The 72,089-nt window shown below is 37.0% G+C and overlaps 1 protein-coding gene across 1 annotated transcript; it reads right to left on the bottom strand.

Moving 5' to 3' along the window:
* Nucleotides 1–15,794: 15,794 nt before the first annotated feature.
* Nucleotides 15,795–70,773, bottom strand: ACTR3 (actin related protein 3). The gene is made up of 12 exons (XM_068967108.1): nucleotides 70,530–70,773; nucleotides 43,830–43,885; nucleotides 40,331–40,455; nucleotides 35,246–35,356; nucleotides 32,439–32,534; nucleotides 30,908–31,015; nucleotides 27,922–28,065; nucleotides 26,118–26,291; nucleotides 25,585–25,677; nucleotides 25,310–25,435; nucleotides 20,327–20,410; nucleotides 15,795–18,931 (listed from the first exon to the last, which is right to left on the bottom strand). The coding sequence occupies exons 1-12, from the start codon at nucleotides 70,571–70,573 to the stop codon at nucleotides 18,836–18,838; spliced, it is 1,257 nt and encodes a 418-aa protein (XP_068823209.1). The 5' UTR covers nucleotides 70,574–70,773; the 3' UTR covers nucleotides 15,795–18,835.
* Between the last annotated feature and the right edge of the window lie 1,316 nt (nucleotides 70,774–72,089).

Genomic DNA, 72,089 nt, shown 5'->3' with positions numbered 1-72,089 from the left:
TTAAATTGAGATTGCCAAGTGTCATCTCCAACCCTGGAATTTGGAATTTTGTTTCTCCCTTCCTCTTTGTGTATCCATCAAGAGCTATCCATCAATACACATTACCACTTTATTGTAGGGTGGCCACAGTTTTCCGTTCACCCTTAGAGAAGCCTTCATTCCTAGAGTTGTCCCTGCACCCCTCCAGGTGCTGTCAGTCTTACTAGATAAAGGACAGAATTCGGTCTTGGTGATTTCTATGTTTTCCTCTAGTGCTTGGAGCAGCTCCTCCTACATAAGCATTCAGGAAGTGCTTACTGGCCAAATAGATGCCGCCGAGCACCAAATGTTTTTTGGCCACTTTTAGGTATTTGTCCTCCCTGCCTCTCCCCCTCTGGAATCACTTCCCCAGCAGAGGGCCTGGAAACGATCTTTTTTTCAATTGACAGTTTAATTTGCTACCATCTGTCAGAGGACAAGTTCTCAGAGGCCTGGAGCACATTTCCAGGTGCTCAGCAGGGGGCCCATCTGCCTCCAGGCCGAGGGAGTTTACATATGGGGAAAAAACAACAACAACAACAACCAGAAGGGCAGTAGGAGGGAGGAGGGAGGCAGACGCTGCTGTAGACACTCTTACAGCCTCCAGTTTTTAGTTCTCCCCATTCTCTGGGCACTGATAGAATTTTAGGAGTTGAATTCTAAACATTTAGAGAAACTCGTGTCATTGAGTACAGACATCTCCCAGAAAGATAGCCTCCTAGACATACCTTTATTCTTTTTTAGGTTGGTGGCTACAGCACCCACAGAAGTAGAGGCTCCGGTAACAGACAGTGAAAGTGTTAGTCACGCAGTCATGTCTGATCCTTTGCGACCCCGTTAACTGTATGTAGCCCACCAGGCTCCTCCGTCCATGGATTCTCCAGGCAAGAATACTAGAGTGGGGCCATTCCTTTCAGAAGGAAACGACAAAAATCCTAAGATCCATGGGTTATGGGTAAGGGAGGTGGGAAATGAGTTTTTCCTACAAGTATCAATGATAAAATCCATAATATCAGATAAGGAAGTCTCTACAATGGGAATGAGCAGAGCAGTCTTAGACCAGTATCCTCTGCCTAGAAAGTCAAAAATATACTTATGAAAATTTTAATGTGTATATTTGAGCTTGTTAACTGCCCATACTGAGGATACTTGCTAGGGTTTTAAAAAATATACATCCCTTTTCAGACATAGCCAGATTTCTGGCAACTTCAAGCCTCCAGAACACAACCTGGGGTCAAGTGAAAACATCACAGCATCACTGCCTCCCTGTATCACCAACTGGCATGCATTCAAGAAGTACAGAAGCACTCTGGCTGGAGCAAACTGTACACTTGCAGCATCACATTCATTGTGAAGCCCATTTGGTCTGCTAGGAGCCCCTTTTGTGCTGCAGATGCAATTCTGATAATGATTACAAACCAGAAGGGCTCCTGAATTCAAAGTCTGGCATGTCCCAGGTTCATCTTGCCAATCTTTGCAGCCAATGTTAATCACAATTGGTAGAGCCAGGTAATTCCATCCCTGGTTGATCTGGTCAAAGTATGTGTGCCTAGTGTCTCTTGATAACACATCATGGTGTGGTTCTTAACTTAGGGCTTGCTGCCATCTGCCACCACATGACAGACAGGCTACAGACTGACTCTGGGGAAAGTGATCTCTACTACCTAGCCCTGGGCAGTTGGGAGAGGCCTCCCGTACACGTGCTGCACTTAAATCCAACCTCCTTGAACACGAAGTGGGACCTTTTATCAACTTTACCTGTTCAGAGTAAATAGAACAAAAAAATCTCTTAAGGAGCCATGTCATGCTGAGGACAGGCATTGGAGCTGAGGCTGCACCATCCGCACTCGGGAATATGTCACTCATCCTCTCCTGCTTTGTTGCTTTTCAAGAAGAGGACCCAGCCATCATTCTTCTCCAGGCTTAACCTGCCCCCTCTTTCTTTCCATCCTATTAGCTCTTACCTCTTCTGGGAACTTTTTTTTTTTTAATTCCTTTTATTTAATTTTGGCTGTGCTGGGTCTTCGTTGCTGCACATAGGCTTTCTCTAGTTGCGGTGTGCAGGCTTCTCATTGTGGTTGCTTCTCTTGCTGCGGAGCATGGGCTCTAGGCCCACGGCACATGGGCTTCCATAGTTGCAGTCCACTGGCTCTAGAACTCAGGTTCAGTGGTTGTGGCGCACAGGCTCAGCTGCTCCATGGCATGTGGGATCTCCCTGAATTCATGTCCCCTGCATTAGCAGGTGAATTCTTATTCATTGTACCACTGTGCCAGGGAAGTCCTCTCCTAGGAACTTGAGTTCAAATCCACCCTCTCACCCTGCCTCCTCACCCCCAACCCAGTCATCTCCACCACCACCCAGGCTACACTATTCAGCATGGTCCTTCCTCCACTTTCTGCCTGGTCTAATGATGCACTAAGCTCCACTGACACCCGTTCAGCACCAGCTTTCATTACTACTCCCCTGAGCTTGTTCCCAGGCTCCACTCCAACTTAAGGCTGAACTGGCTCCTTTCTGGAGAATTCAGTGGTAGCCTAATTTATTGAGATTAATTTGTATGTTTTTATGTTGCCATTTCCCTCTTCTATTCCATGAAAACAGCCAAACACTTTACACATCCTTGTCTCTAATAAAAATCTTTCTGGCTTTTATTGGAGAAAGCACACTTAATGCTTTTGAAGGGAACAAAGGGAAGGAGCTGCTTCCAAGGAAAGAGGAGGAGAGGCAGGGAACAACTTACAAAATAAAGAGGTGGAATGCTATTCAACAACACAAAAGTAACACTAAGTACCAAAAATGAATGCTGATATACACAACATTGTGGAGGGGTCTCACATATAGAGTGCTGAGTGAAAGCTGAAGGATTCTATTTATATGAAATTCTAGAACAAGCATGGTCTTCCCAGGTGGGTCAATGGTAAAAAATCTGCCTGCCAATGCAGGAGACACAGGTTTGATCCCTGAGTTGAGAAGAACCCCTGGAGGAGGAAATGGCAGCCCACTTCAGTATTCTTGCACAGAGAATCCCATGGACAGAGGAGGCCGGCAGTCTATAGTCCATAGGGTCACATGGAGTCAGACACGACTGAAGCGACTCAGCACATGTGCATGTCTTTTTCTGGCTAAAGTCTTCAGTGACTCCAGGTTCCTTACAGAAAAGCATTCCTTGGCCTGAATGAAATTCAAGGGCCTCCTCAATCTGTCTGCCTTCTCAAACTCATGAGCCCACAGCTACTCCTCATTAAGGAGACAGTGAGAGGGATGTTCTGTAAGAAGAGACTGTTAAAACCGGTCAGAGGAGTTACGTTGTCTTGTTTCCAGGAAGTTGCACTCTTCAATACCACAGTTGTTCCACACACCATTTGGCCAATGTTCAGAGAAAGTGAACAAATGTTAATACTTATCTAACCCAAATGTAATTACAAGTGTAAATCTCTTAAACACTGGGATCTGCTCCAGTCACATTTTTCATAAGAGCCATACACAGGAAGTATTTATGTACATGTGAGTTTCGGGAATACGGGAGGCAAGCACAGGCTTTGGGATAGGTCCCTGCTCTGGTCCGAGGGAACAGACATTGTTGAATGTGTATCCAGCGATCTGAGGTGTGCACACACACCCCTTCCATGCAGCCTCATTTGTCTCAGGGAGACACACTCTTACACTTGCTCTCATTAAGTCAAACACTGAAATCCACTCAGCATGGACACATGCTGTAATTCTGACCATGGAACACGTAAGGAGAACTCTTCTGGGAGGTATGTAGGAAATTGCCCTTTTTTCTTAAAAAATGACTATCCAGGATGAGCTGTCTCTTCTGCTGCTGGATACGATGGTGTCTGGATAAGAGGCCTGAAACAGCAACTATTCACTGTCAACCACAGGAAGAGAGCCCAAACACAGAATTTCCTGCTGAGAATGGCACAACATAAAGATGGGGAAAATGGGGTTCTGGACAATGCCAGTGGACTATCAAGTTAATCACTCCTGGAGCTACTTCCCTATAGATTGCTTCCACACAAGGTGATATTCTTATTTAATCTATTTGAATTTGATTTTTCTGTTACTTGTATCCCAGTGGAGCCTGCTTTGGTCAAGTCTTTCCTAGTGACACCCAAATCATGGAGTGACTGTGAGGATTAAGTGTCAAGTATCCAAAACACTGGAGAAGACTCTTTGAGTCCCTTGGATTGCAGGGAGATCAAATCAGTCAATCCTAAAGGAAATCAACCCTGAATACTCACTGGAAGGGCTGATGCTGAAGCTGAAGCTCCAGCCACTGGAAGACCCTGATGTTGGGAAAGACTGAGGGCAGGAGAAGGGGATGACAGAAGTGAAATGTTTCAATCGCATCATCATCATCATCAGACATGAGTTTGAGCAAACGCCAGGAGATAGTGAAGGACAGGGAGGCCTATCGTGCTGCAGTCCGTGGGGTCACAAAGAGCTGGACGTGACTGAGCAACTGAACAATCCAAAACACTGCCTACCACAGAGTTGGTGTTCAACAGATAGCAGTTTTTGTCTTTAAATTTTTTTTTGCAATTTTTTATTTTTGGCTGTGCTGGGTCTTCATTGCTGAGGGAGCTTCTCTCTAGTTGTGGGAAGCAGGGGTTATTCCTCATTGCACTGTGCAGGCTTCTCATTGCAGTGGCTTCTCTTGTTGCTGAGCATGGGCTCTAGGGCACTTGGGCTTCAGTAATCGCAGTTCCCGGGCTCTAGAGCACAGGCTCGATAGTCGTAGCACATGGGCTTTGGTGCTCCACAGCACGTGGGATCTTTCCAGACCAGGGATCAAACCCATGTTTTCTGCATTGGCAGACAGATTCCTTACCGTTGAGCCACCAGGGAAGCCCCATCTTTTTTTTTTTTTAATTTGGCCATGTCTCACAGCCTGTGGGATCTTAGTTCCCCAACTAGGGATTGAACCTATCCCCTGGGCAGTGAAAGCACAAAGTCCTAATCATTGAACTGCCAAGGAATTCTCAGTAGTTATATTTTCAACTACTTGTCAGCCTCATTTTTCAGGTAGCAAAAAATCCTTTAAACATTATCTTTTACACTTTCCCTTTTCAACTATTTTTTAATACTTATTGAACAGAATTGAATCTTACTGTGGAAAAATTATCAAAACCAAAGGAGCTTAGGATCACGATTGGGGATCTTCATTGTTTTTCACATACACAGTGCATTACACCAATGAGTGGCAACAGCAAACACTGGGACAGACTCCCTCCTGGTTCCTTCACCTGCCTTCAGTGGGAAAACATAAAACTGTTCCAGGTGTACATCACTGAAGTGATCAGGCTTCATCAAACCACCTAGTAAGTCCAGACGAAGCTGGGGACAGGAACACTAGCTCAAAAATCTAATATATTAACACTCAGTAGGGACGAAACACTAGAACAGAGAGCTTTCAGAACCACGTGTCAGGTAAGCATGAATTTTAGGGCACAACCATGAGGAAAGAGCAAGGGGTCAGAATGTGGGCTTTTACCCAATCCTTTCTGGTTACTCAAAAGGTTTATTACTTCCTACTTCTGCTGGTTTTATGAATCCTTGAATACCCAAGTTTCAAGGGAAAGTGTTACTTTAGGTATAGGTAGATCAAGGACATAGATCCCCCAGCAGCCACTAAGAGCCAGGGACTTCAGCTTCTCCACCAGCCGTTACAGAAAGGGCAAGGCCTGCCTGGAAGGCAAGTCAGTGAATTCAGACTGTTGTTGCGCTGCTGCTGCGTTGAGATCTATAGATGCCATCAGTGGTTTTCCTTAGCTGCTTTTAATTAAAGGTTTATTTCAACCAAAGTGATGAATGAACAAAAGTAAATACACAGAGGTTTGAAAAACAAATCAGGTTGGAGTGAGAAATTGTGCATTTACTTCTGCACATTTTCAGCTACAAGTGACATTCTGTATTTCCTTACAGAGCAGTCTGACAGCTTATCACCTCTTCAAGTTCCTGTGTATCGATTTTATCTCCAGTGATACTACTAACGGGGCTTATTTGCACTTACCGCACATTATGACAAATACATCTATCCACTGACATTTAGACAGGCTTCAACTGCGCAGCGCCTCACTATCTGGGTAACTTGTACTTTATACAGAGATAGAAATGTGAGGAAGAGGATGCCACAATACTTTAGGTTTCAAACTTGGGGGAAAGTCTCAAGGAAATAGCTAAGATGTGAAACTTCTTTGATTCCATGTGTAAAGTGTTTATCTTTTAAATGTTTTATTACTTATTTTTAATTTTTACCTTATACTGGAGTTCAGTTGGTTAACAATGTTGTGTTAGTTTTAGGTGTACCACAAAGTGATTTAGCTATGCATATACATACATCTATTCTTTTTCTAATTTGTTTCACATTTAACTTGCTTTAGAATACTGAGCAGAGTTCCATGTGCTATTCAGTAGGTCCTTGCTGACTACCTGTGTTAAATATAGTAGTGTATATATGTCAGTTTCAAACTCCCAATTCATTCCTCCCCTGTGACCGTTGCCCTTTGGTAACCATTAGTTTCTTTTCTAAGTCTGTGAGTCTGTTTCTGTTTTTTAAGTTCAACTGTATCATTTTTTACAAGATTCTGCATAAAAGCCATATCATATGATATTTGTCTTGCAAAGTATTTACTGAACACCTACTATATGCACAACGCTGGTCAAGACACTGAAAAAAACTTACATGGAATTTTAAGCACAAGCTCCACTCTCCATGAAGAGGTATTACTTTGTGGAAGAGAAGTTATCTATCTATATATAAAACCACTAGAAGTGAAAACACGGGATACAGGTATGTATTACTGTATATAGTATGTAAATGCATTACATATACATATATTTAATGCTAAATTGAGAACTGTCAAAGTGGAAAAATCACTTCAGTTTACTTAGTCTCGTATCTGTAATACTGAACTGTTTAAAAGGTGAGAACATCTAATAAATTATTAATTCAACTGCCTTCTTGAAGCAATCCTGAATCCTCAGTTAAATCAGATTCTCTGTCCTTTTGTGTTTTATACTTAGAATAGATTTCTGTCCTAGCCCCAAAACTGTTAAGACTTCCAGGAGCAAACCAATAAACTGACAAAGTCACCAGTCTGACAATACCCATTACTGTAAAAATACCTGCACATGGAGGAAATGTGGAAATTACAAATTCTGGGGAAAGGGTGAAATTTCATTAAATCAACCCTGTGATAGGCTTGGAGCAAGGCAGGGCTCCATAAAGGCCTGAACATAAGGTCTGGACTACCAACTGGACCTAGGGTTCTGTATCCTTGGGAACTAGAGTTGACAAGTGCCATGACATGTTCCTAAACCCTTATTTGAAGCTCTGCCCCTCATCTGGAAGCCATGGCAACTTGTATTAAAGTAAATGACACAAAAGTGGAATATTTCATCTTACTGACAAATTTTAAGTAACAAAATTTCTGATGGTCTGTAAGACTTATAAAACAAAGTTTCTCAATGAGCAAAAAAGCAGTAGCCATTTTAAGGAGATTGTTATATTACAGCTGCAGCATATCCAAGAGAGAAACACTGTTCCTGTTAACTCTGCAGCTGGCTTTATCTGTGTCTCAGGAAGGGCAATGCAGTGTCCTGCCTCTGCTTAGTAACGTTAGTTCAGGGCTGTCTCCAAGTAAAGCTACACATACAAAGTGCCCCGTGTCCCCACTGTCTAGCACAGTGCCTATGTGATGAATGCTCAAACATATTTTTTGGATTGAATTTGGTTACCAAAGAATAGCAAATTTTCAAGTTCAGCAAAAACTGCACATCATGCCCAACCAAAACTAAGATGAGGCTGAGTCAAGCAGTAGGTTACAAAGCTACAACAAAAGACCTCCCCACTTTCAAAAGTGAAGGCAGGCCAGTCTTCCTCAGGTGGAAGGAACAGTGATTTAACAGGATTTCAACAGGAATCCACTCGGCAAAGTTGCACCTACAAAAAGAACTCTCAAAGGAAATGGGCAGCTAGGAATCAGGTTAGCCTTCTGTGTAAATCCTGCTCACACAAATAAGGTGATACTTTCAACCTGCAACTTTTAGATTTTGCTCTTTTTATGAATGGGGGACAGTTATCAGCCTTTTCTTCCTGTCTTATCCTACCTTAGACACACATTAATTGCTTGAAAAGGAATAGCCTATTAAGTTTTTATTGCTCAAATGATGTATATAACATCATCTCAGCTCCAATGTGTCATCATTAGATAGTCACACCCATTATAGAGAATATAATGAGACCACATGGAGTGGAAACCTGTTCTTACCCCAATGTGACAGGGACAGAGTAAAGGGACAAAGTAGGTGAATAAATGGTTAAACCCACTAGGGGATTGTTAACTAAAAAAATACAGGACTTCCCTGGTGGTACAGTGGTAAGAATTCTGCCACTGCAGGGGACATGGGTTTGACCCCCAGTCCAGGAAGAGTCTACATGCTTCAGAAAAACTAAGCCTGCACTCTGCAACTACTGAGTCCATGTGCTGCAACCCTGAAGCCCTCACAGATAAAGCCTGGCTCCAGAAGAGAAGCCACCTCAATGAGAAGCTTGCGTACCGCAACAGAGTAGCCCTCACTGGCCATTACTAGAGAAAGCCCACATGCAGCAATGAAGACCCAATAGTCTGCTATATATATATAGGACTATATATATTATACAGGGGAAACTCCTATACATTACCGATTACTCAACAAAGTAGGTTTGCTTAACCACAAAACCAAGCAGGCTTGCTTAGCAGCAAAACCATGAAGCACAAAACATGCCCCAAACAATAACACAATGGTGGCATGAGCCCCGCATCCTGCCCAGTGGGCTTATAAGTTAATGATGCCTAGGAAATGCTCTCTGCACACATAAAAAACAATAATTTGTGGTCTTAGCTTGACCATGTATGGACAAGAAAACTTCCTGGCTAAACCTGCAGGAGGAACTGACGATGGAACCATGACATCTACACCAAAAAATGTTTTTCTCCCCCTCCCCACTTTTCCTTTGGTTATAAAACTGTAGCCCAGTAAGTTCTCGGAGCACAGCATCCTCTCACCCACCCACTTGTAAGCCTCAGAAGTGCCCTATTCTAATAAATCATTTCTTACCTATCACTTTGCCTCTTGCTGAATTCTTTCTGTGCTGATATAAAGGACTATGGTGCTGGAGCTCTTCAGAGCCCCTGAAACCACCACCAAACTGTTTCAAAAGTCACTCTTAAGGGTTTTTGTGTCTGAAGAACACTTTCCACTCACTGCATCATGAAATGTTAACACACTGGTAGGGCATGTCTATAAATTGATCTGGTGGGTGTAAACCAGCAGACAGTACAAAAAGCTGTAGTTCACAAGACATGCTGTCTGCATACATAAAAAGACATGGCACTAGAATTTCTCTCTGAGTTTAATAATTCTAGGGTAAATGTACTACAATGTGGTGAACACAAGACTTCTTTACTGATGTTCTGGGCTTTCCTGGTGGTTCAGATGGTAAAGAATCTACCTGCAATGTGGGAGACCTGGATTCAACCCCTGGATGGGGAAGACCCCCTGGAGGAGGGCATGGCAACCCCCTCCAGCATTCTTGCCTGGAGAATTCCCATGGACAAAGTTGTCTGGTGGGCTACAGTCCATGCGGTTGCAAAGCTGGACATGACTGAGCGACTAAGCACAGTACTGATGTTCTACCATGCCCTGTTGACCAGCCACATCTAGGGCAACTGGCCCCGATCTCAAAACAGACAAATGTTCAGAGGCAGAAGTGATGACAGACGTCAGCAAGGCCTCTTCCCATAAAAGATTGTTTTCAGTCAATTTGTAGAGCCCCTTCTTGAAATTGGGAGACAAGAGACATGCATTACTGCAGCTGTGTCACAGAGCCAGAGGTCTCCTGCCTGGCGCAATGTGCAAGTTCTTTCTCCAGAGTATCTCAAGGTCACTTAAAATCCTAGTATCTATGTATTGTCAAGACAATACACAGGCATTTATTCCACTTCGTAAAACATTTGCATTAAACTTCAGGTAGCTCTATCTCAATCTGAAGTGCCAGCCCTCAAACTCACAATAAAGCATTCTTTTAAGAGTTAGCTTTAGGCTTGTTCTACTGGAGTTCACCTTGCACATTTTAAGAGGAAGCACTGGGAGGAAACCTAACAGCACACAAGGAAATAAAAATGCTTGCTTCTTTGATAAAGTATAACTTCAGTTCATTTCTTTGCTACTAAGGCTCAAGGCCACTTATTAATAATGAAGGAACTTTAATCATCTCCTTTTGCTATTGGTGCTCATTTTGAGAATATAAAGGGCCTAAGAAGGAAAGCTGCTGGGGAATGGGAAATGATCTTGTCAAGAATGTAGGTGACATAGAGCACACAGCCCCTGGTCTAAGAACACCATAAATTCCCAGTTCTTGTTGTAATTTTATGATGGCAGTAAAAAAAAAAAAAAAAAGTTGAGATTTTCTGTTGCAAAGGACTAACCAATGTCTAGAAAAGGGTATACATACCTTGAATACATTCTGGAATATAAAACTGAAATCACAATTCTGAGGCCAAAGCACAGTACCTCAGATCAGACTAAAATAGGAAAAGCAACTGGCCAAACCAATTCATGCTATTGTCACCCAAGGTTCAGTTTGATGGGTAAAACACACTACCTCAAGGAGTTCTTGATCACATATTGCTAAATGGAGGTAATTTTTAATTTTTTTTTCTGGTAAGAAACCTTCATTTACCCTTTATATATTAACCTTAGAAAACAAGTTGGTGGTGTCTCAAGTCTGCATGTATTTAAGACAATTAAATCATGTATTTGTAACATGAGATATAACCAATCTTAGACTTCTTTGACTTTGCAATTAACTTGGCATTTTTCCAATGACCTACATCACTAAAGAGAAATTGAACAAAGCCTAACCTTAAAGAAGAGTCTCAGGTAGCAAATACCACTTCTGTTTTGCTATTATAGTCCCTGCATCTTGAACAGTATTTAGCATACAGAATGTTCCAAACAAATACTGGAGAATAAATCACACTCTGAATGATGAAAACAGCCTGAGGAATATTTCATTTTTAAAAGTCATGCTGAAAATGGCATCCTTTAAATGGGAAAGTGAATGTTTTTGGTATAACCCAGATCCAAACTGCTCTTGACAGCAGCATATCTAATTGAAATATATTCATTTATTAATGGAGCAGACAGAGACATCTAGTGGATGGATTGAAAGACTAAAACTCAAAAGCTACCTCTGCCACTCCTTCCATCTGTTAAATGTCTTTTAAGTCGTGTGTCTTCTTTGTGAAATAGGTAAAAATAAGTGGTACCTTCAATTTCAAGAATACAAAAATGCTAAAGATTAAGTGTAGTCTCCTACATGGGGTTTTAAGAAGTCGTTATCTTTTTCCTTGGGGAAAAAGTACTTAAAACCATTTAATTCATTCTTCCAGTGCCTTAAGGAATAATGTCCAGAGTTGTTACTTCCATTTTATAAAGGTGGAAAATAAAATTAGGTAGGAAAATAGTAATGCTCAGATCAAATAACCATATGTATTTTTTTAGATATATCAGTGACAGATGAATTTAGACATACAACTCAAATGCAATCCAAATGTGAAATCATTAGCAAATCCTTGAAGTTATTAAGATATAAAATATACATAAAGTGTTGAACTACTTTTTCAATGAATCATCTTGTAAAAGATGAATTTTAAAGACAGCTATAAATGGATATGTAAATTTTTAATTTGTGCCAAATTTGTGACCTATTTTTAAAACAGATATCCCCTGCCTGCATCGTAAGTATTCTTTTAAATTACTGGATCAAAACAATGACAAGATCAGAAATATCATTTCCACAAGTCCTTTTTGAACCAGATCTTTTCCAAGAAATATTTGAGCACTTCCTACATGTCATGATAACTTCCTAACATTATCATAAACTTCACTTTTATTTGTAGTCTAAAAATGCTTTCTGTTTTTAAAACCAGTTCAGGTACAAAATAAAAATACAGTTATGCCACTGACAAATTTAAATTTCTGTATTAGTGAGAGCTGAAATATGGTACATAAATTTAGCATTTTAGAGCTACATGGCCAAAATGCATAAGAGCTCAAATATGCCATTTCACCTATGTTGGGACAGTTTAAAATTCCAAAGCTTGTTCTGAATATGAAGTGTCCTTTACTTTCTTTTTAAAGACCACTGCCTCTTAACATCTAATTCTGTCTCAAATAGACATCCTGATAGGCTCTTAATATTCATTCAGCCCTTTGGCCTGGTAACTATGGGCATCATGCACAACTTGGTAGACAATGAGTCATTTAATACCCTCCTCTTGTAAACAGCATCTAGCACAAGAGTGCTGGTAGGAGCTCTCCCAAGAGAATGAGTCATCTGAGAGGCTAAGCAATGTTGCCAAATAAATTTTGGGAAAAAAAACCATATGCTATTCAATATAAACAAATACCATTCCCAACAAGTCTTCTGTCACTACTAAAGTGGTCTCACACAGTCAATGTGTTTCCTCATCTATAAAGTGAGTTTAAGTAGACCAAACTTTGAAAATTCCCCAGTGATACCAATGTCAATGTGGGTGTGATATCAACCTTAAGTGCATCAACTTTTAAGTCAGTGTTTGAAGGAGACACCTTCTCATCTTATGCCCCACTCTTCAAACTTGTCTACAATCACATGCTCACTCTTTGCCCAACTACTAATCATTTCACAGGCTGTCTCTTCTATAACTAAAACATCTTCCCCATCTACTCTCCAACTACCAAAATCTTATTCTTCTTTCAGGATCTCAGGATAGACCAGTAGTATTTCAATACTAAGTGCCCTGTGAAGTACTTTCATTATCTCATGAATGTATGTGATATCTCAGCTAAGCATCATGGCACCAAAAACAAGTCTCAGATTTTTTTTTTACTGCCCAGCCTTCTGAACAATGGATTATTAAGAATTTGTTTGGGAATGATACCATGTATGGCCAATAAGAGAAAGACTGTGTGGTTCTAATTCAGTACTAACTTTCTAATAAACCTCCAATAAATTAACAGCCTACCATACCACTGACTTATTAATTGAAAACGGAGGCAATTTTGAAGTCATCACCTCTAAATAAATTGGCTTAAAATGAAATTTGAACAAATCATAACTGATCAATAAAAACCAGAGCTAGAAATCAGTGTTTTTTTTTACTGTTGATACTGACTGTTACAAAACATTTCAGGACATTTCAATTAGCCTTGTACAATGTGATGATTTTCAGAGACATGGTCATTTACATCAGAGATTTCAAAATGATCAAAGACCTGGTTAAGGAACTACTGAAGATCTACTTCAGAAAATTTCATCACTTAAATAATTCCCCACTGTTTTATGTAAAGTGTCACTGTTTTACTTTTAAGGCAAAAACTATTGGCATTAAAAAACATTAATAATTCAGTCTTAAGTTTTCTGATACAGATTTTTTTAACGAAAAAAGCTATATACTCAAGTAACTCAAAGTTTTCATTTCAAAGTGAAAAATGGCTTTTATTCAGTCATCTATCAGACACTGCCTAACCACCACAATGTGCCAGGAAATACTGTAATGCCCTAGAAAGAGCATATGGAAGACAAACCCTACTGTAAGATTTCACTTTTGTCAACTATTGTTGGGTAACATTTATCAGTATTTTAAGAATCTCAGGCACACAGAAAATACTAATTTTAAACCATAAAGTGTTGAAAGTGTCACTCAGTCGTGTCCTACTCTGTGACTCCATGGACTGTAGCCCACCAGGCTCTTCTGTCCGTGAATTCTCCAGGCTAGGATATTGGAGTGGATAGCCAGCCATTCCCTTCTCCAGGGGATCTTCCCACTCCAGGAATCAAATTGGGTCTCCTGCACTGAAGGCAGATTCTTTACCTTCTGAGCCATCAGGGAAGCTAATTTTAAACCACAGCCACACTTATATTGGGCTTCCCAGGTCGGATTGTTGGTAAAGAACCTGCCTGCCAATTCAAGAGACTAAGAGATGGGTTTGATCCCTGGGTCAGGAAGATCCTCTGGAGAAGAAAAGGGCAACCCCCTCTAGTATTCTTGCCTGGAGAGACCCACAGACAGAGAAGCCTGGTGGGTTACAATCCATAGTATCACAAAGAGTCAGACAGGACTGAAGTGACTTAGCACACTTACATTGTGTGTGTATTTTCCACTTCACCTGAGTTTTCTCCCTAAAATCCACTACCACTACCACCGTCTTTACTAAAAGAAATTCTAAGTTAACATATTTCGCAAAACTGGGCAAAATATTCCTCACTCCTCTGAGAGCATCTTTACTAATACATTAGCCTCTGAGCTCAGGGCAGATGTTCTATTCACCTTCATGCAGTGCCTGAATCACAGTATGTAGTCAAGAAATGCCTGTGAGATTAGAGGCCCCAGATTTGATGCACTATATAGAGTATAAATGAGTTGTAGTGTCTGCATAAAACTAAAACTATTTTGACTCAGCATCTTAGCTTTAAATGTAATATATAAAAATCACCTAAAGTGAAGAAACACTGGAAAACAGTACAAGAATAATTTGCAAAATCAAAACTAAAGAACAATACTTTTCTTCTTCCTAATTTTTAATTTCCTTATTTTCTTCTTTCAGGTTTTTTTCCAATTGCCACTTTTTCTAAATCATTCATTTCTAGTTTTCTTTTTCTTTTTTTTTTTTTTTTACTGTGCCTGTGACACTGGAACAATGTTAAAGTAATTCTAAATTCAAATAGGTGTTATTTCCTTTCAGCTCCAAGTTAAAAATGTATCAGTTAAACTGCGTTATGGCATAGAGAATACCAAAGACAACCATAGATTTTAACTTTTGTCAAGGTTCTACCAAGACCAAGCAGGTTATAAAGAAAACTCTGGAATGCTGGGGGAAAATGTGGAAGAGAGATGAACACTTATATAGTACTGAGGTGTTATTAACAATGAGTAGCAGAAATCCTTTTCCACTAACGTCTAAAAACTTTTCATACTTACAAGCAGATCTAATTATTGTTGCTTAAGGTTAGCTTAGATGTGATATGGAACTAATTATAAAAATAGAGTCTTTATTTTCTGAATTTGCTGTGAAAGTTCCTTATAAACTCTGATATAACAACTCTGCACCAGGCCACCTATCTAGACTAAGTGCTATTACACAGAAACATATTCTAAAGCACGGGATTCCAATATGAACGAGAGAATGCTTCACTCCTAGAGTCGGCACATATTTTGGTTTGTATGTTAGCTAATATATTTAGTCCCCATTAACCGAAGCTGAGATTCTTGGTGCTAACAGTTAAAGAAGAGACTGCCAAGGGCTATCCAAGGTACTCAAGCTTACTGATGATGAATTACAAATTATCAGGGAGTATGGGGTCACAAGAGTCAGAGATGGGATGGTAAGAAAATCAGAAATTCACTGGACTTCACTAGTGATAGAAAGTCCAGTATTTATAACAGCACTCTTTACAATGACACAAATAAGCTTTTACATTACAAATAATTTCCTCAACATTGTTACAAGTACTCTAGTACCACCTTTAGGGTTATCTGAAAGTTTTTATTCATATAGATATATTCTCTAGGACTTCTCTAGAAATTAAGTAAAGAATAGAGAACATAACAGCCTATTATCCACACAGTTCATTTTATTTCTGAAGGTATTTCTAGAAACTGCAAGAACAATTTATTTCCATTTGTTAAAGTAGCTTTGAAAACAAACCAAAAAATGTATATTAAGGGACCTGAATAGATTAACTGCCTTATCTCTTATCAAAAAGGAAGATCGATCAGAACAGGATGATTACTTGCAGTATACACCATTTAGAGATTTTAAGGGTAAGCTGTACTTACCAAAGAGTAAACATCATGTTAGAGAGAGCCATCATCTATTTTATTTCCGTCCGTTAGTATTTCCAATTGATTAAAAGTCCTGCCTATCAAAAAAGAGACCTTTACAAACATCTTTACAACCACAAACAGATTAATCAAAAAGACTAGGTTATAGTGTCACAACTCATAAAAACTGCATCGTTAATCCAGGTTGACACTGTGCTGTGCTATGCTTAGTCGCTCAGTTGTGTCCAACTCTTTGCAACCCCATGGACCACAGGCTGCCAGGTTCCTCTGTCCATGGGGATTCTCCAGGCAAGAATACTGGAGTGGGTTGTCATGCCTTCTTCCAGGAGATCTTTCCAACCCAGGGATCGAACCCAGATCTCCCACATTGCGGGGGGAGTTCTTTACCATCTGAGCCACCAGGGAAGCCCAAAAATATTGGAGTGGGTAGCCTATCCCTTCTCCAGGGGATCTTCCTGACCCAGGAATCAAACCAGGGTCTCCCGCATTGTTGGCGATTCTTTACCAGCTGAGCTACCAGGGAAGCTCCAGGTAACACTATTATCTTATATATAAATTGAATTAAGGTCCAGCAAGTTCAAACAATATGTCCATGATTATATAAATAGTTTTTTCATGTTTTAACAATAACAACAATAATAAAAGTTGAAGGAGTTGTATTATCAATCTGTAGAACTAGAATAAAAATTTCAACAACTGGCTTCAGGCTTCAGTCTGGTGATTTTCCCATGTAACATGCTTATGCAGTTTCTTTTATCGGTGTTACAGGTTTTAATCACCTTGGCCAACCTCTACACATATACAACCAAGGGTGCAATAAATTAATGATATACAATGACAGGAGAGATGTAAAGGACGTAAGAGTACTGTTTCTATCATATTATACACCAGGAAACATACAGGAAAGGCTAGAGACTTCTTGTTTCCCCAAGTAAGTTTAAGCTTAAAACAAAATTTCTGACCCTCAAGTTTATTTATTTACTATTCAATCATCTCAGATGGAAAAGACAGTTATGACAATACTAATAATAATACTGTTTTGGGCCAGGAGGATAAAATCTTTAATGCTTATTAATTTAGTTCTGTATCAAAAGATCTTTGAAAAAGCAAAGTGCAGAACAGTATATATAGGAAGCTCTTATTTCTGTAAAACAAGGGAGCTATATTCATTCTTATATGCACAGAAAATTACAAGGACATAAAAGGCATTCTAAGAGTGTAATGATGAGAAAAAATGAGACAGGCTAGGGTAGAAAAGAAATCTTTCACTATGTACTCTTTGGTACTACTTGAACAGTTTTTTTTAACAATGTTCATGAAATACTTTTTCAAATAAAACAAGATCTTTGATCCTGACAGGATTACCACTTTACAACATACAGTATGTTCCTGACTGTCACACTCAAAGAATTAAGATTCACATAAATGATTAACATAATTTTAAACATCCATATTCACACTAAATAAAAACTAAAGTTTACTCCTCAGATCTATATTAAAGACAAAAACACTTTAATTGTTCTTTAAAATTTGGACAGAAGTATATATTAATATTAATCCTGTGTGTTATTTTCATGGATAATGAAGTTCAAGTGTTCACTAGTATTACTGTTTAAGTTCTAAAAGCCTGTAAAACATCCTCATTTGTCTTCTATAAATAACTGGCAAAATTTCAAGTTCACAAGAAATTTTCTACCATATATAGAGAGAGATTTCAATGAATTCTACTATTTCAACAGAAATAAAAAGCATATAAATATATAAACACAAAGTAGAATGACACTGCTTCTAAAAAAAAAACATTAGAAAAGGTAATTCAGTTTTAATTTATTTTCATCACTTGTTCTTCATGATCCAGATATTTTAAAATGTAATGAAAATTAACTTTCCATATGTCAGGGACTGGCACTAAAAAAATTTTTGGACTGCAAATGGGTTATACAAATGAAAGTATCAAATGGAGATCCAGTTATCAAAATGAAAGCACTCGACATATTAAAAGTTCACAATTATTTGTTTAGAGCACATAAAAAAGTCAGCTCACTAACCAACTGTTGAGATTTTAAAGAACTATTGCAGAGGTTTGAAGAAAATAGATTTATTAGTTAACTTATAAAGATTAAAGAGCTTGAAACAAGTATTAAAAAGAAATTTGTGCCTTTATTAGAATGGTGTTAGGCTTTAAATATACCAATTTGGGTAATCAAATTATTCATTTTTTAATAAGAAATGACACTACAGAACTGCAATACTGGTCCAACAGTCTTGTCTTTACTTTTCCTTTAAAGCGAGAAAACAGAATGCGAGTAATCAGAAAGCACTAGCAGGCATCAGTTAATCCAAGACACTAGCTTCTTAGTTCCAAAAGCACTTGCAAAGAAAACCATTGGGGGGCACAGGAGGGTGGAAGCACTTCATAATAACTGGAATCCCATGAGTGTGTGTGTACGCCAAGTCTCACAGGCTATTTTTTGTATTTATCCTTTACTTGGTCACTTTTTTTTTTTACCCTCAAATACTAGTTTTTCTTTGACTTTTTTTCCTCAAAGTATAAAAAGTATGAAATATAAACAAGCTCTTGCATTGCACACTTCAAAGTGTACAATTCAAGCATTATAGAGCTATCTACATACTGATAAATCCCATCAAATCTTGGATAATTCAATAATATACAAAATACCAGGGCACAGAAAGAACTAAAACCCACTTCTTTTTGATACACGTAAGATTCAAATATTCAATCTAAAGAAAAACACTTAATCATTTTGGCTCTCCTCTACATTCGCATGTTGATATACTTATTAAAATATTCCTGTATAATTAATGTTTGGTCTTATTATTTCAAGTCAGGTTTAAAACCAGCCATCCAGACAAAACAGGTAATCAGAAAGACTATTTCTTCCCCACCTCCCTAACCCCAATAACTATGAAGCCAATTTTACGACATGACTCCAAACACTGGATTGTGACGACAAATGCTAGGTCCAATTTCTTCATAATCCTTTTTGGTGTGGCATACTTGGTAGAACTCAGGCTGAAAATAAAAACAGATTTTTGGAAAGGTCAAAAATGTAACACTTTTCGACATGCTTTAAGATAAATACGTTAAATCTAAAACGTTTATCAGTCCATTCACGGTAGCTGAACAAAGCTTTGAAATTCTAGCAACTGTGACTCAAAATCAGCTACAAGTCTATAACCAAAACTGAAAATGAGCATTTGACAAGTCTCTCCAATCCCCCTCCTCAACATCTGTTTCTCCTGAAACTTTTCAATTTTGAAAAAACTGAATGGAATGGAAGGTTGAATCTCAAATGCCCAACTATTCTGTTGTGGCTTTCCCACACTGTACACTGAAACAAGAAAAGCAGCAGCATTCATATAAGTTACAGGTGATATATTCTAGGTCATGCTCCAAAAACTTCTAGATGAACTTGCTTTCCTCACTGAAGGTCTGGTATAGACAGACTGTTCCATAGTCTATCACCTCATTTCTTCAAGGGGAAAGTTACACACTCAACTAGGTGACAGAGACATCACAAATGAAGACAATTCAAATTAAGGAAGAAAGTAACTTTTACCTCTTATTTTTAAATGCTTTTATTGAAATCCAAGGATGTATAGTTTTCAGTAATTCAAATAAAGTTCTTACATTTTATTTTATACTGTGTACTACAGGATAAAGCTAAAAAAGTGAAGTCGCTCAGTCGTGTACAACTCTTTGCGACATCATAGACTGTAGCCCACCAGGTTTCTCCGTCCATGGATTTTCCAGGCAAGAATACTGGAGTGGGTTGCCATTTCCTTCTCCATGTACTACAGGATAGAATACCACTATTTACTAGGCAAAGGATGTTAACATTTAAAGTATCTTTCAAAGGGACTTTAAGATGTTTTGGTTTGGGAGAGGTAACTTATTAATTCCCTTGACTCAGTTTAGAACATCATACTTCTTATGTTGTAACTCAATATTTTAAAATATTTGTACAGAAAAAACAATGACCTTCTGATACCTGTATTACTACAGACTTAAGCCTGTGCTCTGCAACAAAAGAAGCTACCACAATGAGAAATCTGCACACTGCAATGAAGAACAGCCCCCAGTTGCTAAAACTAGAAAAAGCCCACGTGCAGCAATGAAGATTCAGCACAGCCAAAAAAACTACACTAAATAAATTTTAAAAAGTGCTCACTCAAAAAATGTCTAGCAAGAACAACAACAAAAAAACCACCCCAAAAAACCAGTAAGTCGAAATGAATTCCACTTTTCAAAAATACTATGTTTATGTGTGTCCAATTTTAAAACTTTCCTGTGCAATATTACATAAAAACTTAAGAAATTTCTCTTGTTGCTCTAAATTAAGTTGATAAATTATTTTATCTTTAAAATAAAAAAGTCAAATTTTAAAGTAAGCTTCATCTCACTTACTGTGGAAGCCAGCATAGATCCTCCAAACCAAACTGCATATCGTTGCATGTGATGTGTAATGACTTGTACATCAATAGGTTTCGGCTATAAAAGATATAGCAAGATCAGTTCAATGGTAAACTCATATAACAATTCCTGTATTATTTAACCTTAGTTGTACATACTCAAAAATAAACAAAAAAAGATGTGGAGGTGGGGGTGTACATAGGGCAAAACAATGTAACAGAAAAAAATTAAGCTAATTTTATTATTTTTTTAAAAAAATATAACCACAGTAAAGGGAAAAGAACTAATCCAGGTAACCCATGAACACAGTATTAGGACTACGCCCTCAGGGTTAAGCTAAAAACTAAGCAAACACTGAACTCTCATTAGTCAGTGTATCTCTTACAGTGGCATGGATCAATAATTCTGAAACTACTATATATGTATTCCAGGACTGAGCAAACAACAAACACAAGGCTGGTTTCTTACCATCAGAGAAGAGCATTACAAATATGGGAAGGTATAAGGCTAGAATGAACCTTACAGTACTCCGGAACTTCTATTATCAGTATTAATCTGTAGTTTTTAGGTTATACAGAGAGCTAGATTTATATGCATACACACACACACACTACATCTGACTGCCAACAAGGCCTAGATGCACTGACCCCTCAGTAACAACTGAATATATATCTAGTGTCCAAATCTTGGTTTCTTTTAATTGAAGTACAGTTGGTTTACAATACTGTGTTAGTTTCTGGGTGTACAGCAAAGTAATTCATATCTGTATAGATACACAGATAGATTTCAGATTATTTTCCATTAGAGGTTACTATAAGATACTGAATATAGTTCCCTGTGCTATACAGTAAAATCCTTGTTGCTTGTCTATTTTATGTATAAGACAAGAAAAGCATTCTCCACTAAAAGGAACAAGGGTGCCTTGAAATAAAATGGCTGATTTCAAGACTGGAGAAGAGAAAATACAAGATGAACTTGCAATATCTTGCTATTTCAGAAAGTTAGGATGTACCTGCAGAATACTGGGGCCACAACAAAAGGAATAAAAGCCACCTCTGAAGGATTCTTACTAGTCAAATATGAGAAAGTCTGAGCATCAAACTTAATAATAGTACTAATGATATGTTATATCATAATATTAATGATAGCACCTAGAGAATAACTGAGAAATCAGGAATTCAGGGATATTAATGAATGAATAAGGGGGAAAAACATACTCTTTCTTACAGTAAAATGACACTATGAAACAAAGAAGAAATAATGGAATTTGCAAAATACCATTTGGCAACTACCACAGCAATAACAGAATATGATGCTATAAGCAGTGGCTGAGACTTTGATGAAAAACAAGACAGTTACACATAATCTGAAAGTATCATCTTATAAGATTCTTATTAAATATAAAGGAAAAAACAATAACTTTATAATAGAGACACCTGACACACTTAACCAGGTGATCAAAGTTAACATAAAACAAATCACGCATCTGGCAATACAATGCAGTAAAAAGAAAACAAGATCCATTTCTGTACTATTACTGCAAAAAATGGATTATCTGAACCTAATCATAAGAAAATATCAGACAAACCCAAACTGAGAAATAGCTTGCAAAATAAATTTCCTGTAGTCTTCAAAAATACTGAAGTTATAAAAGACCAAAAAGAAAAAAAAAGACTACTTTTTCCAGACGAGGGAAATGAAACCAAATTCAAACATATGATCGTGGACTGAACCCTAGACTAGAAAAAAAAAAAAAGAAATATATATATATATATATATTTTGGTTTTGATAATTGTAATGGCCTGTTTTTAGGAAATATACACTAACATTTAGGGGTAACAGGCTATATTTGCAACTCACTCTCAAATAGTCCAGGAAGATACATGTGTCTATTTGTATACATGCATATATTTATAAAAATAGAAAAACAAAGCAAATATGTTAAAATTTGGAAATCTAGGAGAAGAATATATAGGAATTCCACTAGAATTTGCCAAGTTTTACAGTATGAAATTATTTTGGTATAAAAAATTTTTTTAAATTTATGTATCACAAAAAGATACGGCTTTTTGTTACTAAAAAAACGCTATTTGTCATTTAAAATTGGATTGATGGGAAAAAAAGCAACATTTAAATACAGATATATAAAGATGTTATAAAGATCCATAAAAATAACTACTGAGTAAAATAAAAGAGAAGGAGGTGGAGTACTCCAGTATGTACGATTTTTCCTATATGATTAGATATGTTAGCATAGTGCTGACATCACTGAGAGAAAAAAAAAATCTCTCAGTTCTTAGTTAGAAATGTGTATGAAGCATAAAAATATTTAAACATTTTTATTTAGCTGCAATCAGTCATTAAAAACTAAACCACCACTTTTTACTGTACTCCAACAGTTGAGCTATTTCAAATCCTGAAAGATGATGCTGTGGAAGTGCCGCACTCAATGTCAGCAAATTTGGAAAACTCAGCAGTGGCCACAGGACTGGAAAAGGTCAGTTTTCATTCCAATCCCAAAGAAACGCAATGCCAAAGGATGCTCAAACTACCACACAATTACACTCATCTCACACGCTAGTAGGAGAAGGCAATGGCACCTCACTCCAGTACTCTTGTGTGGGAAATCCCATGGACGGAGTAGCCTGAGCCTGGTGGGCTGCAGTCCATGGGGTCTCGAAGAGTTGGACACAACTGAGCAACTTCACTTTCACTTTTCACTTTCATGCATTGGAGAAGGAAATGGCAACCCACTCCAGTGTTCTTGCCTGGAGAATCCCAGGGACGGGGGAGCCTGGTGGGCTGCCGTCTATGGGGTCGCACAGAGTTGGACACGACTAAAGTGACTTAGCAGCAGTAGCAGCAGCACACGCTAGTAAAGTAATGCTCAAAATTCTCCAAGCCAGGCTTCAGCAATAAGTGAACCGTGAAATTCCTGATGTTCAAGCTGGTTTTAAAAAAGGCAGAGGAAACAGAGATCAAATTGCCAACATCTGCTGGATCATGGAAAAAGCAAGAGAGTTCCAGAAAAACATCTATTGCTGCTGTATTGACTATGCCAAAGCCTTCGACTGTGTGGATCACAATAAACTGTGGAAAATTCTGAGAGAGATGGGAATACCAGATCACCTGACCAGCCTCTTGAGAAACCTATATGCAGGTCAGGAAGCAACAGTTAGAACTGGACATGGAACAACAGACTGGTTTCAAATAGGAAAAGGAGTACGTCAAGGCTGTATACTGTCGCCCTGCTTATTTAACTTATATGCAGAGTACATCATGAGAAACACTGGACTGGAAGAAGCACAAGCTGGAATCAAGATTGCCAGGAGAAATATCAATAACCCTAGATATGCACATGACACCACCCTTATGGCAGAAAGTGAAGAGGAACTAAAAAGCCTCTTGATGAAAGTGAAAGAGGCAAGTGAAAAAGTTGGCTTAAAGCTCCACATTCAGAAAACGAAGATAATGGCATCCAGTCCCATCACTTCATGGGAAATAGATGGGGAAACAGTGGAAACAGTGTCAGACTTTATTTTTTGGGGCTCCAAAATCACTGCAGATGGTGACTGCAGCCATGAAATTAAAAGACGCTTACTCCTTGGAAGAAAAGTTATGACCAACCTAGATAGCATATTCAAAAGCAGAGACGTTACTTTGCCGACTAAGGTCCATCTAGTCAAGGCTGTGGTTTTTCCAGTAGTCATGTATGGATGTGAGAATTGGGACTGTGAACAAAGCTGAGCGTGGAAGAATTGATGCTCTTGAACTGTGGTGTTGGAGAAGACTCTTGAGAGCCCCTTGGACTGCAAGGAGATCCAACATGCAAAGAGTTGACTCACTGGAAAAGACTCTAATGCTGGGAGGGATTGGGGGCAGGAGGAGAAGGGGACAACAGAGGATGAGATGGCTGGATGGCATCACCAACTCAATGGATGTGAGTCTGAGTGAACTCCGGAAGTTGGTGATGGAAGGGAAACCTGGCGTGCTACAATTCATGACGTCGCAAAGTCGGACACAACTGAGCGACTGAGCTGAACTGAAGAAATAGTTTAAAGATAATCAAAATTTAGGGTCTGAAAGCAGTCAGCTATCATGCAATTCTTCAAACGGCAGTAAATCACAGAGTGCTGTATGTACTACTTTCAAGTAACTTTGGGTGACTGATAGTCTCGGATGAAGCCCTCATTCTTGGTAATTTTCCAAGTTGCATAAATGTGTTTTACGTAGTAACATATCCTCTGAGTCAATGTTTTGCTTCAATATCCCACATATAATGAAAATATAACAAAATTTACTGAAAATTTGTCTTATAAATATAGAAAGCAGTCATCTGAGAATCTGAAGTTAATTTTGATTTTTTTGCCAGCAAGCCCAAAATTACAGGACAGAAATTGAAAGGTTATTTTGCTGTACCACCAATCTAGTTTCACACTATGAGGCTGCTATTGGAGAGGATAAAGTCAGTGTGTGAAAACAGGTGAAATCACACAACAGTCTCTCTCTTTCAACTCTGCTTTGTTGTCCTGCTATAAAAGGTATTTAATATTTTGTAGACTCATAAAGAATATTATTCCTGGAATATGCAACAAGTATATGTAAATTATATATGTAAATTATTTGTGAGATGAACATTAAGAAAATCTCTCTCATAGCTATGAAAGTGAAACTGCTAGTCACTCAGTCATGGCTGACTCTGCGACCCCATGAGAGCCCACCAGGCTCCTCTGTCCATGGAATTCTCCAGGCAACAATACTGCAGTTGGTTGTCGTATTTTCCAGAAATATAGGTAATATCCTAGAGGAATAGAATGACCAAGAATATCATGGATATTAATCTATAAAATTAACCACTTTCCATTAGGTACCTCAGGCTCCTCTTACCTTCCAAAGAAAGCTGGCAGACATTCTACATTTCCAATACAATAATCAAGGCACCATCAACCTTTCCACCAATAATTGAGAAAACCTACCTTCAATCTACCACCACTCAATTCCTCACTTAATTTCAGCCTGGCATCTACAGTTCTTTTCAAATCTCTTTGCAAACGACGTCCAAAGTCCCTGAACATGGTTGAACCTCCAGAGAGGACAATATTCTGTATTAGTAGAGAAAAATAAATAAATAGAACTTTTACATAAAGAGAAGTTTAGATGTGTTTTTAAATCTACATTCACCAACAGAGAGAAAATAAACACTTTTTTAAAAAGTGTGACTTAGAATAACAATTTTGCTATAAACACTGACCTTGTAGAGAGGACGTCTGACATCAATAGGACAATTCTGAATTACTTCATCTACAACTTCTGAGATAGGCTGGGTAAAGTCTGGGTTAGCAAACTGAAAAGTAAGTTGGACACATGATAGAGATTAGACCACTACTGATTTAAATATCACAATTAAAAATTAAGAAACTTTTCAGTTAAAAAATAAAAGGACTTCTAGAAATAATAAATTCTGGTCTCTAATTCAAATTAAAGACACTGAAATCAGAAATTTCAAAAGAAATAAAATTAAAATAATGATTACATATACCATTTCATAAACATCAGATTAGCAAAAATGTAAAGCCAAACATATACTATGACCCAGCAAAAATCTATATAAATAGGAATACTTTACAGTGCTGATAACATACATTGATGTAAAGATTACTCACTATAGCACTTTAGTATTCAAAAGAAAAGTTCCTGAGATTAACTCTCTCTGATACTATTAACCGATATTTTCTGCAGCATAATTCAAAACAAGTCTATCTTAAGAAAAGAAACAAAACTTACCTCTGGATGAAAAAAGATTTCAGGTCCCAAGAATCTCTCATATCCAACATCAATGGAAAACTCTTTCTTTGAAATAGCATTGATTCCAGTATACTGTTTAATCCACTTTGATCCATCTGTATCATACTTGTTAAATTCTTTTACTAAGTCTGGGCAGACATAACTATAGCGCTCCTAGAAAACGAAGAGTAATTTTTCCCTCTTGTTTTAGGAAAAGCAAAACAGAATGGTATTTATTTTCAGTTAACTAAAATCAAATGAAAAAATATCTTCAGAAAATAAAATTCAGTGACTAAGATGAAGAAAATTTTATGTTAGGATGTTATCATATGTATAGTACAAATAAACAGCTCATCTCCTGGGCTTCACATACAAATAGAATAAGACTTAACAAAGAATCGATTTCTAATATTTCAGTGCTACTTCATGAAAGCACTCATTAATGTCATACAAAATTTTATACTGTTTCAATAATTAAAGGACTTTATATTTTATAAAAGAGAAAACATAAAATACACAAAGAATTGCAGAATAAATACCTGACATAACCACACAAATTATAATACAGTAAGAGGTACAAATTATTAGGTATAAAATAAACTTTAAGGATATATTGTACAACATGGGGAATATAGCCAATATTTTAAATGAAGTATGATCTTTAAAAGCTATGGCTCACTATGCTGTACACCTGTAATATATATATTAGAGCAACTATGCTTCAGTAAATAAAATTTCTGAGGTGACTTTTGGCAACCATTAACAAATTCCTTTACTATCTAGGAAGTGGTAAATTCATTTTCATTCCTAATCTCTGATAAGCAAGGAAAACACTATAATCATGCAAAGACTGTCAAATCAATGGAATTATTTTTACCTGGCAAGTTTTGCTTTTATGAAAAGCATATACAAAAACATATACGAAATTTTAAAACATTTTTTTAGATATGTTGACAAATGATAAATTTTAAAAAGCAATGCAAATTTTTTGGTATTTTGCATAAGCCCTAGTGTAGCCTACAAATTATTAAAATACCTTACACAACCTTCACATTTTTCTTCTATCTGCCATCACTTGAACCAACCACTGCATCTATCCTATAGCCCAATGAATCAATGACACCAAAAATTTTGTTAACAGATAACTGTTAGAATCAGAAATAAAGAAATCAGTGAAAATTGAGATGGGAGGACTCTAAAGTGAACGAATTACAGGCATACCCCATTTTACTGTGCTTGCCAATAGTGTATTTTTCACAAACTGAAGATATCTGGCATCTGCATTATCAGATGACAGCATGCTTTAGCAATAAATATTTTTTAATTAAAGTATGGGATTCCAAATTAAAGTATGTACATTTTATAGACATAATGCTATTGCCACTTAATAGACTGTAGTGTAACCGTAACTTTTAAATGCACTGGGAAACCAAAAAATTTGTGTGACTTGCTTTTTTGTGATACTCTCCCTTTCCCACAGTGGGTCAGAACAGAACCCACAGTACCTCCAAGGCATGCTACATTTATTTTACTAAACACAGTAACTATGTTGAAGTCAGTTTGTATAAATGTCCTTATATGTTAGTCCTCTCAAATGTGAAATGTGGTGAGAGCAACCAACAAGTTGCTAAGCCCCCAAAATTTCCTATAAGAAATACAGAGAAAAAATATAAATAAGAATAGTGGTTTGTAACTGGGTAACAAAAGCTTTTTTTAAACTACTGTTCTTAAGAATTTTTCCTGTTAATATTATCAACATGACTTTAATTTCTAACTGAATTATATTCACAGCATTATTTTTTACCTTCACTGCCTTAGCAGTTTCCAAGGATTGCTCTGGAGGAATTCCTACTTCTCGGTCTCTCAACAATTGCTGAATAAAATATGTTATATCTCGTCCTGCGATTGGAATGTGCTTAATACAGCTGCCAATCACATACCCTTCAGCCTAGATGGGGAAAAAGTGTCAAATTTACTTTCAATGTTTTCAAGAATCACCTAAACTAATCATTAAAGACCAATTTCTTAGATTACTACACTTGTATCCTTAAGTACTGCTTCATTCCAGGAAAATTCTTCTAGTCTTTATTCTTCAACTGTATTCTTTACAGCTAACTTACCACAGAATTTACAATACTGTACAGACACCATGAATAAGAATGGCAAGTTAGATTTATTATCCCACTGCTAAGAGTTTATAACAAAGACTGAAATGACTCAACAACAAAGAAATAGTGAATTTTAGAAGTATTAAAGGTTTTATATAACAGACTTCAAATAGGATATCATTTTAAATTTACTATAATTTCAGAAAAAATTTTAAATTGCATTGTAGGAAATTTAATCATTAACACACATTTTCTATCATTTATAATGAAGTAGGTACCAACTTAAGTCTGACATAGTCCATGCACCATAATACTTCCAAATAATTTGATTTTACAGAATGAATTCATAAATTTACTAGTACAACTCACAAGTACAAAAATAATGTAACAAAATTAAATTTCATTAACATTGTTATTTATGAAAAGGTAGAATATTATTAATAGATTATGGTAAGTTAGAGATGTTTACTATAAACCATACAGCAAAACTCACCAAAATCAAATGACAGTAACAAAGAAATACACAGCACAGCCAAGTCAGTAAAAAAGATAAAATGAAATTATAAAAAAACACTCCATTAATTCAAAAGAATGCAGGAAAAAATAATACAAATACCCAATTCTTAATATGCTTCATAAAACTGTTCCAAGTTGGTAGCTTCTTTTTGCAAATTACCTACTCCAATATTAATTATAAGAATAAAAACATTATTGCTTAACTCTGTAGATATTAAGAAAAGGCTGCAGTCAGGAAGAACAAGTTCAAATCCTAGCACCATGACCTACTTGTTGATGTTAAGGAACTCATTTGCATTTTATAAGTAAGTAAACTGAGGTCCTTAAAGGATAATATAACCTACAATGTAGATCTTAAGTTAAAATGAGAATTTTAAATGAACAATTTAAGAATCTTTATGTATCTCTAAGCAGCATACATGTATCCATTATTTAATCCTCAGAACAGTTCTATTAAACAGATTGCTATTATTGTTCTCATTCTGGAAAAAAAAAAGGAAAAGAATATGTAGCAACAAGAAAAATATGCCAACTAAATTATAAAAAGCTATCAAAATAGACACACCCTAATATCCAAGATATTAAAATATCCCCCATTGCAATACAATAAAATGTAGAATAGCCATATAAAAAGATATTATTTGGCAATAATAATAAGTGAAGTACTAGACATGCTACAAACACTGGACTATGTGAGAGGACAATCACAAGAATGCAGGACTCCGTTTATATGAAATATCCAGAACAAGCAAAACTATAGAATCAGAAAAGGTAGACTGGGCTAAAGGTAAGGGGGGAGAGTGAATGCTAAAAGATATAAGGTTTATTTTTAGAGTGATAAAAATGTTTTAAAATTGACTCTGGTAATGATGCAGTTTATGAATATACAAAAAACACTGCATGGTACACTATAAATGAATGAACTGTGTGGCGTGTGAATTACATCTCAAAAAAGTTTCTTTCTTTTTTAAAAAAAGGGCAAGTACTACTAAAACTATTATGATATCAGGAGGGTGAATTATGACATCTAACCTAAGACAGAGGATGAGATGGCTGGACAGCATCACCGAATCGATGGACATGAGTTTGAGTGAACTCCAGGAGTTGGTGATGGACAGGGAGGCCTGGCGTGCCTGCGGTTCATGGGGTCGCAAAGAATCGGACACAACTGAGCGACTGAACTGAACTGAACCTAAGAGTCACTCTGAGGATGTAATTGTCAACAGAGGTTGCCCATTGCATTAAAATAAGGAATAAGAATAATGAAGAAATAAAAGTTCAAAACAATTTCATTCTTTACATGATATTCAATATAACATAAAAAATTTCTAAAAGAGAAACATTTCTATATATACCAACCCAATCAGTATGAATTCAAGTAATAATTCTGAATCTATTGGGCACAATGAAAAAATTTAATTTGTCAATAAAAATTAGAAGTAGAAAGGCTTTGGCAGAAAAATGCTTTCTCTCACAAATAATCCAATCTGATGAATTTTTTTTAATGTGCTTGATTAAATCCATGCAAAGCACAAACACAACTTGAGCTTTTTAATTCAAAAAATGTAATTCCCCAAAAGTCACTGATGGTCATGTGCTTTCAACTAACTGCCATTTTAGTAGAAAGCTAACACAAGTATGAAATCTGTTAATTAAGAAGAATAAGAAAAACTATTCATTGGCTGTGGAGTAGGAAATGGCAACCCACTCCAGTATTCTTGCCTGGAGAATCCCACAGACAGAGGAGTCTGGCAGGCTATAGTCCATGGGGTTGCAAAGAGTTGAATATGACTGAGTGACTTAGCACATTCACTGGCTAACATAAATCCAAACTGGAAAACTGAATTCCATGTTTAAGACAAGAAAAGCACATTTCCATTCCAGACACTGTAATTCATCATTTCCTAACTACAAATTGGAAACTTCTAATAATTTTCTAATTATTTTTAACTACAGTACAAACCTATAGCAAAAAAGAAAAAAAAAAGGAATTTGTTTATAAAATTCTAATAATGTGAGCAAAACACAACTATAGCTGAGCAATGACCAAATTATAGTAAATAAATATAATATTTCAAGTTTTTTTAAAAGGTGGCATTAATCCATATAATTAACTTTGCTAGATGTTAACTGCTATCTTATTCAGTAATTTTAAAATATCCTTACCACAGGGATGACATGAGTGACACCGTCTCCACTGTCTATTACCGTACCGGTCAACGTCCGTTCTCCTACTTGTCTGGAGGTCCAAGATGCAGCTAAGGCAAGAACGGCCTTGAACAAAAAGAAATATGGCAGGCAAGAAAATAAAGAGTTAATAGAAAAAAATTTTTTTTATTGTAGAACTTCATTCAATTGTAAACGTAATATCTTTGGAAAGGAAATACACAGAAATAACTTACATTATACAGTAAAATTGTTTATATCCTATATATTATTAAGACAACTTAAAGCCTTAAATTAGTTTTTAGGGGCATATTTATAAATTTTCCATATTTTAATGAGGGCCATTTTCCTCCTATAGCCAAAAAAAAGTGGAAGACTAACATGAGATACTACAGTACTAACATATAGGAGACTAACATGAGATAATACAGTATAGGACTTAAACTCTATGTATATGGCCTAGCCTATAACAAACACAAAAGTAAAAGGTAGAGAAGCACACAACCACCAATCATTAGTTATTCAATACATACATGGCTATACACCAGTTATCACTCTTATATTATTAGCTCCAAATTTTCTAAATGCAACATGCATTCAGGAATATGTAACAAGCAATATAACCAGAGAATAGACCACTGAACATTTCCAAGTACTGTGATTTAATTAGAAAAACAAAGTTGATGAAATGTTTTTCTATAAAATATCTTGGCATAAGCAATAAAGTATGGTTTTCCATTTACAAAGAAATTAATGTAACTAGTTCAATTAAAAAAACTAAATTTCATATAAATCCAAGCCTCAAACAAGATAATTAACTAAAAACAGTACTAAGCTGGCTTTATTTTATCTACTTGCAATATAATAGCTGAAAAGAATCTAGAAAGGTAACTAGACCATCCTCTTACTTTTAACACTGGATCACACCATAGTCATTATGGGCTAACAGAAATACACAATAATTTATATACCTATTAAGCATCTGTGATATGCCAGGGATCACATTTGCTACAGGGTTAAGAAACAAGTAAGAAGGAAGCTCTGTTCCTAAGAGGGGAGAGAAACTATTCCACTTTCCATACAGATTTATTTCCATACAAATTAAATTTGACAAAACATTATAGGGATTTGTGATATACAGTATACAAAGGAGCACAATGGCGACAATGGTCAAACATACGTAGTGGTAACTAATTCAAAACAGACTACAAAAAAGGACACAATGAATGTTATAAGGGTAAATAAATGTGTATACAAAGTTTTTACATGAACTCTGAATAAATATTAGTTCCCTTATTTCTGTTTTCCAAAAGGCCTTATTAATTTATCCAAAACCCAACAACTTACTTCCTTTTAATACTTCTCTTTTACTCACTAAATAGTTCCACTGTTCTAATGAAATAAATTATCAATTCAATAGAAAACTATGATATGTTTTGAAATTAAGAAAAATACACAAATATTTTAAGGTTAAATTAAACCAGGTTAAAATTTAAGAGCCATGTTTATTTTGACATCTAAACTTGCTTACCTGTACAGCAATGTACAAGCCAGGAACATTGAAGGACTCAAACATTATTTCAGCAGTATATTCCCTGTTTTCTGGAGTATTCAGTGGAGGTTCAGTCTATGAAATTGAATAACATTTAAATAGGCAATATCAGATTACTGTGGTAACTTTACAGACAATTTGTGAGAAATAATATATTTCAAACACTATATTTACATAAAAATCATTAAACTCAGAGGTACAAAGACACACAGGCTAACGAAAAACTGTAGAGAATTCAAATAGATCTATACATACATATAACAAGAGTGTAAAATGGAGATGTTTACACAGTTCTCTTCAGTTTAAATTATGTGACTGAATACACCACATCCCTTAGAAACCTATGGGGTAAGTCTGGGTCAGAACATATCCCAGTGAGGTAAGAAAGGACCTAAGGAACAGCACCCAAAATCCTGAACTTCATGGTTCACTTTTGCCTCAGGAATACCTAAATCATTTTATATCACCAAGCTTGAAACCACATAAGACTTTATTCTCATGAGTCTGATTTGACTATTAAATTCTTTTTGTTATCTCAAATACTTAAACTTGAAATGTAAAACTTTAAATTTAAGAAATACAGAATTATCTTTTTGACCTGGGGTTAAGGAAAAAGTCCTTAAATTTAATGAGTACAACTTGCAATTTACTGCAAATAAAATCATGTTCTAGATTTTAAAAGACACCATAAAATTTTTTTTTCAATTAACTGGGATCAGATCTTTAACTTCTAAACTACTTGATGTATTTAAACTTATTTAGGAAGGCTTTGGACTATGTTCAAGAATTTGGAGATAATTTAGTAATAGTTATGTGTAAAATTAAGCAAACTAAAAAAACCAAGGCAGTTAAATTATAAACTCCAAGAAAAACAGAATTCTATACAAAATAAAATTTAATCAGAAGATCTCACAAGGAAAATATACAAACAGCTAATAAGCACATGAAAAAGTACTCAATGTCATCAGTCGTCAGAAAAATGCAAATTAAAACCAAAATGAGAAAGCTCACACCCACCAGAATGGCTAAGACTGACACATATCAAATGTTAGACAGAATGCAGAGTAACCGGATCAATAACACATTGTTGGTGGGTGTGAAAAAAGGTACAATCCTTTGGGAAAAGTTCTGAAACTTAAAATCAATCATACAGCTACCCTATGGCACAACAATTCCTTATCTAGGTGTTTACACAAGAGAAATAAAAACATGTTCACAAAAGACTTGTATAAGAACATTCACAATACCCAAAATATTCATAACTATCAAAAACTTGGAACAGCCCAGGTGATTTTCAACAGGGAAATGGGCAGTGAGGCATATTTATACAATAGAGTATGACCCAGCAAAAAAAAAGCAGCAAATGCAACAACATGTATGAATATCAAGATTATGGTGAATGAAATCTTACCAAAGAGCACATTTTATACAATTCTACTTATATGAAACTCAAAAATAAGGAAAATGTATATGTGTGGGAAAAAAATTGGAACAAGGTTTGCCTCCAAGAGATGGGGGTAGGGATTAACTGGAAAAGGGCAAGAGATAACTCTGCAGCTTAATAGTAATGTTCTGTATCTTGATAAGGGTTTGGGTTACACAGACATACGCATCTGTCAAAACTAGAGAAAGGCAACGATTAATATCCTGCAGGCCAAATCTAGTCTACCACTTCTTTTTGTAAATAAAAGTTGACTGGAACACAGCCACAGCCACTCATTTAAGTACTGCATATGGTTGCTTTCCTACTACAACAGCAGAGCTAAGCAGCTGCAACAGAGACCACATGGTTCACAAAGCCAAAAATCTTTCCTTATCTACCTTTAGACAAAGTTTGCCAATGCCTGGTCAAACCAATAAAATGGTAGGGTTAAGATGTGTGATTTTACAGAAAGTAAGTTTTATAGAAAAGAAAAAAATGTAAACAATAATAAACTCTAGTTGATGGTAATGTATGCTAAAGTAGTTAGGGGTGAATTGACTCAATCTGCAACTCTTTGCAGTGATTTAAAAAGTTAAGATGCAGTAATAGAAAGATAACCAAATAAACAGATGTTCTAAGACAATTACAGCAACACCTAGATTGTAGGTGCTCACTGCAACGTTCTTTAAACTTTGTATTTATGTATATGTATATTCACATATGTATATACATATATTCACAATCACCATAATAAAATATAAAATATTAATTTTACCCAAAATTATGATAGAACTATATCACAGAAAGAGGAAGAAGATAAGGATATTGTGTTAAGGAGGGGGGACAAAAGGAAAAGAACAAAATACTCATCTTTCCTAGTAGGAAGTTACAGTATCTAATATTTAAAATAACAAATGAAATACATGAGAAAACTATCAGGGAAAACTCTTTAAAATTTTAAAGTGTGTGCCTCTGGGGAATCAAGTGTTTAAGAGTAGGGAGAGGTTAGGAAGGAAAGTGCTGTTTCTTAAAGTTAAATCTATAATGATTAAATTTTTAAAGTTATAAACATGCACTGCTTTGATTAAAAAAAAGTTTAAAAACTAAATTACATATTTTATTAGCAAGAATCACAAATGAAATAAAAATCACACCCGCTATTTTTTTAATTAAAAAAAGTGTCATGTTTCCAACTTTTTCCCCTCAAATTTACAGTTAAAGATACTAAATATGATCCAGATTTATCACAATGTTTTTAGATACATGACAAATAAATTATAGCCTATTGAGTACAGATGTAATGAAAACATTCTCATTAAGCTTCTTCAAAAATTTCCTCACTGAAATTATAAGTTGTGCTTACCAAAAGAAAATAATGATCTTCAGGTTCTGCCCTTAAATATTTAAAGATCACTTGCTCCATAAACCTTTCCATCAAGTCCCAATCTTCAACTATACCATGGCGGATTGGCCACTATTAAAAAAATAAAACAGGAATCAAATCTTTATTAACATAAAAAATAAAACATCATTAGTAAATAGTAGATGAGGGAAGCATTTCTTAGGTGTAATGACAATGCATACTTAACTAGAGATAAAGGAAATGATTTCTACATATTTTCAGATGTTTCTATTAAAAAAATAATGCAAATATGTCAAAATGTTAAAAACTATTCAATCTAGATGAAAGATTGCACCAGTCTTTCTGGATTTTTGAAAATTTTATAATAGAAACATACCCCATTAAAATTCAGCTTGTGAAAATTACTGGTTATGACAATTTGCTTAATCTTTAATTTATTAGCTCTCACAAATATTTGTTGCATATCTAATATATAAAAAACGGTAAGTAAATAGCAAGAATAGTTGTAAATCAAGCAAGCAAAATTTTGTAGGACAAGTCATACATATCTATATAGACTAAGTTTCAAAACTGAACCTGGCAGAACTACAGCAAATTTAAAAATACATTGCAAATATTTTAAATTTTCCAGGGAAATTTGGTGATACTCAGAATCAGTTTGACACTACATATCTACTAGTTTAATAAAACAGTACAGTTTCAACATCAGTCAGTAACATTACTTCTTTGAAAAACTGGATTACCAGCAGTTGCTATGATAAAAATTAAATCCCTCCCTCCAAAAATCCATAAAATAAGAAATGTAAAAAGTAAATTAAGAATGAGGATGGTGATACAAAATCTAATTCAAGGTGTGAGAAACTGTGACCTACCTGACAGGCACATGCATTCTAATAGTAACTAATTAACAATTTAACAAAAATATTTTCCTTTCAAAGAACTGTCATTTTTTTCAAGTAGCTACGTTCCTACTTAACAAACATACTGTTAGAAATTTCTTTCTAAGTGACAAAAAACTGTCAAAACTTTTACTGAGACACTGAAGGCACTAAGAAAGTTTGTGAACCTCTGCAATAAAAGTTTCACAACACATAAAACTAAAGCAAAAATTAGTATTCTGAATATATGAAGAATTCCTTAAACAAGCAAAGTAAAAGCTTAGGCAACAATCCAAAATTTTACAAAAGAAACATTTTTTAAAATATACTTCCATGCACTTAGAATAAATATACACTCAGTACCTAAGGATGAATACATTAATGAAGAAAATATCCTACTGTCATTTAGTCATCATTAAACCTCTTATCTATACATTTCTAATGACCACATTTCACCAAAGCCTTCTAATATACTTCTTAAAGCATTACACTTAAAAAGTAACTTCTACTCCTCACTGACTCACTGGAAAAGACCCTGATGCTGGGAAAGATTGAAGGTGGGAGGAGAAGGGGATGACAGTCAATGAGATAGATGGATGGTATCACTGACTCAATGGACATGAGTTTTGAATAAACTCTGGGAGTTGGTAATGGACAGGGAGGCGTGGCATGCTGCAGTCCATGGAGTTGCAGAGTCAGACACGACTGAGCAACTGAACTGCTTTAGGAAAGGAAAAAAATGTACTTATTACATCATTCATTTTATAACATTACTGGGAGTTTACATATTTTAATGTTCTAAATGCTATTTACTGATTTATTCATCATCTATCATTGTGTACCTACTATGAATCATTGGCACAAATGCTAAGGCCATGAACATCCTGCCATAAGAATCTATCTAATGAAAGAAATATAACAGATACAAACATTACACTATTAGCTTTTAAAGAAATAAAATACCTAGGACAAGATGAACGACTTGCCTTCAGAGGGAAAATATGAAGGCTCTTATTTCTCTATGACTGAGGAGGTCATATCTTCTTAAAGGAACAACCTTGTCAATTTTGTTTTCAGAGTGGGAGATAGAAGGAAATGTTAAGTAGAGAATAGCAAAAAATATGTACAGACACTACATAATATACAAACACAACAGTTATCAATGAAAAACACCTGTGTCTTTAGGGAAAGGGGTGTAGATAGGTAGATGGCTTCTAGATGAAGAGGACCAGGTTCTCAAAAACTATTACTTGCCTTGTATTGGTGTTTTATTCTATAAGAAATAGAACATCAGTAGAAATTTTCTATCAGGGTAAACAAGAATAGCTTTGATTTTTAAGAAGATAATTACAGTAGCATTGGGAAAGCTGAACTGAATCTTACAAGAACAAAAGAGAATAAGAGACCCAGTTGTGCTGTAAATGATGTTAGGCCAGACTGAAGATTTCTGTCACTAAGAGAAAAAACTCAAAGATATCAATAGGCTTCTAACTATGAAATCAGGATGAAAAGAATCTATTATTAATCAAGATAACCAAAGATGTATTTTGTCTTATTTTGGAATAGCAAGGGTGGAGTATATATAAAAAAAATTTTGTTTTGAATATATTAAACTCAAGAGCCAGAGAATAGGTAGGTGACAGTAGGCAGCTGGAAATGGGTCAAGGAATTGGGTAGAGATCTAAGCCGTGCCGGCAGATGAAGGTGTGGATGAGATCATCTACAAAAGGTCTTAAATAAGAGAGAATCAAGGACAGTACCCGGGAAATACTGATATTTGAATAGTAGGCAAAGGAAGAAGAGCCGGTGACAGTACAGGGAAAAAAATGAACAGTAACAACAAGAATAGCCTCTGTTAGGAAGAGAGCCAGCAGAGTAATCTTGTGAAAGAAAGACAAATCAACAAGGATAAAGACTGCTAGATATAATTGGATTTAACAAAGAGCTTATCAAAATAAGTTTGCTTTTAAAAGGACAAAGAAGAAAATAAAATAACAACTAAAATGCGGAGGAAAGAAGGCAGGACTGTAAGAAGTTTTGTCATTTGAGTGTGCCTGCTGCATCTGGAAGACCTGAAAGTGTATTAAGAGAACGAATCAATGCAGAGGAACTCTGGCCTCTCAGATCACTGACTTCACCACCTCTGAAGGTGTCTTTTCCATTTTGGCCACAGTCTAGATCTTAGTATCATCATCATCTCTAAATTTCTGAAATGCAAGTACACCCTCTCTCTGATCACAACTTCTTATCCTTCTAGCATACTCCAGCACCTCACTACATCTCTCTAGACTTGCAGTCCACAGGCTAATATACTTTTTCTCTAGCCAAAACCCACCCCTCCTCACAACACACAGTTTAGACTTCGGGCTCCCTTACTCTGCTCATATTTCCTTTTATCATTCCATCTACCAAAACCCAACTTGGCATGATCCTACCCTAAACAACCTATATCCAGAATGCTGATCATACAAACCACATAGAACTGGCTGATAAAACTAAGAATTCATAACTACTATTCCCAAATGGACATAAATATACCTGGCAAGCTGTTGTTTCCCCACTCTGTTCATTTTTACTCTCCATAGTAATGATTTTAAATATTCTCCCCATCACTCAGACTTCACTTTTCCCTTCTATTTCCTGAACAGTAAAGAAAATGTCATCATGTGTTTCACAAGGAAAGCAGGAGCTAACAGTCAGGAAGCCAAACTGACTTTCCTCACCAAATCTGTAAAACTGATTCCACACTTACTTCTTTTTTCTTTTTCAATTGTTTATAATTTAAGAGATCCTCCATGTATGAAGTAAATCATCTGTGCTCTGGATTCCATCCCTCTAGCTTTGTCATCAACCTGTATTATAGTCTGTCTTTCCTGTTGCTTTGATCTCTTTCTAATAATTCTCACATTAGCATTTAAGCATTTAAACATCTCTTCTATCTTATGCCCACACTTATCTGTTTATTTCTCCTTCCCAATCAAAGCCAAACCTCACAGGAATAATCCTTTCATTTTTCCTGGCCTACTTTGCTGGCCATTCACAATCCAACCTATACTTTAATCTAGGCTCATTAGTCTTCTAAAACTATTCTTATTAAGGTTACAAATAACATCCTTGCAACTAAAGACAGCAAGTAACGTATGGGCTCTAGGTCACTTGATAGCAGCATGCCACACTGTTTATCAGTGACCTACAGTTCTTTCCTGTTTACCCAGTCTAACTATGCCTTTTCAGAATCCTTTGTAGGCTTTCCTCCTCCATCCAAATCTCAGTGGTGCATTGATCAAGCTCTGTCATAGGCCTATCCCTAGAGAATCTTATCCCTTCCAAAGGTCACTAATATCTTCCAAATATTTATCTCCAGGTCTGTCTTGTTTATAAGCTCCAAGAGCCAAATATCTGTATAAATGCAAACCACTTATAATTTCTTCTTCAGGGGCTTTCTTTCCACATTACAATAGTCTTGAAGTCAGGAAATCCATTTTTCTTATTTAATCTCAGCACTTTAAATAAAGTTGTTTATACATAGCAGTTTTTTTGTTAATGAATAAATTATGAGAAGTGAAGAAAAGACGTATAAAGGATGAAATGTGCAGATCAGGCAAAGTGAGTTTTAATAGTGTCTACCTTTTGGTGCAGGTGGGGATAGTGACTCTGAGAGCAGACACAAGGAAGGTATCTGGGTTACTAGATTTGTTCTCTATCCTGAACTTTTATGATTACAGTCACAATTTTTTTTTTAACTGTATAACTAAGCCTTATCTATTTTATAGCATGTAAATTATATCTCAATAAAAAAGGAGCAGGAGGATGAAGGGTAGGGAACAAACAAGAAAAAGATAAAAAACAGTGCCCTTTCAGATGACACAGGCTTCAACAGGAGAAAAACAGCGTGGGTCTGAATAAGGATGGGAAGTATTTCTAGGTGTGATAATGTGGAGGAGGCAAGAGAAAGTCAATCACATTGATGACTCTGAGATTGAAAAAGTAAATACCAGTTACTCAAAGGAGCTAAAATATTCCTCTTTAGGGGGAGGGAAAAGTAATGCAGTTAAAGCAAGGCTGGAAGAAGTCACAAGGGAAGAAAAAATTTCTACTGTGAAGAGGCTGAGAGTATTAGTCCTGTAATTGAGTGGCAAAATTACTAAACGAACTAATTTTTTGAAATAAAATGTTATTTATATTTATACAAATCATAAAAATATACCTTTGTTGCATATGTAGGTTTTTCTATTGCTTCATCACCAATGAAGAAGTCTAGGTCATCAACACCTTTCATCACCCTCCTTTGAGCTTGATCTCCCACTTTTGCTGACTCCTTAATAGCAATACCTTTAAAATAGAAGTTATTTATGCATGTAAAAAATTTTATTTTTTTCAAGTGAGATGAATTTTTCACTTGTATTTTTTCATAATGAAGTATTATTACATAGAACATGATCTAGTATATTTAAACTGCTAAATTAAAGCAAAAAGGTCATTAATAAAAAAATGACAAAATTCCTTTAATACAATGAAATCTCAACTTCCACCCAGAAACAAGGCCTCAAATATAAAAAGCCCCCAAAAGAGAAGTACTGTTGTGGGAATGTTTCAGTTATGTTCTTAAAAACTAGGTAAACTCTGTTTTGGTCTTAGTAAAACTGTAATTCCACCAAGTCAACATAGGCTTGATGGACAATCAGAAAGAAAAAATTGAAAACCAGTAATAAAAGTAGGAAAACTGCATGGGGAGATATTTTTTTAAAACTTTTTTCATATACTGTTTGCACTACTGTGAACTAGCTTACTTTTAACACTGGCATAAGGACCTGTTAAACTTTAATCCACATATACAAAGGGAAACTTCAAATCATTCAGGTAAAACACATAGCAATCTCCTTATATAATTTCTAAAAACAGCATACAGTTCTAGACCTAAAACATAAATTTCTTAACTAAGTTGTAAATGTCTGAATCCTTCAAATTAAACAGTTCTTCATTCAAAACATCTGCATGGGGACCTTCCTGGTGGTCCTGTGGTTAAGACTCAGCTCTTCTACTGCATGGGTGTTACCCCTGGTCAGATCCTGCATGAGGAGTGGCCAAAAATTAAAAAGAAACAAAAAACAAAAACATGCATGCACTTAAGCTGATGGGCCATTCACAGTTACACTTTCCGTTAGTAACAATTTATATCCTTAATAAGGTGTGTAGAAAATACAGAAGGAAATTCTAAATTCAATCTACTTCTAAATGCTGCTTCTCTAGCATAAGGCACATAGACATCCAGACGCGTCACTACAAATTTCCCAGAAACAAAGATTATGAAAATAACTTTGAACCATATCCACAGGTTTTCCAGATCAAATATCCATGTTCATCAGTGGCAATGATTGTATCTGCTCATTATAAAACTACACCTGCAGCATTAAAACTAGTTGGGTGAAAAAAACTCCATAATCAAAAATCTTTTCTTTCATACACAAATGGATTTTTAACACGCTCCAATGTCTCATAAGAAAGACAATGAAAACTAAAATTGCAAATTTTGGCAGAAAGATGAAATAGAGAAAGAATACAATGGTGATGAGAAACAAAAGTTTAAAATATCAAAATTACATGGGCTTCCAACTAAGACTTAATACAGCACTTAAGAATATAAGCAAAAGCAAATTTTTTAAGAATCTGAGTTAACACATCAGGAATCTCCTGAAATAAATGTTTTAATCACAATACAATGCCTTATAAAAAATTACAAATTAAGAGATTACAAAATCAGCATTTTAAGAGTTGAGTTGTGTGCCCCCAAAAAGATATGTTTAGGTCCTAATTCTTACTACCTCAGAATGTGACCTTATTTGGAAATAGGGTCTTTCAAGTTAAAATGAGGTTATTAGGATGGGCTACAATCCAATGACAGGTGATCTCATAAAAATACAGAATTGGGGCATATCCATGCGCAGAAGAAAAACAATGTGAAGACACACAGGGTTAGCTATGTGACTGGAGTGATGCACACAGAAGTCAAGGAATGCCAAGGACTGTCAGGAAACACCAGAAGTTTTAAGAGCCAAGATTTCTCCCCTAGAGCTGTCAGCAAGATCATGGCCCTGTTGACACCTTGATTCTGGACTTCTTGCTTGCAGTACTACAAGTTTCTGTTGTTTTAAGCCATCTGGCTTTTGGTACTTTGCCTTGGCAGCCTCGGGAAACTAATATAAGCATACACATGGAATAAAACTAAACTCAAACATAACTAACATCAAGTACTAGTTTGCAAAAGTACTCTATTTTAGTCAGCAACAGAGCCAATATTTGTCATCAAAATCTTAAACAAACTATCAATATATTGATATGTAAAGTTGGGACAAAAGTGAAAAAAAGCAAATCTGTCCCTCCATGTAGATAAAAAATATACTTGAATAGAGGATAAAAACAACAGTACTACAAATTAACACCACTATATTCCTATGAATAAGTTATTTCATCAGTGTCAGCTAAAAGCCATTCCATGTACTGAAGCATTAGATTTAGGTAATAACCTAAATTCACAGATAATCAATCCCTAGAAAAATATATCAGAAGTTTATCAGAAGTGCAAAAGTCAAACAGATCTGTTTCTAGAGAATGAAATAAATATATAATAGCTCCCCCTTTAGAGATAATTTTGACACATCTTTACACATTTAACTTTGTTCTTGCCATACATAAACAATAAAACTACTCGTTCATGTCCAATGAGTGCCCAATTGAGTCCAGAGATCTGTAGTTCAGGCAAGTCTAGTAATTTCTACCTTGTTCTCAATATCACAGACTCTGAATTCTAAGCTGCTTTCACTATTCTCTGTATGTTTATCTTTCCGTTTCCTTTTCATTTTCATAAATCAGTAAGAATACACAAAAATATTCAGTCACACAAATACTAGTGATACTTCCAAAATTAAACCACCCAGAAGTTAGCACCACCAAGGAATGGCTCAAAAAGTTTGTCGTCTGATATGCTGAAGTCTTAACCTGGCGGTAGGTCAGGTAGTTGAGAAATGTTACTATACAATGTGCAAAAGGTGACCGTCTAACACTCAGATGTCCAAAATATGTCCATCAGGGACCAGGTACATAGCCCAGGCTAACAAATAAGAGCACAAATAAACCAAGTCTGAGAGTATTTTTTAAAAACATCTGAAAGATAAATTATTGAAACTGGACAGTCAGTTAAAGTGAAGTTAACAAACATAAGCCAGAACAAAAATAACCTAAGTAAGGTTATAAAGTATTTTAGAACAGCTGAAGTCTGCATCTCTAAAGATAAGATGCCATCCTTATTTTGAAGATGGGCTTTTGTTAGGGATGTCAACAAGCACAAGCCCTGCAAAAATCATGAGCACAAACCAAAGGATGGTCTTTGTAGCTGTGTGATGAGAAATGCATTACTTAATAGTAACACACACACATTACTAATAGCAATATCCTCAAAGCAGATTCCCAGCTTATTCATTTTGTCTTTAAAAAAGTATTTGGTAGATTTAGTAAATGAAGAGCTAAAAAGAGATTTGAAATAAATGGTCAGAGATATGGAAATGAGGCCACACTTAGAACTTGGCAAATCATGTTTCTAAAGCACTAAATCTTACAGAATGTTGAAATGATTATTTACTTATTTTTTTTACTTTTATCAAGAAAAAGATATTCAGTCAGCTTACTTATGATTTAAAAGAAATACTTACAGGAAGGGATGATAAACTGTGGTTCTGTATTTCCAGCATATCCTAATTTTGTATACCTGAAAAACAAAACAAAAAGAATTTTATAAGTATTTGACTAATATCCTGCAATTTATGAATTTAATTCTTAGAATTCTATGTTATAAAGTAAGATTCCATTCTGGGTGAATATTATACAAAATCCCATAGCTTCAATTATGGCAAACCACTTCAGTATTCCTGCCTTGAGAACCCCATGAACAGTATGACGCTTTCTGCCTTTTCAAAATGATAGGATACTGAAAGAGGAACTCACCAGGTCAGTAGATGCCCAATATGCTACTGGAGATCAGTGGAGAAATAACTCCAGGAAGAATGAAGGGATGGAGCCAAAGCAAAAACAATAGGCAGCTGTGGATGTGACTAATGATAGAAGCAAGGTCCGATGCTATAAAGAGCAATATTGCATAGGAACCTGGAATGTCAGGTCCATGAATCAAGGCAAATTGGAAGTGGTCAAACAAGAGATGGTAAGAGTGAACATCGACATTCTAGGAATCAGCAAACTAAAATGGACTGGAATGGGTGAATTTAACTCAGATGACCATTATATCTACTACTGCAGGCAGGAATCCCTCAGAAGAAATTGAGTAGCCATCATGGTCAACAAAAGAGTCCGAAATGCAGTACTTGGATGCAATCTCAAAAACGACAGAATGATCTCTGTTCGTTTCCAAGGCAAACCATTCAATACCACAGTAATACAAGTCTATGCCCCAACCAGTAACACTGAAGAAGCTGAAGAGAAACAGTTCTATGAAGACCTACAAGACCTTTTAGAACTAACACCTAAAAAAGATGTCCTTTTCATTATAGGGGACTGGAATGCAAAAGTAGGAAGTCAAAGAACACCTGGAGTAACAGGCAAATTTGGCCTTGGAATACGGAATGAAGCAGGGCAAAAGTTAATAGAGTTTTGTCAAGAAAATGCACTGGTCTTAGCAAACACCCTCTTCCAACAACACAAGAGAAGACTCTACACATGGGCATCACCAGATGGTCAACACCAAAATCAGACTGATTATATTCTTTGCAGCTAAAGATGGAGAAACTCTATACAGTCAACAAAAACAAGACCAGGAGCTGACTGTGGCTCAGATCATGAACTCCTTATTACCAAATTCAGATTTCAATTGAAGAAAGTAGGGAAAACTGCTAGACCATTCAGGTGTGACCTAAATCAAATCCCTTATTATTATACAGTGGAAGTGAGAAATAGATTTAAGGGCCTAGATCTGATGGATAGAGTGCCTGATGAACTTATGGAATGAGGTTTGTGACATTGTACAGGAGACAGGGATCAAGACCATCCCCATGGAAAAGAAATGCAAAAAAGCAAAATGGCTGTCTGGGGAGGCCTTACTAATAGCTGTGAAAAGAAGAGAAGCAAAAAGCAAAGGAGAAAAGGAAAGATATAAGCATCTGAAAGCAGAGTTCCAAAGAATAGCAAGGAGATAAGAAAGCCTTCTTCAGCGATCAATGCAAAGAAATAGAGGAAAACAACAGAATGGGAAAGACTAGAGAACTCTTCAAGAAAATTAGAGATACCAAGGGAACATTTCATGCAAAGATGGACTTGATAAAGGACAGAAATGGTATGGACATAACTGAAGCAGAAGATATTAAGAAGAAGTGGCAAGAATACACAGAAGAACTGTACAAAAAAGATCTTCAAGACCCAGATAATCACGATGATGTGATCACTCATCTAGAGCCAGACATCCTGGAATGTGAAGTCAAGTGGGCCTTAGAAAGCATCACTATGAACAAAGCTAGTGGAGGTGATGGAATTCCAGCTGAGCTATTTCAAATCCTGAAAGATGATGCTGTGAAAGTGCTGCACTCAATATGCCAGCAAATCTGGAAAACTCAGCAGTGGCCACAGGACTGGAAAAGGTCAGTTTTCATTCCAATCCCAAAGAAAGGCAATGCCAAAGAATGCTCAAACTGCCGCACAATTGTACTCATCTCACATGCTAGTAAAGCAATGCTCAAAATTCTCCAAGCCAGGCTTCAGCAATACGTGAACCGTGAACTCCCTGATGTTCAAGCTGGTTTTAGAAAAGGCAGAGGAACCAGAGATCAAATTGCCAACATCAACTGGATCGTGGAAAAAGCAAGAGAGTTCCAGAAAAACATCTATTTCTGCTTTACTGACTATGCCAAAGCCTTTGACTGTGTGGATCACAATAAACTGTGGAAAATTCTGAAAGAGATAGGAATACCAGACCACCTGACCTGCCTCTTGAAGAATCTGTATGCAGGTCAGGAAGGAACAGTTAGAACTGGACATGGAACAACAGATTGGTTCCAAATAGGTAAAGGAGTACGTCAAGACTGTATATTGTCACCCTGTTTATTTAACTTATGCAGAGTACATCATGAGAAACGCTGGGCTGGAAGAAACACAAGCTGGAATCAAGATTGCCGGGAGAAATACCAATAACCTCAGATATGCAGATGACACCACCCTTATGGCAGAAAGTGAAGAGGAACTAAAAAGCCTCTTGATGAAAGTGAAAGAGGAGAGCGAAAAAGTTGGCTTAAAGCTCCACATTCAGAAAACGAAGATCATCGCATCTGGTCCCATCACTTCATGGGAAATAGATGGGGAAACAGTGGAAACAGTGCCAGACTTTATTTTTTGGGCTCCAAAATCACTGCAGATGGTGACTGCAGCCATGAAATTAAAGATGCTTACTCCTTGGAAGAAAAGTTATGACCAACCTAGATAGCATATTCAAAATCTGAGACATTACTTTGCCAACTAAGGTCCATCTAGTCAAGGCTATGGTTTTTCCAGTGGTCATGTATGGATGTGAGAGTTGGACTGTGAAGAAGGCTGAGTGCCAAAGAATTGATGCTCCTGAACTGTGGTGTTGGAGAAGACTCTTGAGAGTCCCTTGGACTGCAAGGAGATCCAACCAGTCCATTCTGAAGGAGATCAGCCCTGGGATTTCTTTGGAAGGAATGATGCTAAAGCTGAAACTCCAGTACTTTGGCCACCTCATGCAAAGAGTTGACTCATTGGAAAAGACTCTGATGCTGGGAGGGATTGGGGGCAGGAGGAGAAGGGGACGACAGAGGATGAGATGGCTGGATGGCATCACTGACTCAATGGACGTGAGTCTGAGTGAACTCCGGGAGTTGGTGATGGACAGGGAGGCCTGGCATGCAGCGATTCATGGGGTCACAAAGAGTCAGACACGACTGAGTGACTGAACTGAATTGAACTGAAGTTTCAAAATTATAAGTACCCATAGCTTTTATTTGTTATTTGTATTTCAACTGTTTTACAAAACTGCTATCTCTTATATTACCAAAGGGTGATTAAGCCTCTGATAAAATAATATATAGTTCCATACGAGATCAATGATTTTAACAGTGTAACTCTAGATATGGAAGAAGCAACAAGAGGGAATATTTTCTAGGATCGAAAGGCTAGTAATACAGGTGGTGCAAAGAATTTTGGATACTGTTTTATGACCTAGTCCAGTAAGAGGACACCGAGTGGCCTATAAGCAATATCTCTGCCAGACTTGGGAATGAGCATTCTCAGCACAACAGGACGAAATGGCAGCCTCAAATCACGGTCAAATTTATTACATGAAGGGACCCTGCCAATTGGAAACTGGCAATTGCCATCTACCTCTACAAAGATTAAATCATGGCCACTGCAGCTGCTGACCTTCAACATCACTGAAAGATTAGGGTGGAGATCAGGAATCAGGCACTCTGTGCTCTGGAAAAACTGGCAGAACAGGCCTTCAGAGAGTTGGATATCTTCAGGAAAAGATTTAGAGTCCCAATTCCTGCATCCTCTCATACACAGAGAAACACTAACATTGTTAAAGATGATATCTGCTTTGGCTAATAAGAAAAATAGTAAAAGTCAAAATAGAGCAACTATGGTTCAGACATCCAAGGAAATAATGAGGTGACACAATGGGTGTAATTTCAGACTAGTCTTTGCATTGCTAACAAGTTGAGTTTTCTGAGATGTGTCAGGCTTGGGTCCACTGGACATTATCAAACAGTATCTGCTGGCAGCTAGTAACTACAATCTTACTTTTTATAAAGCTAGGCAACTGTCTACCTGGCTATTAATCATTAAAACTAAGCAGGAGTCTATGGGGCTTTAGGGTCTTTCTTTGTCCCATTTCTTCCCAGGTGGCTCAGTGGTAAAGAATTTGCCTCCCAAGGAAGGAATGAGTCAGGAAGATCCCCTGGAGGAGGAAATGGCAACCCCCTCCAGTATTCTTGCCTGGAAAATCCCATGGACAGAGGACCCTGAAGGGCTAGAGTCTATGGGGTCACAAAGAGTCGGACACGATTGAGTAACTGAGTACACATAGCTTTTCATAAGAAACTGCACTTCTAGAAATTGATCCTATAGGGATATTCATAACGTACAAAATAACATATAATAAGGTGTTTCATTACAATCTTGCGTATAAAAGCAAAAGTGAAAATAAAGAGCCATCAAATGAGAAGCTAATTACTTTTGCTATTTAAACCATAGAATATTAGGTAGCTATTCAAAAAGTGATTGAAAAAGCTCTTTATGTACAGATATGGAACAATCTCCAAAATGCTTTTGTTAACTGAACAAAATCAAGGTACCGAACATTTGTGAAAAAGTAAAGGGTACAGGTAAAACATATTTCACTGTATAAGCAGAGAATATCTCTGGAAGAGATTAAGAAATTCGTAATTTTGGTTGTCTCTAGAGAACAGAACTAAGTAACAGGCAAGGGTAAAAAGGTTTTTTTTATCACATATTATTTCATACCATTTGAATTCATTACTATTCAAAAAAAAGGTATAAATTTTATAGTGTTTGCCATAATAGATTCAACCTACAGTCTTACAATGGCTTTCTGGTGACTCAGCAGTAAAGCCAATGCAGAAGACATGGGTTTGATCCCTGGGTCGGGAAGATCCCTTGTAGAAGAAAATGGCAACCAATCCAGTATTCTTGGGAAATCCCATGGACAGAGGAGCACAAAAAGACTTGGACTCGATTTAGCGACTAATCAACAACATCTTACATTAACAAAATAGTAACAAGGATGTCTAGAAAAGTGGAGCTTCCACAAGCAGCATGTTGGGGGCTACTTAGGAGACAGCTGGATACTTTCTGGCTATAAGCAGGCTTTAAAAAGAAACTATTTACATTACAATATTCTGAGAAACACACTCCACAGAGAGTTTGACTCCATATTCAAACAATGCTAAACAGTAGGCAGGTAAATTACTGTGATATTCTTGGATTTTAATAGTTTCAGCAGAAATATTTTTTAATATGATGGGAAGATCTCTCTTTGGGGTACATTTTAGCCCCCAAACTAAGTTCAAGATCTGAAAGTGCTAAACAGACTAAAACATTAAAAATAAGGGGAAAACATAAACTGTTCACAATGTGATACTACTCCACTGACCAAATCTCTACAAAGATTCCATACTGTATATGTTATAAAAATAAATAAAACTTCTTTGCAGGACATACAAAAGACCTCCTTTAATATTTGGTTCCTGACAACCTCTTCCAGCAGCCCTGACACCACACCACACTACCAAACCATAAAAATACTAACAATTTCCAAAAAGACCAACTCATGCCATGTCAAAGAGCCACTATCAACACTGTTCCGGGTTATATACCATTGCTTTTATATGAAAACTTTCACAACCTCCCACATAGTTGATTACCTCTGCCCTTGTGAGTACAAGTATCATTTACTAATAATTTCTAAGTCTTAATTCCTTCATTTATAAAATAAAGTGCACTAACTCATGACTGTTCAGGGTATTTAATAGAAGAACAAGGTAAACCATTAAGCACAGCACCTGTCATAAAGGACACACGTAATACATGTCAACTCTAATTACTCTTTTCGTGCATTCTCTCCAAAATTTCCATTCCCCAATAATCAGATAAAGGCCATGCAGATATCTGAACTTTTAAATACTTATCAGTTCAGTTGCTCAGTCGTGTCTGACTCTTTGTGACCCCATGAACTGCAGCACGTCAGGCCTCCCTGTCCATTACCAACTCCTAGAGTCTACCCAAACCCATGTCATGTCCATTGAGTCAGTGATGCCAGCCAACCATCTCATCCTCTGTCGTCCCCTTTTCCTACTGCCCGCAATCCCTCCCAGCATCAGTGTCTTTTCAAATGAATCAGCTCTTCACATCAGGTGGCCTAAGTATTGGAGTTTCAGCTTCAACATCAGTCCTTCCAATGAACACCTAGGACTGATTTCCTATAGGATGGACTGGTTGGATCTCCTTGCAGTCCAAGGGACTCTCAAGTCTTCTTCCACACCACAGTTCAAAAGCATCAATTCTTCAGCTTATCACTAGGATACAAATTATCCCTGTATTCATAAATGAAAGTTAGTCTGTAGAAGATTTTTCAGATTAGTGCTTATATCTAGTTTTTCAATGCTTTCACTGCCTTTTTTTTTTTTTTAAAGGTAAGAAGTGGATTTATTTAGAGAGAAACATACTCCAGACAGAGTGTGAGCCATCTCAAAGGCAAGACTGGCCTTGGGAAAAACATACTCCACAGACAAGAGTGTGGGTTGTCACAGAGGGCTAATGCCCACATTTTTTATACTTCTAAATCAGTCTCTTCTTAATGTAAAACCTTCAACTGTGGTAGAATAGAACTCCTGTAATAGATGGAGGTCAGCATGATTGAACCACTTGCTCACACCCTCTGGTTTGGGTACAAAAAAGTAAGAATTATTCAAATGCACAAAACCACCATCAACTAATATGAATAATCTGTTCCCACTGAACTCACTAAAACTAACAGTAACCTACTTGAAGTAAGAGGGTATGTGTGTGTGCTCAGTCGCTCAGTAATTTTGTGACCCCACAGATGGTAGCCTGGCAGGCTCCTCTGTCCATGGAATTTCGCAGGCAAGAATACTGGAGAGGGTTGCCATTTCCTACTCCAGGGGATACTCCCAACCCATGGAATCAAACCACCTCTCTTATACTTCCTGCATTGGCAGGCAGATTCTTCACCACTGCACCACCTAGGAAGCAGTACTGGATAAAGTAGAGGCTACCATGACACTGAAAGGAAGAGGGCCAACAGTATATCTTGTCCCACCCCATTCAGAGGAAAAAAAGAACTACTTTAACCTTATCAAAACAAAGACTTGGTTAAAACAAGTCAGTCTAAAGCTGCCTGAGGCTATAAAACCCTAAAAGACACTACTGTCTTACCAACACAGTGGAAAAATAAATACTAATTATTCTTTCATCCAGTCTCTTCCATTTTATTCCCAAAGCTATTCAAGCAATTATACACAACAATACCCTAACAGAACAGAATGACTTTCTTCCAGTTCTATGACCCTGACAAAGGAGGATAATCTCCCTAAAAAGTCACTGCCTAACAGAAATCTTCAAATGAGGCTCTATGATCCACAAGATTAAGAACTTGTTTCTGCGTCTATAAAATGATCCACTGTAAATAGTTCGTAAAATACCTTGTAGATAAAAAATTATGACTCTGACTCCTTTGGCTAAGTATTAAGATTCTCCAAAATAACCCTCAATTCAACTTTAAAAGTGTCTCCCATCACTTCCATGAACCCAACTCAAAGCCCACTGTACCTATTACTTATTTTCCCCTACATGACTTGCACATTCCCCCTCACATATTATCTGTGCTCTCACTGCACCCTCTCAAAGACCTCAGATCACAGCTTAGGAGTCTTCCATGAAGCCTTTCCTGATCATTTTAATTAGGAGTCATCCTTTCCTTCAATAAAACTTCTCTCAATCACTTGATGAACATATATATACAAGCCTATGTTACTCTTATGTGTGTAAATACCATTTCCCAAGAATAACAGTAAGAAACTTGAAGCAGAAACCACATTACCATAAGAAACTTCCATTTAACAAGTTCACCAGGTAAATCAATACTCCATTCCTGGTCAAAGTAAAATTCCCTAGGTTGAGCATATTCAGCAATAATCTACTCTCAAAACAAACACCGAAAGAAGGATATAATAAACTTAATACAAAAGCCAAGACATAATCAAAACAAGTGTGTTCTTCCCCCAAACATGAATGTAACTACAGATAATATATCAACTATATGGATACACCATAACATTTAATCATTTCTATTAAATTTAAAACAATCTAGCAAAATAATTTTTTAACTGGGGGAATGGGAGGAACAGCAGCCAAATACATTTACTAATGTTCTACTTGGAGTAGGAAATGGCAACCCACTCCAGTATTCTTGTCTGAAAAATTCCAAGGACAGAGGAGCCTGGGGGGCTACAGTCCTGGAGAACCTGCTACAGTCCATGGGGTGGCAAATGGTAGGACACGACCGAGCAACTGAACACACATACACAATGTTCTACTGCCCTGGATTTAAATAATACCCCCAAAGAACAAAATCATCTAGTCTAGATATACCAGATATAGACCACTATATAATAATATTTGAGATTATCATAGAGGACAGTATTTTCACCCATTTTTAAGAAATGTAAGGGGAAATGTCCTAGTTTATGTAATTTTACAACTTGTTTAGCTTCTAAAAAGCTTTCCAACCCTTTACATATCAATGCATACAAGATACAGTAATATTTGTAGAGCACATATAAATAAACTGGAGGGGATTTGAGAATATAGCTCTAAGAGGCTGGCTTTAAAACTTCACTTAAATATTCTTTATATAAACATAAGAAAAAAATTAGGAAAGACTTTAAGTACTAAATTTGTTTAGAACTTTCAAATATAAACTAGCTTTTCATTAACCTAATATTAAATATAATCAGGTTTTTCACTTGAAATGACTGATTTAAGGTATTTTTACAATGAGCTGTCAAAATTCTCCAGCCACCACAGAGAAGAAACACTGTGTAAGTAGATGCCAAAGTTTCTCTCATTTTTTTTCTAACTCAAAGAAACTCCCTTCTCACAATTAATTCAATTTTTATAGTAAAGGAAACATTTCAAATCAAACCTTTTCATATTAAGAATTTCTCTGGACCCAATACAAAATAAAGAGTTAAAAGTTTAAAAAAAAATTTCTCTAGGCATACACATATTCCTCTCTTAGTTATAATACTGTTCCTTAGACTTAAAAACAAATACTGACCAAATATCACAGCACACCATTTCTAACCTTATATTTACAAGGTAAATTTTTGTTTTGAATTCATAGATTCTGTCAGTACACTTTATTTTTCCACAGCCCTTGCAATTTTCTACTAAGTTTTCGGGGTGTTCAAAAAGTCACTTATATAATTAAGCATGTTAGGAAAATAACAGTTAACTAAATTATACTAAATTTCAAACATTCACACACATAAACACATCAAAATCTTTCTAAACTTCCCTTGTAACAGGGAAGAACAAATCTGACTCCATATTAGAGATGTTCCTTTTATATACTTTATTAATCTTTGTGCTTTGTCTCCTATGCTTAGTCATGCTAGCTCCGCACTTTGGTAAAAATAAAAAAATGTTGCCTATAATCTGAAATATACAGGATAACAGATTCTCAAGGCTTCTTTGACCTTTTAGAGTATAATACCTCCTTATTCATACAGAGATAAAAAGTTGCAGAAATGCTTGTCTTATTAGAGGCTTAGAGAAATAACCTGATGTATGTGAACAGCTGCCAACATACCACTCCATCATTTTGCCTTTAAAAGTGCCTTGCTGAAACCTTTCAAGGAGTTAAGGGTTTGTACGGCACAAGGTACCAGTCTCCTTGCATGGCCCTGCAATAAACCTTTCTCTGCTCCAAACTCAGTGTTTCGGTTCATTTGGCCTCACTGCTCGGTAACACCTTTAGAAAAAAAATCTTCCTTCAGACAGACATGAGATTAAATAGCTTGGATTTTTCTTAAATTTGCCATCTGGATAACATTATTTGGTACAGGACTCAGACATGGGTCAAACTTGCACAACAGCAAGCTATTTATTCAAATCCACCTACAGATCCATGTGATTGCTATCAAAATTCCAACAATTTTGGGGGGAGAAATGGAAAATCTATTCGAAAATTCACATGGAATCTCAAGGGACTATGAATAGCTAAAACAATCCTGAAAAAGAACAAAGTTGGAGGTCTCACACTTCCTGATTTCAAACTTACAGTAACCAAAGCTGTGTGGCCTGACAGACATATAGACCAACTGGAATAGAAGAAAGCCTGGAAATAAACCCTGCCATATACAGCTGAATAATTTTTGACAAGGGCGCCAAAACTATTCAGTGAAAGGACAGTCTTTTCAAGAAATGGTGCTACGAAAACTGGAAATCAATTAATGAACATGGACTTTAATCTTATACCACATACAACTCAAAATAAATCAAAGACCTACATGTAAACACTAAAACTAGAAGGTGTTGACAACAAGGGAAAGAAAGGAGGAGAAAATAAAGGAAGGAAAGGTAAAAGACACTAACTACTTAAGAAAAAGAAATATAAATGGCTACAAATAAAAAGATGCTCAACTCCACAGGGCTTAAAAAAAGAAAAGCAAATTAAAAGTACACTGAGATAAATTTCATACATTTCTAGTTGAAATGACAGAAAATCAAAATCATTTGTAAACAGCCACTTTAGAAAACAGTTAAACATTCATTTACTATATGATCCAGCGATTCTACTTCTAGGTATACACCCAAGAAAAATAAAAACATATGTCTGCACAAAGATATGTGCACATTTGTTCACAAGAGCATTATTCGTGATGGCCCAAAACTGGAAGCAAAGCATATATTCATCAACAAGAGAACAACTAAAAAATGGTTGGTTAATTCATACACACCAAAAGTATTATATTAATATGAATAATCAGGAAAATGTAACCCATTTTCCAAGGAAAAGACATTCAACAGAAGATGAAATAATTCAATGTTAGAATTATCAGATAAAGCCATGAAAGCAGCTGTAACTATCACAGTGAAGTAATAATGACTGATAATAAATAACAAAGAAACTCTAAAACTGTAAAAAGAGCAAATGGAAATAACAGAACTGAAAAATGCAATGCCAGGTACAAAAAGTTCTCTGAATGAGCAAAGCAAAATAGAGACAACAGAGGAAATAATCAGTGAACTTGAAGGCAAATCAGTAAAAATTATCCAATCTGAAAAGAGAGAGGAAAAACATTAAAAAGATAGACACAAAGAGAAAAGAACAGACCCCAGAGACTTAGCAAACAAAAAATGAAAGGTGACACAATGAAGTTTCTGAAGAGTGGGAAGGAGGAAGATGGGAGGGAAGTGGGTAGGGTAGCAGAGAGGGAGGGGAGAAACACAGAAAAAAACACAAAGAAACCTTAGGGATGTCATAATTAAACTACTAAAAATCAAAGATAAAGAAAAATCTTAAAAGCAGCCAGAGAAAAATGCCCCAATAACAGGAACAAAAAATTTAAACTGCTGCTAAGTCACTTTAGTCGTGTCCAACTCTGTGCGACCCCAGAGACGGCAGCCCACCAGGCTCCCCCATCCCTGGGATTCTCCAGGCAAGAACACTGGAGTAGGTTGCCATTTCCTTCTCCGATGCGTGAAAGTCAAAGTGAAGTCGCTCAGTCGTGTCCGACTCTTCACAACCCCATGGACTGCAGCCTACCAGGCTCCTCTGTCCATGGGATTTTCCAGGCAAGAGTACTGCAGTGGGGAGCCATCACCTTCTCCTATTATGAGAAACAATGCAAGTCAAAAAACAGTGAAGTAATATTCCTCAAGTCTGAAAGAGGTACAAAAATAGTCAACCCAGAAATCTTTGAGAGTGAAAATATCCTTCAACAATGAAAGTGAAATAAAGACATTTTTCTGTAAAAGAAAACCCACTGCCATCAAACCTGAGCTAAAGAAAGTTCTTTAGGCTGAGGGGAAATGACACCAGAGGGGAAACTGTGGTATTAATGAAAAACATTAGAAATGGCAAACTGGTAAATGAGACTTTTTTCTGCTTAATTTTTGACATACTTTTGAGTATTTAAAGCAAAAATTAAATTGTCTTGTGGGGTTATATTAACACCTATGATAACTATACCATAGAAGGACAGTAAGGTAGAGGAAATGGCAAGAGAGATAGTATTGATAAATCTACAGAGATGCAAGGGTTCTACTCTGCATAAAGTTTTAAATTATTCACTCTAAGTAAAAAATAAAATGGCATACCCAAACCCAACTATACTAATTGTTACATTAAATGTAATAGACTATATTCTCCAATTAAAGGGGATAGACAATCAGAATAGATGAAAGAAAAAGGAAGAGAAGAAAGGAAGAAAGAGAGAGAGGGAGCCCCAAGTATATATTGTCTGCATGGTACACACTTTAAAAAGATGGATGAAGAGCAAATAGTAGGCATAAGTCTGAAGTGGCTATATTAACATCAAATGAAACTTTTAAGAAAAAGAGTAATACCAAAGATAGAGAAGTTTTATGATAATATAGTGATAAATTCATCAAGAAGACGTAACAGTCTTAAATGTATGTGCCTATTAACAGTTAAATGTCAAGCATGGATTAGCAGGGGCTTCCCTTGTGGCTCAGCTGGCAAAGAATATACCTGCAATGGGGGAGACCTAAGATTGATCCCTGAATTGGGATGATCCCCTGGAGAAGGGAAAGACTACTCACTCCAGTATTCTGGCCTGGAGAATTCCATGGACTGTGTAGTCCATGGGGTCACAAAGAGTTGGACACAACTGAGTGACCTGCACACACATACATGGATTAACAGTACAAAAAACCAAGGCTCTACTTTTTTAGAACACCTCAATGAATTTCACTGGTTTGAAGACTACTCCTCAGCAAGCTATGTATGATCTGATGCCTATTTACCTTCTCAGACTCATCTAGATACCCACAGTTCTCTTTCTTAATCCTCATCACCAGCAATACACTCTGTTATGTCTGAAGCAGAAAGAATAACTATTATAAAGTCTTGAAAACTGTATTTGGGAACAGAAACATAAATCCTAGCACTTATAAATGCTCTATCCTCTTTTCATTGTTGTTTTTGTTTTATCCTAATCATTTCTTTCTTCAAAGGTCCTTTTCAAATCTTCCATTTTCATCAGTCCTTTTGGAAACATTTGATTTTCACAGCATGATTCCCAGGCAAATTAGTAAGAGTCCTAAAGCCTTCCAACTGGCTATTTCTTAATAAATGGTGTGTGTGTATGTATGTGCCTGTGCATGTACATGAATATGTATTTTAGTATTAATTACATTACACTGTTACTTTAAAATGTCTCAAAAATACTTTCAAACCTAGTTCTAAACAGGGAAAAATACATGTTGTGAATACCTTGATATTTTCATGTCAAGTATTTTTGTCAACTGTAAACAAAAATTTACACATACATGTAGAGTAGAAATAAAATTACACATCAAGAATAATTCTATTATATAGTGCTAGAATATACATACACAGTTTCTTTTGAAAGTCTGCAGAAGAAATAGTAAAGTCTGATTACTTACATCCTGCTATTTGCAGGATGTCAGAATTTTGTTTTTCAAAATAACACTTGTCTTAAATAGTCCTAACCATACACATAAATTATTTTTAAAAGAACTTCTGAATAAGTAACACTAGCACATGATAAAAATTTTAATAAATAAATCAGGAAGTACTAAAGTTAGTATCTCTACCACACAAAAAGCTTCCCTACAAGGCTGATCTACTAACCAGTCTGTTGTGACCCCTAGAGTCAATCATTTATGTATTCCAGAGATAATTCGCACACAGACAGGCATATAAATTAAATTACTTTAATTTAAAACATGTCACTGGGTTACCTGGGTAGTGAAATCATGACTCTTCTTTAAGCTTTCCTATACTTAGAAAAAGAAAGTGTCATTTCAAATGGTTTTTAAAGAGACCATAAAATGAAAAAGTCAAAGCTATACTAAGTTTATGAAATTGACAAGGGCAATATAATACTCAGAAAAATTAAGCCAAATTTTTTCCTTTGTGGCCCAGGGAAGCAAGTTAAATATACAGAAAAATCTCCCTGGACTGTGGTAGCTATGAGAAAAAAATCTACAATGCTGGTTTTGAGCAGCAAGGTTAGAAATTGCTTTTGAGAAAGGAATATAATAAAAGAGAGTTCAAAAGCACTTCTGAAATTATATCAAAGTGACTGGAAGAACAGTAGTGGTAATGTAATCAAGTCAGGAGTGAGGGAAGACCTGGACTGATAGAAATGAACAGCAAAAAAAAAAAAAAAGAATTTTATACAGAAAATGGTTAATTTATTGTAGTGCTAAATGCTTCTGGGCAGGGGAAAAGTGGGCTTGAGGAGAGTCATTTATAATGTTCTCTTATTCTTAAAAAACAAAGAGATGAAACAAATATAAAATTTTACCAGGTAATGATTCTGATAAATAGGGGTATATGTTATATTATTCACTATATCTTTCTAAAAGGAATAAATTTATTTATGAAAGAATATTTTTAAACAGTGAAATCAGTGATGCTTGTAATATAAAAGCAATAGCACCCCACATGTTGGGCATTACTTTCATTTTTACAAATTCATGTTTCCTTATTAAAAACATAAGTTGACAAAAAGGACTTTTTTTTACTTAATACAATGGTTCATTTTTCTTTTTGTTTTGAAAAACATATCACAGGAAAAACTACTTAAAGATCTCAATTAGTTGCTGACATTAAACCATTAAATGAGAATATTAAAGAGAATCTTTGAAAAAAATCACATTTCAAAAATGAAATGGATAGAAAGCTAGGACAAAAATCATTCCAGAAAAGAATAAATTGAATTTATTATACTAAGTATGGTGTACTTGACTCTATAGACTACATAAGGGAAAAACAGCAGTAGAGTTTTAACTGTAAATGTTTCAACAATTTTAAACCATACAACAAAACAAATAAAAGACCCTAGACCCTAGAACTTTAGAGTGCAAAGAACCTTAATAACTTAGTACAATCCATTTTCCAAAATTTCTTAGTAGTGAGAACCATTAATTTAAAGTTGAAAGAATTTTACCTCAGTACGAATGATCAGCTTCCACCTTTAATATGTTATAAAAACAAAGTAAAGCGTACACAGAGAAATTTTTACAAAATAAACAAATGATTTTCAAATTTTAAATGAAAAAAGAGGTATACAAATGAATCCCAATGTCAAATTTCATAATACCTCAATTCTCAGCTTAGCTATGGTTTTCTTTGTACTTGTAGTGTTAAGGCATTTTCAGAACAAGAAGGTAATATCTAGTTAATAGGGAATGTTAGCTATAAAGACAACTACCGACTGTTTAAAGAGCATTTCCAATCTCCTCCAATGCTCTTCTCACTACATGAAAGTCACTATTTAACCTGACACAAAAACACGTACAAGACCGTTGATTGGAGGAATCTGGACTCCTAAATATCAACAGAAATATTCTTTCAATTCTCCTAGAGCTAAAACTTAATACTTTTACACTAGCAGGGAGGTAAGAACACAGACCATAGAATCAACAAGTCATGAGTGAAATGTCCACCATTTACTGTCTTATGATTATAAACTTCACTCCTAAGACTGTATTTCTAATACACACTGCAAACGTGTATTAAGTCTAGTACAAAATGTGTATTAAGTCTAAATGTGTATTGAATCTTAATACAAAAATGATTTTTATAGTCCTAGATTCTAAGGCTAGTTTTACTCTTCAGTTCAGTTCAGTTCAGTCGTTCAGTCGTGTCCGACTCTTTGCGACCCCATGAATCACAGCACGCCAGGCCTCCCTGTCCATCACCAACTCCCAGAGTTCACTCAGACTCACGTCCATTTAGTCAGTGATGCCATCCAGCCATCTCATCCTCTGTCGTCCCTTTCTCCTCCTGCCCCCAATCCCTCCCAGCATCAGAGTCTTTTCCAATGAGTCAACTCTTCGCATGAGGTGGCCAAAGTACTGGAGTTTCAGCTTCAGCATCATTCCTTCCAAAGAAATCCCAGGGCTGATCTCCTTCAGAATGGACTGGTTGGATCTCCTTGCAGTCCAAGGGACTCTCCAGAGTCTTCTCCGACACCACAGTTCAAAAGCATCAATTTTTCGGTGCTCAGCCTTCTTCACAGTCCAACTCTCACATCCATACATGACCACTGGAAAAACCAAAGCCTTGACTAGACGGACCTTAGTCGGCAAAGTAATGTCTCTGCTTTTGAATATGCTATCTAGGTTGGTCATAACTTTTCTTCCAAGGAGTAAGCATCTTTTTACTCTTAGGTTCAACCATTTCATGTCTGTGTTTTATGCCATCATTAATGAGAAAGGAATTTTTAAATGCATCAATTATTTATCTTCAAATTACAGCTTAACAAATATGCTCATCTTCATTTTAAAGTTATATGTAATTAGACATCATTTCCTTAATTGAGCTGTCCTGTATTAACCAACAATTTTCAGTTTTATTATGTTAAATACAATATATGTCCTTATAATATTCGTGAGGCTAAATGAGTAATTCTATGCTATGTAATTTACATGTGTTTCCGGTTAGTAAAATCAATGAACTGGTCACAAAGACCTCCCTATATATTTCTTATTTGTTCAAAATTAGCAGTTCTGGGACATTCCTGGCAGTCCAATGGTTAAGAATTCAGCTTTCAATGCAGGGTACTTGGGGTTAGATCCCTGATCAGGGAATTAAGACCCCAGATGCAGAGGGCAACTCTGCCTGTAACACTGCAACTAGAGGAACCCTCTTGGGGCCCTAACTAGGGAAAGCCTGTGCCCTGCAAGGAACCCCAGCACAGTCCTGCCTCGCTCACCAAAAAATACAGTTCTAAAGTAGAAATTTAGGACTTCCCTGGTTGTACAGTGGATAGGAGTCCACCTGCTAATGCAGGGGACACCACTTAGATCCCTGGTCCAGAAGGATTCAACATGCCGCAGGCAACATAAGCCCATGCACCACAACTACTGAGCCCACGTTCTAGAGCACGCCAGCCCCAACTGTTGAAGCCCATGTGCCTAGAGCCTGTGCTCTGCAACAAGAGAAGCCACCGCAGTGAGAAGCCTGCCACCGCGATGGAGTAGCCCCCACTCGCCGCAACTAGGAAAGTTTGCAAGTAGCAACGATGACCCAGCGAAACCATATATAAACACATAGTATCCTTTAAATTTTTTTAATAAATAAATAAAAGTAGAAATTTACTTTTCTAAATACGTAACTTAAACTTTGAACACTATTCACAAAACTGGGTGAACAATTTAACTATCCCTGGTGAATATATCCCAAGTTAGGGTAGTACAGTAGTGGGCCCTGGAGTCAGACTGCCACAGGGCTCAATTCTAGACTACTACTTAACTGAGCAAGTTACTTAAGCTCACCATACCTCACATTCCTCATCTTTAAAAAGATAATTATAAATAGTACTCATTTAGCAAGGTTTCTGAAACTGCTATAAAAAGTTATCTCAGAAATAAAACCCTTACAAGGGCCCTGAAAGACATTTCTCAACTCTGGACCTCTGTTTAATTTGTAAATAAAGAGTGGATTAAATTATTTTTCAAAGTCTTTTTCAGCTCCAAAATTCTGCGTAATTAGGCACTTTTCTTAATTCACTAAAATGTAAGTGAAGTGTTACAAATACACATTAAATACTATTTTTATAGCCTCAAAGTAACCTAATTTTTTAAAGGTTTATAGCAGAAGAAAAAGTGCACTGTATTTAATTATACTCAACTCTAAAACTTTAAGTAGGCAAACATTTGTGTTTTATCATAGACCAATATTAAAAACATAGTTTATATTTTTAGACAGCTTCCAAACCAACTCTAAACTGTAAGGTATTTTGCATCCCGGTTCCCCTTTTGAAGACGTACCCTCCTTCTAGCAACTTTTCATTCACACTAATTACTACAACCGAAAAAGTGTTAAAAGACATTCTTCTCAAAAGTATCACACTTTCACAAAGGGCAAGAAGCCTTCAAGGAGAATGTTTAAAGATAAAACGCTCAGCATTGGAACAAATGAAGAAAATATTCTTTGAGGTATGGCTTATAAGTAGGAAGAAGAGAAGGAGTAAGAGTGAAAAAGAATATGTAATCAGATATATTCAAGGCTGTTCCCTTCCTGGTTGCAAGGAGTATATAAGAATGACTTGTGTTTAATGAACAGTTTGGGAAACTTTTGAGAGAAAATTATTAAAATTCCATAAAATTTTATCCTTTGAAAAAAATTAAGATACTATTTGTCTTTCTTCACTAGTATTAATCAGTTATGCAGGCACATTTTATATATTTTATGATATAAAGGCACACATAAAGATATAAAGCACTTTCCTGGCAGTGCTAGTGGCGAGGACTCTGTCTGCCAATGCAGTAGCCACAACAGATGCAGGTTCGATCCCAATGTCGGGAAGATCCCCTGGAGTAGGAAATGGCAACCTGCTCCAGTATTCTTGCCTGGAAAATTCTGTGGACAGAGGAGCCTGGCGAGCTACAAGCCCATGGTGCTGCAGTCAGACACGACTGAGTGACCAAGCACAAAACATAAAACAAGCAACACACAAAATAGTATTAATGGGTACCACACTTAAGAACCAAATTTAAAACATTAATCCAATAACATCACCCTATCTTGCACCATTCCTTAATAACTCATGAATTATTAAGCTCTTGGTAAGCTAGAAAGCATGTTAATGTAATGCTATTATTACTTAACTGCTTTGCTCTTACCTCTATGTTAGTGTCTATTATAGACCACAGTATCATGAGAGGCTACAAGTTCCTAAAGAACTGCAAGTAAGCATTCCAATGCTTTTATTACGAGGGAATTTTATTTCAGAAAATATATTGCCTAAAGAAACATTTTAACCATCCCTCAGACTAGAGCATTCTGGACTAGGAGAAACACTGTGGAGTAAAATTTAACCCACCTTGAGCTAAACTCTTCTAAGCACTTTGCCTCTTAAGAAGTGGGATGAGATCACTCACCATGTCTAGCCACAGAGCTTCTTATTCTTCTTTTTGTGATGTTCAAGAAGCCAGACCACATATCCAAGATTTTTTTTAAAAAAAAGAAGATAAATATTCAAGCTTTCTGTTCTCTCTTTAATTTGTCATCTTATTAGCTTCAATTTAAAAATTATAATGGTGACTGCCAAATCCCCACCTTCATTCCTAAAGTTCTTATATCTCTAACTTCTCTTGGAACATTTCCAATTATGGCTCACAAATGCAAATTTCAACCTTACTCAGCTTCTTAAAACCAACTTCTTCATGTCCCACTCCAAACTCACAATCTGGAATATTCATTGATTCCTATTTACAATACACCAGAAACAAATGCCAAGCCCTAACTATACCTCCATCTTTCAAATCAACAAAAATATTGTGACTGAGCAAAAAACTATGGTAGACAAAGCCTGCTGGAAATAAGAAGCATAAGACAATGTGTTCCTTTTCTTAAGAACCTTTCAATTCAATAAAAAGAGAGAGCTAACTGATAATTAAAAGCCGCTTGCTTACTCCTTGGAAGAAAAGTTATGACCAACCTAGATAGCATATTCAAAAGCAGAGACATTACTCTGTCAACAAAGGTCCATCTAGTCAAGGCTATGGTCTTTCCAGTGGTCATGTATGGATGTGAGAGTTGGACTGTGAAGAAAGCTGGGCGCTTAAGAATTGATGCTTTTGAACTGTGGTGTTGGAGAAGACTCTGGAGAGTCCCTTGGACTGCAAGGAGATCCAACCAGTCCATTCTGAAGGAGATCAGCCCTGGGATTTCTTTGGAAGGAATGATGCTGAAGCTGAAACTCCAGTACTTTGGCCACCTCATGCGAAGAGTTGACTCATTGGAAAAGACTCTGATGCTGGGAGGGATTGGGGGCAGGAGGAGAAAGGGACGACAGAGGATGAGTTGGCTGGATGGCATCACTGACTCAATGGACATCAGTCTGAGTGAACTCTGGGAGTTGGTGATGGACAGGGAGGCCTGGCGTGCTGTGATTCATGGGGTTGCAAAGAGTCGGACACAACTGAGCGACTGAACTGAACTGATAACTGTAATGATTACAATGTACTGAACTCTTACTATATGCCAAGCACTGGGTTGACCCATCTTCATGCATTATCTCAAAAAACAAAAACCCCGTAAGATACTATGATCTCTAAGTGACAAAAACAGTATCTGTAGAATCTGAAGTGTACAAGGTCACACAGCTAGAAAATGGTAGAGCTTGAACTCAAAAATAGCTCTGACTACAAAGCCCTTGTTAACCATAAATAAAACATACAAAACAATGTAACTGCCAAAAAGAAAGGTACAAAAGCAGCAACTTTTCCCAGATTGATCTCTTCTCCATTCCCACTGCCAACACCCTATTTCAGAATTCCTGCAAAGCAGGTACTGAGAGGAGTGCTTAAAAATCATACAGGGAGCCCATTTAAATAAATGTGCCTAGGCCCAACCCATAAGATTCTGAACCACTGGGCAAAAGGTGTTTCTGATGCACTTTTTAAAAACCATATCCCTAATTATTGCTCATTCACTCATTCATTCATTCAACAAGGATTCAGGTTCCTACTATGTAGCAAGTCCAGTAAGTTCACCCCAAATATCTCCTCTACACCTGGTCCAACTAAATTCCTTTCCAAAAATACTCTAAAAACCCTATTTTCAACATTCACTTATCTGTGTACTAGATTATGTCGTCCTATCAAGTAAAATGATTTTGATCAAAGCTTTCCTGCCATATAATGAACACGTGATACACAAGAAGAGCTCAGTGAACGTCCGCACCTTTTCGTGTTACATAATCTAGATCTGGACTGTCATTACAGATTTCAATCCATAAGGTAGGGGAACTGGTGCAACATATGCCAAGAGGGCTAAACACAGACAACTCCCCCCTCCCCACGACATATGCTTTTCCTTTCCCTGCCTCAATCCAAATCCTTAAAGGAAGAATTTATACCCTATCTTCACTGCAAGTTCCTTGACTAATCCTAACCACAATAATTCTTCTTTCCTTACTAACCTACAGGACAGGAATTACTACTGCCAGAAAAGGAAATATCTTAACATTTGATTAAGTACAGTCTTATACATCCTCTAAATTCCTTTTTTAAAAAATATTTATTTACTTATGGCTGTCAGGTCTTAACTGTGGCACAAGGGCTCTGCCTTGAGGCATGTGGGATCTTTGTTCCCCAACTAGGTTTAGAAACCCAAATGCTCTGCACTAGAAGGCAGATTCTTAACCACTGGACCACCAACAAAGCTCCTCTAATTTCTTTTTAATGATTTTTCACTCTTGTCTCATTAAGATTCTTGAGAGCTGATTGTACTACATTTTCGTTATAATTCCAAGAGTTTCTGACCTGGTAAGTATTTAAGTGTTAGTTGCTCAGTCATGTCAGATCTTTGTAACCCTATGGACTATAGACCGTCATGCTCCTGGTCCATAGGATCCTCCCGGGAAGAATACTAAACCTGGGTCTCCTGCACTTCAAGCAGATTCTTTACCACTGAGCCACCAGGAAAGCCTCCTGCGAAGTATATAGTTAGCCTTGATATGACAACACCACTTTTTCCACCTGTGCAAGTAATTCTTAAGTTACACTGCTTTCTGCCTTTTTAGCAACATTTATTTCTCTTTTAAAAAATATCAAAATGATTCAAAATTGTCAAAAGCTCATCCTCTATGTAAGGAGACTTACATAGTACAGTGTCTCTACCACAGGTATTTGCTACAATACCTTGAGTCAAGTAGTTTAACGTCTCTAAACCTACATTTTCCAGTCTAAAAACGGAGGTAATAATTCTCAAGCCAATATGAAAAGTAAAGGAGATAACACAGAACAGTTAGCACAGCGCTTGACACATAATTCTTGGTAAGTGTTAGCTGTTAGTATTTCCTGATAAACAAAACCTGGGGCGTAAATTTTTTCTGGAGATTAAATTTAATCATTGCTAAAAGTGACCAAAAAATTAAGTCAGGGAATTCACATATCCAGAAAAAGAAAAATCTAAAGTAAGTCAGATTTGCACAGAAAGATTTCTCTAATTAGTAAGGCTGCTGCTGCTGCTGCTAAGTCACTTCAGTCGTGTCTGACTCTGTGCAACCCCATAGATGGCTGCCCACCAGGCTCCCCCGTCCCTGAGATTCTCCAGGCAAGAACACTGGAGTGGGCTGCCATTTCCTTCTCCAATGCATGAAAGTGAAAAGTGAAAGTGAAGTCGCTCAGTCGTGTCCGACTCTTAGCAACCCCATGGACTGCAGCCTACCAGGCTTCTCCATCCATGGGATTTTCCAGGCAAGAGTACTGGAGTGGGGTGCCACTGCCTTCTCCGAATTAGTAGGGCTAGGATTTTTTAAATAAGATTACTTTAAGCAAGAATAGAGTTAACTTTACTAATACAAATAATCAACGTACACAGTTCCTAAGAAGAGTCCCCACAGTATTAACAGAGAGAACATGGGGCTTAAATACCAAAAAATAATAATAATAAACTTAAATACAAATAGCAACTCTCACACTTAACTACATGATATCAAAAAGTAAATTCTCTATTCTATTTTCTCACTTGTAAGATGAGGTAAAAATAGCTATCACAAGATTAAATAAGTTAAGTAAAAAGCCTGACCAACAGATCCTCCACTAGTGGATCTTTCCCTTCTGTGCTTAAAAGTAAAATTTCCAAACTCTTTAACAATAAGGCTGAAAAGTTCATTAGATACAACATATACCCAATCCAAAGTCAATATTCCAACACAAAATTGGCAGGCAAAAGAAGACTGGAAGGAAAGGAAAGAAAAGATTTTAGACAAGACCAAGTAAGAATCTGACTTTTCAACAGGAGCATGTCTGTTATGTTTACTGCAAACAGCATGCAAAACAAGACCCATGAAGTAGTAAGACTTTTAATGAATGTTTTGCTAACAACTAGATACTGTGACTGCTTCTGCTCTTCAAGACAACTGGAAAAATAGCATTATTATTACATACTACATACAGAATTTATGTAAGAAACATGGACTTCCCAATTATATTTTCTTCTTCCCACTCAGCTCTTCCTCACTGCTCTCAAACATGAGCACTAGCTAGAATGTGACTACAAACTCCAACAAAATACTTGTGCTTACATTTCAAGATGACCAAGAAGTTTAACTCAACTAGGAAAACTGCTTAATTGATTCTAAATCCAAATATATCCAAGAGCTCTAGGACATATGTACAATAAGACTATAACAACTCTGCTAATGGAAATAATTTACCAATACAGTATTTATTAGAGAAAAAAAGGAAAGACATTAAAGGGGAAAGAAATTTCACAATGCACAGCTCTGCAAACAAGCTATAACAAAATAAAAGCATGCAAGCAGTTCCTCTATATGGCTTGAATGCTGAAGAATTCTGGGGGAAAATATGCAAAAGATAACTTAGGATAGTCTTAACTTTACAAGTATTACAATATTTTTTAAATGCTTAAAAAAAGTTTTCCTCACCACTGGTAGCCCATTTGAGTCCGCACCTTAGTTCGTAAGCAACCCACTCTACCAATAATAATCTGTTCCCAAATTTTATTTTACATTACTATTCCAATACAGATTCCACCCAAAAGTATGTAGACATGGTATCAATATGAAAGAAGTATTTTTTTCTAAATTCTTTTTAAAAGGCGTTACTTTCTTTTATGATCTGTGCTTAGGTGATTCTTTATCTTATGCTGAAATAAAGGATCACTGGAGGATCTCTAAATTTGGGGATTAAACATCATTGTTTCCTAACTTTTACAACTTTTGTTACCTAAGCCCACCAAATTTCATAGATGGCCATTCTTTTCATCACCTTTTGCTTATCTTATATAATGAAATGGAATAAGTATCTGAACTCACTATAATTTTTCACTTATGTAAATGGGTAATTATGGTTGATGAATGCATTCTCTAAAGTACAAAAGAACACACACATTGTAGGTGCATAATTTGCATCTGGAAAACTACAGTACTCTGGAACATAAAACTCTCTATTAAGGGCTTATTTACAGATGTTTTTCAAAGGTCCAATTTCAATGAGCTATCTTCTATATGCTATTAAAGTTGAAGGTGTAACCTTCCAGGATTTGTACTAATAGGCAACAAGAAAGACCAAAATGCCTTCTGAAAACCACAATAAGTGTATATCTGGAACTTCCCTGGTGGTTAACACTCTGAGTTTCCAATGCAGGGAGCAAGAGTTCGATCCCTGCTCAGGGAACTAACATCTCACATTCCGCATGGGCAACCAAATTAAAAATAAACAAATAAATAAACGGATCTCTAAAGGTGGAATTTCAGACAGTGACAGATGGTAAAAGAAAGTAAGAATTCTTAGATCAGTTTCATTTAAATCATGACTGTCCAGCTAACACAACCTCTCCCTATGAGATAAAACTAATGTAGTAATATAATCAATAACTGATCATTAAAGCAAAAATATCCTAAGTATAAGGGGCTTCCCAGGTGGCTCACTGGTAAAGAATCTGTCTACCAATGCAGGAGACACAGGTTCGATCCCTGGGTGGGGAAAATCCCCTGGAGTAGAAAACGGCAACTCACTCCAGTATTCTTGTCTGGAAAATTCCATGGACAGAGGATCCTGGCAGGCTACCGTCCACCGGGCTGCAAGGAGTCGGACACAGCTCAACAACCAAGACTGGGCAGCATCCTAAGTACAGACTGAACCCCTCTCCCCCACACCTCATGGTAACTCAGTCTGTGTTTTAAATTCAAGGCTGCCCTATCAGAAAGACACTTAAGGATAGTTAAACCTCAAAGAAATACCCAGCATACTAATTCAAACGTAACCAAGATTTCAAAAGGGAAAAAATTAAATGAGAAAAAGTTAACACCTTACTTAAGATATTACCATTAGGGCAACAATTATCTACACTAATTTTATCGACAAGGCAATAATTACTAAAGCATAGAATATTAACTATGTAGCAATATTTTTCACTGTAACAAAACATACTTGAAAATTCTTTCTCAGTCAAGCTGCCAAATCTAATTTTAAAACTGACCCTAAACATAAAACTACTCCCCAACTGGACTAAGAAGGAAGGCGGGAAAAAAAAAATACTGATTCAAGGAAATAAAACTGGATTAAGAAAAATAATCAGCCGTCCATCAAAAATCTACATAGAATTTTCATGGCTAAACAACACTGGTTTATTATTAATAAATCGGTTATTTCCTTCTGCACGGCTGGGATTTTACAAACTGCCACACTTTCATAAAGGTATGATCATGAGGATTATAGAGAAATTTCACACAGAACAAACTGAGTGAGGAGTATACCATCCTTTAAGTAACAATAGTTCGCTAAAGAGTAAAAAGGGAAGGGAAAGGCTGACAATCTACTTCTCATGACCCCCTCCAAAATTGGGGGAATTGGAGAAGTAATCATGTATCAGCACAGCATTCACAAGCACAAGAAAACACTTCCAATAGTGAAACATAAAGCAGTCACTCTGCATTAAAACACAGGCAATATTTTCTACGATAGTATAAAGTGTGCTATAAACGCCTATTAATACAAAAGGAACGACCACTTCCACACCGTTATATACTTTAGTAAACTACACTGCAGATCCATAATAACTCCTTGAAAAGCAAGTACCTCCCTTTACAACTCTATTACATTCCTTCTCTCCTTAAGACACGGTCACAGAATGAACCTATACAACTTAATTTTCCTGGGTGCTTCCCTTCCTTCCTCTCAGTGCAACGCAAATATACTTTTCAAGTTCACAGAAATTCATACCTAGCACCAGTACCTCAGCCTATTTGAAAACTGCTTGATTTTGAAAGTTCTAATAAGATGTGTTCAGGTTGGAAACGAAAAACTACCTTATAAGGGTATAAAAGACTGAAAGCAGGAAGCGGCTTTGACAAAACTAAGGAAGTTGCAGCGCGCTTGCTCACTGGGGGACTTTTTTGAGGCAAGAGAAGTAACACATGACATCTTTCTCTCAAATTAAAATGTGAGTTGGTTGGCCGGTAGGAACGTAGTGGGAGATGGAAAAGACCGGGAGTCGAAAAGGAAGAGGAGGTGGGTGGTCCAATGAAAGCCCCGATCTAGGTTCCCATTTTCAAGGTCCGATTCTTCCCTTTCCCCTCCCACACCCCGGGTAGAATGTTGTCACAGCAATCTTGCAAAACCTACAAGGAGCGCTTCTCTTTTCTCGCTCCTTTGCCCGGCCAGTCCCCGCGCTCCATTCCCCTCGGTCTCCAAACCTACGGGCAGGAAAGGGCACCGTGCAAAGGAGGGTCGGCTGTGCGGGGCTCGAAGACCACCCCCACGCGACCGCGGGCCCCGGGGAGGCGACCGTCCCCGCAGCCCCTCGGGCGGCGCTGCCCACCGCGGTGGGGGAAGGGCCGGGAGGGGTGGCGCGGAGGAAGCCGCTCCCCGGGGGTTTCTGGGCCCCGGGCCGCCGCCCGGCTCCCAGAGGGTGAAGCGCGGGGGATGAGGGAGGCCCTGAGTGCGGGCCCCACCCCTCGCCACCCGGCGCGGCCCGGGCTGACACAGCCGGCGGCAGCACCTTGCCGCTCCATTCATCTCCCGGCCTCCTCCCGGCCCCGCCATCTTCCTGCCTCCGCCTCAGTTTCCCCACCCCCGCCCATCAGCCCCCTTACCCCGTGCCACAGTCCACCACACAGGCCGGCAGCCGTCCCGCCATCTTCCTCCTCGCCTGCTGCTGCTGCTGCCGCCGTCTGCTCCGTGCCGGTTGGGGCCAGGGATGGGCGGCGGGAGGTAGAAGCTATCTGACCATCCACGGCCGGGCCACCCTCTCCGTCTGGGGGGGAGCCGGGAAGCCGAAGCAGTAGCGAGAGAGAAGCAGGCTCGGTCAGCGGCTACCACTTCCGCAACCCGGGCAGGCAGGCAGTCCCCGCCCTGCCCCGCCGCGGCCTCCTCCCCCTCTCTCTCCCCTCCTCCTCACTCCTGCCCCCACCCTACAACTTCTTCCCCTCACACCGCCTTTCCCCGGGAAGCCAAGATGGCCGCCAGTGCCGACGCCCCGGCCAGGACAGGCCTAGGCCTCGAGCGCTCCCCCTTCCGGCTCCGAGCGGGCGGGGCGAGAGAGCATGCGCACTGACGAGCGCCGCCGGCTGCCGCTCCCATTCCGAAGGTGAGGTAGTCCACTGCGGGTGTTCTCCAGGTAGGGTTGGGTAGGTCTGCCCGAGTCTCCAATTCTCCTTCTGAAGCTGGAAGGGGTTTTTCGTTGCAGTTACTTCTGTGCTAGGTTGAGGAAGCGATGGAATCGCATTCCACAGCCACAACTATCTTCCGGTGCTCCGAGGAAAACGGCCTAATTGAAAACCTTGTCAGCGGCACCCGTCCGATTTTATATCTTGAGCGGCTCCTTTTCTGGTTGGAAAAGAGCTATATCAGACGGAGGGTGAGCCGTTGGAGGAGAGAGGAACAAAGGCTTGCACCGTGGCTCCTCTGCCTTGGTACTGTTTTTTGTTGTTGTTGTTTTTTTTCTTCAGTTACACACGCATTGTTACAACGTGGCACATTACAAGTGTTACTACAAGGGTTAGATTGTAGGCCAACCGGAGGGCAGGCCTGTGCCCACGAGGAAGGCACACCTCACAGAAATGTGCAGGTAAATACACAAATAAGCCTTTGGTGGCTTTGAATGAGGAGAAAAGAGTACTCTCCGGAGTAGTTTTAGATTGTACTATTCTACTTGCAGGATGAAACCACGGATTAAGGACCAAACTTTTTAATTAAAAAAAATTAAAAACTAGAAAGCCTAGAACAATGACATTTAAACTTCTCAAAGTGTGCACCAGAATTTCGTGGAAGGCTTGTTAAAGCACAGAATGCTGGACTACATCCCTTGAGTTCTCTGATTAGGTGGTCTGGAGTGGGGCCTAGTAATTTGCATTTCTACCCAGTTCCTAGGTGTTGGTCTGGGACCTCCCCCCACCTAGGAAACCTATAATATTAATAGCTTTTTTCTCTTCTGGTTTATCTTCTGATAAACCATGTGGATTCACTTATAGGTGACTGAAATAATATTTTTCCTAAGAAAGGATGTCTAATTGCTCCAGAAGATAACATAGAGTGGTGTTAGACCAGCCTGGGCAATGGAATTTAAGCTTTTCATTCATTTGGCAAATAAGAATTGCTCACCCATTCTATTAGGGCAGGGACTATGCTGACCATTAATATTCAGTAGGCACAAA

The sequence above is a fragment of the Capricornis sumatraensis genome, chromosome 3, assembly GCF_032405125.1.
Source record: "Capricornis sumatraensis isolate serow.1 chromosome 3, serow.2, whole genome shotgun sequence".
In the NCBI taxonomy this organism is placed as follows: Eukaryota; Metazoa; Chordata; class Mammalia; order Artiodactyla; family Bovidae; genus Capricornis; species Capricornis sumatraensis.
The sequence above is the reverse complement of the archived record's forward strand: the minus strand, read 5'-3'. Positions and strand labels throughout refer to the sequence as shown.

Coding starts and splice junctions, on each gene's coding strand:
- ACTR3 (XM_068967108.1), bottom strand. CDS start 70,573: ATGGCGGGACGGCTGCCGGCCTGTGTGGTGGACTGTGGCACGGG. Junction 40,456..43,829: donor ACAGTTTATCATCCCTTCCT/GTAAGTATTTCT, acceptor TCTATTTTAAAG/GTATTGCTATTAAGGAGTCA. Junction 31,016..32,438: donor GCTTGTACATTGCTGTACAG/GTAAGCAAGTTT, acceptor TTTTTGTTCAAG/GCCGTTCTTGCCTTAGCTGC.